This window comes from Cetorhinus maximus, chromosome 19, assembly GCF_964194155.1.
Source record: "Cetorhinus maximus chromosome 19, sCetMax3.hap1.1, whole genome shotgun sequence".
NCBI lineage: Eukaryota > Metazoa > Chordata > Chondrichthyes > Lamniformes > Cetorhinidae > Cetorhinus > Cetorhinus maximus.
In genome coordinates, this window is record NC_135897.1 from 69,680,707 (window position 1) to 69,752,795 (window position 72,089).

At 42.4% G+C, this 72,089-nt stretch overlaps 1 protein-coding gene across 1 annotated transcript; it reads right to left on the minus strand.

The window, feature by feature from the left end:
* Positions 1 to 28,059: 28,059 nt before the first annotated feature.
* On the minus strand, positions 28,060 to 50,896 carry LOC144693892 (uncharacterized). The gene is made up of 5 exons (XM_078564067.1): positions 50,643 to 50,896; positions 45,375 to 45,725; positions 37,929 to 38,096; positions 33,888 to 33,928; positions 28,060 to 28,823 (listed from the first exon to the last, which is right to left on the minus strand). The coding sequence occupies exons 1-5, from the start codon at positions 50,710 to 50,712 to the stop codon at positions 28,641 to 28,643; spliced, it is 813 nt and encodes a 270-aa protein (XP_078420193.1). The 5' UTR covers positions 50,713 to 50,896; the 3' UTR covers positions 28,060 to 28,640.
* Between the last annotated feature and the right edge of the window lie 21,193 nt (positions 50,897 to 72,089).

Genomic DNA, 72,089 nt, shown 5'->3' on the forward strand with positions numbered 1-72,089 from the left:
TGACAAATGTGAGAAGTTTGATTAGACCACTAAATTTCCCCAATTCTACCTAACTGTTTCATTTAGGTTAAAAGAATACGAGCACCAGGTTTGTAAACTTAGCAAGTAAATAACTGTTCACTAAACAAATTGTCTGTAATCAGTGGCAAAAGAAAGAAATATGAACTGCTAAGTTTTAACTCTATAATTTAAACTCTGCCCCTTCTTAAACCCCTATGTACAAACACACACACACATAAAAGACACACAAAAACATGGATTTTAAGGGTGAGATAAAACAGTTTATTAGCACCAATCCGGAGTTCAGGATTAGATGGGTTGACTTTGATTGCTTTCTTCCAAATTCCTTGCAGGTTGTTGTGGCTGACACAAGGTGGTCTCCCAGCACTTTCAGTCTGTGGTTCTCTGGTTGAAACTTGCTTTTAGGTGATTTTTCCCCTTTTCCTCCTGACGGTGGTTTCTCAAAGAAAGTAGGAAGCAGCGATGTGAGGAATAGCCAGCTAGCTACTTTGGCAGGATAACTGGAGTCTTACAAAACACAGAAGAGAGAGGTTTCAGGTCTTTCCTCTTTTCAGGCTAGGAACTGATCTACTGCACTACCTTACATAGAATCTGGCCACGTGGTCAGGAGCCAAACAAAATGCCATCGCTAGGCAGTTCCCTCTTAAACCTGGTCTCCTTGCCAGCACCATTTTGTCCAACCTGGCACACACTGTTCCATAATATTAACATTGTAGATTTTCTTCTTCCTGCTTCAGTGAACATCTCTTTGAAACTGCAGCCAAGGTAGTTTTTAAAGCCACAGTCCAGTCTTAAAACCACAGTCCAAGAAAAAATAAAAATATGTTTTCTACAAGTCCTAAATCAGCAGTATGGAGAAAGCCCCCTTCAAATACTGCCCTGCAACCTCCATGTCTTGTCCTCCAAACAGAAATATTGTGAAGTGGTTAGGAGGATGCGTCCATGATTCATCCTCAACCTCCAGAAGAATCTCTTGAAAAAACTCACTTCCTGCTGAAAATGAGGAAATCTATTTGTAAGACTTATAGGAGATGAGCTGCAGAGCTCTGTCTTTGATTTTTTTCTTTAGTCTTTCATGGGATCTAGGCCAGCATTTGTTGCCTATCCTAATTGCCCTTGAACTGAGTGGCTTGCTAGGCTATTTCAGAGAGCAGTTAAAAATCAACCACTTTGCTGTAGATCTGGAGTCACATGTAGGCCAGACTAGGTAAGAATGGGACATTTCCTTCCCTAGAGTTCATTAGTGAACAAGATAGGTTTTTACAACAAAAACAGAATTACCTGGAAAAACTCAGCAGGTCTGGCAGCATCGGTGGAGAAGAAAAGAGCTGACGTTTCGGGTCCATATGACCCTTCAACAGAACTGACATTTACAACAATCATTTCATGGTCACAATTGCCAAGACTAGCTTTATTACCGGATTTATTAATTGAATTTAAATTCCACCAGCTGCTGTGGCAGGATTTGAATCCATGTCCCTCGAGCATAACTGTGGCTTTTGGGTTACTGGGCCAGTGACATTACTGCTACACCACTGTATCCCCTAGAACCAGTAATTTGTTTCCCGAAGAAACAAACTGCAGCTATACAGACTAGAGCTTGGAAGAGGCTGGGACAAGCAAGGCAATGATATAAATCTAAATGAAAGGAAGACTTCAGTCTTGGCTGAAGTAGAGGACAGAAGGCTGTTAGGGGTCACTCCCTTCATTGACATTATTCCTTGTTCGCCTACCATCCCCTCTCCACTGGACTTGATTGGCCTATAAAACATTGCATAACACAGAAGCTAACATGTGTACATACAGGTATCGATGAATAGTTTCCTGTCAGGTATGGGGAATATTATAGGATTTACAGGAGACACTGGTTTTGTAAAGCATAGGCATCTGGAATTTCTGTGGCGGTTTTCCCAATTTCCTGCCATAACCTGCCACAAAAGATCATTGGAAAACCTGTAGAAATTGCATAAACATCTGTTTATGCCATTTCTCTGTGGTTTTTTGCTAAATAGACCATGGGAGATTCCAGAATCCATCCCTGGTTCTGTCATGGGTAAACACAAAGGCCCTGAAGTTGCATATGGTCAATTGCACTGGATTTGCACTAAGTTGAGAAATTGTTCTGCAGAGCCAAATCTGCTGGAATTTGCAGGTGTCAGCTGTGACTCAGTTGGTAACACTCTTGCTCTGGGCACAAAAATCTAGACTGTTACTCCAGTTCAGTACTGAGGGAGTTCTGCACTGTTGGAGGTGCTTTCTTTTGGTTGAGATGTTAAACCAAGGCCCCATCTGCTCTCCCAGGGATGCAAAAGATCCCATGACACTATGTCTAAAAAGATCATGGGAATTATTCCTGGTGTCTTGGACAATATTTGTTCTGCAATCAACATTGCAAAAAAAAAACAGATTCTTTGGTCATTATCACATTGCTGTTTGTGGGAGTATGTGCAAATTGGCTGCCACATTTCCTACATTGCAACAGTGGACAGTGTTTTTCCCTTGTCGGGCGGGCTCAGTGGCGGGATCAGGGCCGGACTGCGATTTCACGCCAATTACGGCCTGCCCAGCGCGAAACGCATGCGGCAGTGCTCAGCACCGCCTGCATGGTAGTGGGGGGAGGAGGGCAAGAGCGCAAGTTCATGAATGCGTGTGGTGAGTGCTGGAAAAGCTCGTTGAGGCACAGAGCTGCCTCAGGGGGAGGAAGAGTTTTGAAAATTAAAAATAAAGATTTTTAAAATGTTAAAAAACATGTCACCTCATGTGACTCTGTCACATGAGCGGAGACATGTTAGAAATTAAGGTAAATTTTTAAAAAAAATTTTAATGACGGACCGAAATCTCATCCCACCCATGGATGAGGTTTTGCAAAAAATGCAAAGGCCACCTGGCCTTTTCGCCTGCCTGCCAATTGTAAGGTAATGGCCTTAATAGGCCTTTTCATTGTCAGCAGGTGCGCTGCTGACTTCTGCGCATGCCTGCCAACCGAAATATTGCGCGAGCGTACGATGATGTCGGGACGCTCGCCTGATGTCATTGCAAATCATTTTATGCTCGAGCGGGTTGGGTGTGTGCCCACCTGCTCAGTGAAAATTCCTGCCCAGTGAGTACACTACAGAAGTACTTCATTGGCTTTAAAGTGCTTTGAAACCTTGTGAGATGTATTACATAAATGCAAGTCTTTCTTCCTTTTGCATTAAGATTCCCTGGCACAAATTTTATGTAAAAAAAGTACTATGCTAGGAATACTCAATAAGTAAAGGGAAGACTTTAAAAAGCCAAGCTAATGATTGTCTTGTGTGGCACTACCACTGTGCTAAATGGGATAGATTCAGAACAGATCTAGCAGCTCAAAAGTGGGAATCCATGAGGCACTGTGGGCCATCAGCAGCAGCAGAATTGCACTCAACCACAATCTGTAACCTCATGGCCCAGCATGTCCCTCACCTTACCATTATCATCAAGACAAAATAACTCAACACTGGCTCAATGAAGCGTGGAGGAGGGCATGCCAGGATACCTAAAAATAAGTTGAGAACCTGGTGAAGCCAAAACACAGGCCTACTTGAATGCCAAACAGCAGAAGCAGCTTTTGACAGACAAAGCTAAGCGACTCCACAACAATATGCAGCCTTGCCACATTCTTTCATGTATAGTGGTGGACAATTAAATGCATTATCAGAGGAGGAGGTTCAAAAATACCCTCATTCTCAATGCAAATCACATCAGTACATAAGACAAGGCTGAAGCATTTGCAACCACCTTCAGCCAAAAGTGCCGAGTGGATGATCAATCTTGGCCTCCTCCTGAGGTCCTTATTCTTCAGTCAATTCAATTCACTCCAAGTAATATCAAGAAATGGCTGAAGGCACTGGATACTGCAAAGGCTATGGGTCCTGGCAACGTTCCGACAATACTACCGAAGATAGGTGTTCTTATGCCATGCCCTTAGCCAAGCTGATCCAGTACAACTACTACACTGGGAACTATCCAACAATGTGGAAAATTGCCCAGGTATGTCCTGTCCACGAAAAGCAGGATAAATCCAACCCAGCCAATTACCACCCCATCAGCCTACTCTTGATCATCAGCAAAGTGATGGAAGGTGTCATCGACAGTGCTATCAAGCAACACTTGCAAAGCGATGACCTGCTCACTGATGCTCAGTTTGGGTTCTACCAGGCCACTCAGCATCTGACCTCATTAAAGCTTTGGTCCAAACAAAAGAGCTAAACTCAAGAGGTGAGGTGAGAGTGACTGTACTTGATATCATGGCATCAATTGATTGTATGTAACATCAAGGAGCCCTGGCAAAAATGAAAATAATGGGAATCAGGGGGAAAGGTCTCCATCTGTTGGAGTCCTACCTAGCACAACGGAAGATGGTTGTGGTTGTTAGAGGCCAATTATCTCAGCCCCAGGACATCAGTGCAGGAGTTCCTCAGGGTAGCGTCTTAGGCCTAACCATCTCCAGCTGCTTCATCAATCATTTCCCTCCATCATAAGGTCAGAATTGGAGATTTTTGCTAATGTTTGCACAATGTTAAGCACCATTTGCGACTCCCCCAATACTGAAGCAGTACGTGTCAATATGCAGCAAGCCCTGGACAACATTCAGGCTTGGGCTGATAAATGGCAAGTAACATTCATACCACACAAGTGCCAGGCAATGACCATCGCCAACAAGAGGAAATCTAACCATCTCCCCTTAAAATTCAATAGCATTATCGTTGCTGAATCCCCCACTATCAACATCCTTGGGGGTACTATTGACCAGACACTGAACTGGACCAGCCATATAAATATTGTGACTAAAAGATCAGGTCTGAGGCTGGGAATTCTGCAGAGAGTAACTCACCTTCTGACTCCACCATTCACAAAGCACAAGGCAGGGGTGTGATATAATACTCTCCACCTGCCTGAGTGAGTGCAGCTCCAACAACATTCAAGAAGTTTGGCACCATCCAGGATAAAGGAGCCTACTTGATCTCCATCCCATCCACAAATTAAGCATTCACTCCCTCCACCACCAATGCAGGGTGGCAGCAATGTGTACCACATACAAGATGCACACCAACAACTCACCAAAGCTCTTTCAACAGCACCTTCCAAATGTGTGACCTCTGCCAACTAGAAGGAAAAGGGCAGCAAATGCATGGGAACACTACGACCTGCAAGTTCCCCTCCAAGCCCCCCTCCAAGCCACAAATCAGCCTACCCTGGAACTATATTGCTGTTCCTTCACTGTCATTGAGTCAAAATCCTAGAATCCTTTCCTAACAGCACTGGGAGTACTTGTACCAGATGTACTGCAGCAGTTCAAGAAGGTAGCTCACCACCATCTTCTCAAGGGCAATTAGATCCCTAAATAAATGCTGCCCTTGCCAGTGATGCCCACACCCCATGAAAGAAGGGAAAAAACACACTGGGGAAGCACTAAATAAAAATGGAAGTGCTGAATGGCTTGTGCGATTTACCCAATTTTTCAAGAATGCATTTGACTGGCATGGACAGACAAAAAGGAACAAGTTAATTACACAGAGCGTGTACAATTTCATTGAGATGGACCTTCAAATTCTTTCAAGGAGATTCAGCAAACCGGTGAGAGAGAGAGAGAGAAAATGTGTGTGAGAGAGAGATTGGCTCTATGAGGAGAAGCTGTATAAAGATGTACATTGTGCCACATGGACATAGGTGGCACTGGCATCGAGTGCAACCACTTTCACCCTTAAAACTACAGTGTCACAGAAAGTTTAATGATCTGACCAAGGCAAATAAGGTAACACAAAGGCCACTCTCCCATTTCTTCCTTGGATTTACTGAGAACAAACATACTCTCCCAACTTTCAAAATAAAGAGTTTCTCAACTTTACTCTGATTAACAGAGTTCGTTAATTCTGGATTTTACAGTATGTGTTACTATTTCCACTAAAAGTAATCACTTCCATGCAGAACCTTAAAACCCCTTGATATGATTAGAGGTCTTAGTGGATATTGCTTTTCATTGGAAGCCTTTAGCAGTCTCTTTAAACGTGCTGGAATTGAGTCTTGTGCCTCTTTAATACAATTTGTTTGAGAAGTGCTTGGAGGTTTGAGTCAGAAACATTCAGTAATCTTCTGTACCTGGGTGTTATGCCAGTGGCTATGTTTGGCTTCTGCTGCAGGCATTATTGAGGAGTATTATAAACAGATTGATGAGTCATACGGTGAAGTTATCTAGGAGCTAAGCATGTGAGCCAAGCACGGTTTCTTCCTTACCTTATTATTCCACCCCCTTATGCTGCTGCTGAAATGTAAGGCTGAACTGTCATCTTAAAGGCAGCAGCCCAGTTTCAATGGACTCCAGAGATTTAATCCCATTTTACACAGGATTTATGCTAATCACGATCATAATAGGCAGTCACTTCTAATGTTTTTAAGCAAAGGCCTTGTTGCTTCACTGTCAAAAATGGCCCAAAACTTTCATTCGCCGGGGGTGGTGGGAGGGATGGTACCCTGGTCGTACACCAGAAGGTGCGCTGAGGGCCCCCTGTACTGCACGAAAATTGCCCGGGAAGACAATGGACAATTTCTTGAACCTGGAACCATCCGAAATTCCGATTTAAGTAGGAGACTTTGGATGGTTCCAACTCTCTTAGCAGAATAGTTACCCAGGAAAAGTTGGAAAGATTAAAACCACTTCTAACTCCTGGTTAATTATGGTACTGGCCCCCTCCGACCACCTCACTGGACCCCCTGACTATCCCCACCCCCAAACCCCCCACACCACCAACACTACATCTGTTAAAAGAGGGTGTGGCTTCGCTTCCCCCGACGCTGCTGCCCTTAACTGAAGGGACTCCGCAGCTGTTGCGCTGCACATTTCTCACAGGCCTGGGTCGGAAGACGGGGCAAGAAGTGTGCAGCTCCCGACCTGGGTAAGTAAAAAGGAGCGGAGTGGCAATCCTACTGTGTTCTGAGCCATAGATATGCACTTATACAGCATCTTATCCTATTTCTTAAAAATCTCAATGTATTTTGCTGAAAAATTAAATACTCTGAAAGGGAATGATCATTGTTTTTAGGGAAATATAGTAAGCACATTGCTCATGGTAAGAACTCACAATATCTAGGGCAGGGAAGAATTTCTTCTGTGGACCTTTTGTCCACCCAAGTGAAATCAGCTCTTCAAAGAGAACAGTACCTGCAAATTTGCGACTGAACTACAGCAGCTTTGGCACATCAAATGCAGGAGTATTATGAGTTTAATATTTCAATTTACTGTCCATTTCTGTAATTTTACTTTGATATGCCAGCCATACCATGGTTTTGGTATGTATGGTTTTAGCTGCACCTCAGTTAGTTGCACTCCCAGCTCTGAATCAGGGAGTAGTGACCTGCGCACAAAAATCTAAGCTGTTTCTAAGGGAGTGCTGCACTGCCAGAGGTGCCATCTTTCAGATGAAGTGTTAAACTGAGGGCCTGTTTGCCCTCTCAGGTGGACATAAAGGATCCCGTGGCACTATTTTGAAGATGAGCGTATTGATTTGTCCCCGATGTCCTGGCCAATTCTTAACCTTCAACCACAATTACAAAAATAGACAAACTGCTCATTATCATATTGCTGTTTGTGGGAGCTTGCTGTGCGCAGATTGGCTGCTGAATTTCCTACATAACAACATTTCAAAAGTACCTCATTCTCTGTAAAGCACTTTGGGGAATCCCGAGGTTCTGAAAGGCTCTATATAAATGCAAAGCTTTCTTTAATTACAAAGGGCAGAATCGTCCCAGATTTGCACTAAATGTGGTAGCAGGTGTGAAAAAGTCATTTTGCCTGTTAGCCACAATGGCAGGTTTTCACACTGTATTGTCCCCTTCCCAGAGTGTCCTGCCTTATTAATAATGCATTCACAGGGAACACTCCGGATCGCTGGCAGGTGGGCTCGGATTTGCACGCCATACCGTGACTTCAGCGTTTCCTCGCTCCAGGGGCCATATTTAAAGTGCACCAGAGCATAGCCAACTTCATTTCTACAGACCAGGACTGCTCCAGGAGACAGATGGCTCCGAAGGCAAAGAAGACGGCAGCCCCAAATTTAGCGACGCCTCTCAGGGGCGCAGTGGACGGCCACCACAATGTCCTCTACCCCTGCTCTGGCCGCAGGAGATCAACCAGAGTCACCAACCTACCCTGGGAGGTCGTGGAAGCGGCGGTCAACGCCACTGGAGCACAGAGGAGGCCTGTCATCCAGTGTAGGAAGAGGTTGAATGATCTCAGCTGTTCCGCTAGGGTAAGTCAACCACCTCATCACTCTCGACTCACACATTCACAAACCCATTACACATCCATAGGGATCTCACATCTCAAGGGGTAACACCACTAACTCTCACACACACCTGCACATCTCCATCAGGTGGAAATCCTCTGGAACTTGCGTCCTTGTCCCGTCCATGTTTCCACTCACCACACAAACATTCCACGCAGTGCCATGCGTCCTACTAACACTCCCTCCATCTGTTTTCATGATGGAGAGGCTGGCTCAAATCAGCAGGGGGAGGTCCCAGACCGGGGGTAGAGTGGCCCATATTAGGCCCCTCACTCAGTTTGAGGAGCATGCCATCACGCTGACTGGCGAGGACGTGGACTGTGCCTGTGGCGACAGTGAGGTCAGCGACAAACACCCACGTGAGGATCCTGCACCACACCATCCCTCCCTCAACGTAACTGTGAGTTCTCCATCTCCTGCTTTTGACTCTGCTGCCACGCACTAATTATCTCTACTTTGGTTCACAGGGAGATCTGCAAAGCGACCGACACCCTCAGCCAGCCAGCCCCTCAACGCCATCCACTTCCTCATCCAGCCAAGAGGATACCTACTCCACTGAAAAGCTGGAAATAAAATAAGCAGCCTGAAAGATCCGTCACAGTGCTTACCCACACTCTCCACCAGCGCAGAGACATCTGCCTTGGTAGGACCTAGATCTAAAGCAGCCTTAGGTTCACAATCTGGTGGTCACCGCACGGACACCTGTCCGCAGCAGGAGAAGACAGGTTCAGCTAAGCTCCCCAGTTCTCGGAGGACTGTTGGAGAAGAGGCATCTGTGAGGTCTGAGTCAGATGACGAGCCTCTGGATTAGGCCTTCCAAATCATCTTGGAGAGTCAGCAGAAGGTGGAGTGACATGCGAGTCAGAGGAGTGCGTCTGTCTGCTCTCTGGTGAGTGGTGCCCACGTGTGCATGCATGGAGGTTTCCATGGGAAGGATGGCAGACGCCATGGAGAACCTGGCCCAGCAGAACACGGAGATGCGCCCAAAGCTGCACTCCATCAAGGGAGCCATGGGTGACTTCCTGCAATAGCAATGAGAGATGAAAACGGGGCACCTCGATGTCCCTCCAGGTGCTCCTTTCCCTCAAGGAGTCAGGCTGGGGCTCTCGAAGCACCTGAAGAGAGGTGGAGTGGCAGCTGGGCACCCGTGGGTCATCCACTCAGGAATAGCATAATCTGTCCACTGCTTGCGTGTCCCCTTTGCCTGTGGCCCACACAACATCACCCTCTGCCACTGCAGAGGGAGCAGCTGGCCCACAAGAAGACAGCCAAAGCAAGCCATGGCCCTCAAGGCCTTGATTCACCAGAGGACGCACACTAAAGTCATCAGAGGCAACAGGGCCAACCATTGCACAAGCTGTTTCCACCCCAGCTGCGGATGTCAGGCAGCTACCTAGAAGAAATGGTAGGCCTAGAAAAGCTAGGAAATTCTGATCACAAGTGGTTGCACGTGAAAACATTTTGTCACTTTATAACCTGAAAATATATCCATTTTCACTGAACCATTTGTAATGTTGTCTTTCAGCTTCATTGGCAGGCTTTACGAATCCTCCCACTGCATCCCGCCCACAAACAAATCAGCTGCTTGCAGCCGGCACACAAGTGATTCTGGAAGGAGAAGTGTATGTGTGGCAGGGGCTTTCGGAGCCTCATGCAAGCACTATCTCATGCACGCAGGACCTTCATCCATCACGCTCCTCTTATTATCCTGAGCATTTTCAATGATGCCTGCTGGTGTTCTCTTTCAGTTGTCCATCTGAGCTGACCCGCATCTCTGCCCACCCACTGACTGCGCCCCCATGCAGCACCTATGCTCGTCCAAAACGAGGCTCCGCTCACTTTTGATTTTGACAACCATGGTTGTAGTGAAGTATTCTGTTAGTTCCCCGTCCTTTTCCCTCCCCCAGTCATCCACGTCCTTTCCTCCATCACTGTCGATCCCCCTAGCATCACCTTCACCTCCCCACCATCATCTGCCAACCTGAGCCCTTGTATTTCCAGGATTTCCAGGTGAACATGCATGTGCCCTACCTTTCTGAGAATCCCACCCGCATCCACATTGACCTCCCCAACCTCCTCCTTCCCACCCCCAAGGTGCGTGTCTGCCTCCGAGGCCCAACCAAACATCCTCACCGTCCCTTCTACCTCTACCATTGCACATTCACCCTGCCACCCTATCGACTCCCTCTGTCCCCTCTCGTACTCACCATCCCCTCCTCCCATGTCCACCCTCAGTTCACCCCCCAGAAGGTAGTCATTGACTCCACAGAACCCTCCCTTGTACATTCAGCTGGACTTCACCACCCCACCCACTTTACTCCCTCCTACCCCCGGACATCTTTCCCATTTTGAACTCTCTCCACCCCCCGGACATCTTCCCCCCACTGAAATCCGTCCTCCCCCTGGACACCTCCCCCTCCACCAAACTCCTTCTCCCCTCTGAGCTCCTTCCCTTGCACCTTCCTAACCCCTTACACATACTTCCCCACTTGCTGCATTCTCCCCCGTTACACCCTCCTCCCCCACCTGTACTCCCCCCACCACCCCCCACAACACCCCTTGAAACTGATTTTTGGCCTTCTCGCCATATTGTCCCACCCCACCTGCCATGTCGCTTGCAGCCAATGGGACCAGACTTTTCTGGCCAAAGTGTTAGAAATGCCTTCATATTTTAGTGGGTGGGAAAAATATACAAATTTTGAACGCTGTAAAAGAATTAAAAGAACTGGACAAACCCATGCCAATTTCATTGCCTGATTCAAATAGTACTGAACAGAATGCACAATAGTATAAACAGTGTGCATCTGATCGCATCAAATACTTCACTTCCATTTGTTAGAGTGGTAGATTTGAATTACTTAAACTAACTTCTCACAGAATGCTTTGACTTATCATTGGCCACTAAGTTAAGAAGCATATCGTTGGTGGTTTGTTAATTGCAAACAGGTCAACAGATCATAAGTGCAAGTTTGAGTCTCGAATCCATTAAGTAAACTTGTTTAACAAAGTCATTTCAATGGTATCTCAATCAACCTTGCGACTATATAGGGAGAAAAATTCATTTTTATGAACATACTGTTAAAAAATAAACATGGGATATTGGAATAACTGTGATACCTAGGAGAAATCACCTTTGCCAAAACTGTTCATTTTTGCCTTGACTAGAAATTTTGCAATTTGAACTGAGACAGAGCAAACTGCATAAAAATGCAAGGCCACATTCCAAGGTGAAGGCGAGAAACCAAGAAATCACCCTTAGAGGAATGTGAAGAGAGAGACATTTCCTTTAACCCAGAAACCCATTGAAACATGTAAATGTCTAAGGAAGAGACATTAAGAATGCAAAGTACTGGATATTGAAACAATGGCTGCCACAGACAGACCAATCCAAAATCTCTTGGAAATACTCAATGGGTGAAGTATTTCAAGGCAATGTTGCCGAACCACTTGAGAGAGATTGCAGGCGACACAGGCCCTGTCAAGAAAGTCGTCAGCAGAAGAAACAGGCTGAAGGCTGCTCTCTCTCCCTCTTTCTCTTTTGGAATAGGTGTGTCACCCGGTTTGAGAAGCCAACTCTACCAGAAACCTATCATCGAACCAAGATTTCATTATAATTGCAAGATCTTCTACACCTGACCACATCCAAGAAACCAACCAATTTAAATCAGCCGCAGCTTATAAAACCTATGCTTCAAGAACAATCAAAGGATAGTTAACCGTATATTCTTTTACTTAATTTTATTGGACTCTAACTTCCCTTATTTCTGATGCCTGTGTGTGTGTGCCCAAATGATTGCATGAGGGACGAATGTCTGACATTGCATTTTTATTATTTTTCCCGGGTTAATAAATTTGCTCTTTCTTTGACTCAAGAAAACCTTGTTTGCTTGGCTCCTTATTGCTCAGAGCAAAAATAGTTAAAAATACATTCTGATTTGGACAAGGCATATCCTCATGAAAAAGAAACTTAAACCTTTGTTGTGGCCAGCTGAGGAGATTGAATGGCGATGGGGGTGGTGGTGGTTGGGGGGGGGGGGGGGGGGCGGGTTGGCGGAGGTGTGGGGCAGATCCCTCCTTCTCATTTGGTCGAAGCACAGTAATAATTACTGTTGGTAATCAGATGATGAGCAGTTGGGGGAAGTGAACAATTACAAATTCTCAATGCTATTGTGGACAGTCAAAAGTGATACTGCATGACAATATAAACATTCCAGCAATGAGCAGCTTTTATTTGTCTAACCTTTGAGAAAAAAAATTCAATTTATTGAAATATTCCTGTCACCTTGCAAGAACGCAAGGAAGAACACTCATGGTCAGAACTGTAAAATTTTAGTCAACAGTAAATCTCTTGGCCATCTTTTCTAGTGAGATCATTATGTCTCATCAATGATGATTAACATCCTATAAAAGCCTTTAGTGGACTATATTCTAGTCCACATTGGCTACTGTGGTATAAACCAGTGGTTTAATAGTGTTTTGTCAGCCAGAATATTTCATGCTACTTATCAGAGTAACAGTTTCTCCAATGAGTCAGTTGTGGTCACTTTTGCAAAATGTGAAAGTCAGCAAATTTTATACAAATGCTTTTAAACACAGTAAAACTAATGATAAACTCATTATTGGTCTTTAACATGAGGCCCGATTTTTGCATTACTTCTGATTGCTCATTAACCTTTTATTTCAGTCAAAGGAGTTGGGCGTTTGGAAAATAAATTTCACGCTGAATTCAGCTCTAGCTGGTTTCAGCTGTGATAGAATTTGGGAAATTATAATTGTCTCTAGTGTTCCTCCTCCAGTAATGGGTGAGTGTAAATTGGAGCGCCACACTCGCTTGTCCTGAAGGCGCTTCACTATGTTCTCCTCAAATGCCAAAATCACTTGATGACAGAGAATTCTCCATTTGGGTCTATCCAAGGTTGTTTTTTCTCATGTGTTGGGATCCAGCTTGCAAGCTCTGAGGTTCGCTTTTATATCTAAGTTTGGCATGTCCTGTGGTGCGGGTTGCAAAGTGAATGCAATGCAAAGCCAATGCCTCCATTCACTCCTCCAACACTGACTTCATATGCAATATTTGCAATCGGTTAACCAAGTTGAGACTTGACCTAATCTCACACATGAGACGACATCAACCTAGACTGTAAATTGTTTTTTTTTGCTGAACACTCATCTATTAAAGCGATGGGAGAACCCATCATCAAATACTTTCCAAAACGTGTTCATTGTTTTATGTAGGTTAGCCTATTTGCACATAGCAAGATCTCACGAACAGCAATGAAATAAATCACCAATTAATCTATTTTTTGGTGATGTTGGTTCCAAAATAATTGTTTGCCAGTACATGGTGAACTCCCCTGATATTTTTCAATTAGTGCTATGAAACCCTTTATGTTCACCTGAGTATGAAATCAACGCCTTGGTTTAACATCTCATCTGAAATATGCCCTCTCCAATAGCACAGCACTCCCATAGTAATGTACTGAAATCACACCACATCAACAATTACATGTGTCACTAGTAATCTAACAGTTATGGCAATTACTGCAGTTCGTGTTTCATATCTAATAAATAACTGAACAATATTGACCTGCTACTTGTTTTCTGAAATATCAATTAAGGCAGTTATTAAAGGGTGTACTTGACTAAAAAGAGGCCAGTTGTAAGATTATTAAGCTACTGAAGAGGGTACTTCCTCCTATCCAACAACTACCAAATCGGCCAGTTGAAGAGGTGAAACCACAATCCCCGATAACACAACGACCACAGAGACTCAGGCTTCCTTTAACCAGTTTTATTCAAGCATATGCAAGGGAGCCACAATCATTCCTAAGAAGGAAGACCCAGCAGCTCCCTGATTGATGACATTTCACTAATTTTGTACTTTTTCTTATCACAATACATTTGAGTACATTCAAAATATCCAATCGGTAACCTACACATAGGTACCATTTTAAAACTATCCTGTTGAGTACATAAACATGTGATTTTGCTAACCAATTATTCTAAAGGGTGTATACATAATTATATTATCCAATCAAAGTTAAAACACGTACGCAAGACCTTGGTTCTCACAACTCAAGACTGCTGTTGTTTCATCAAAGACCTCTCTGTCCATTGTACGTCCTCCCATATCTAAGCTAAAACCATCTGCCCTGTCCTTATCTGAGAGAGGAGTATATCTAAACTAACTTTATGTTATGTTTTATCTCCAGTCCAGCTCTCAAGGCTTCATCGCATCATTGCACCACTTGAATGGCTCTGCCTGTGGCTGGACATTAACTCATCTCTTGAAACTGTGTAAATCACACAAACTCAATGCCCCTGTGTGTGCAATATGCATCTGCTTACCCTCAGCTGTCATTAGGTTTAACATTCATGGCTGCTTGGAGATTTTAAGTGCTCCTCAGTAAATTCTTACAGTGTTCTCTTATAGCAATTTTAATTTTCCCCTAACGCTACCAACCTGAAATTAACTGTTAAAATCTAACTTTATTAGAAGAAACTAACATCCAACTTTATAGTTTACTAACACTTGACTTTATTAGAAACCCTTCTTTGTAGGATAGGAAAGTGAGAAAACTTAGGAATAGAGCACAGTATAAAAATATGTCAAGGTAGAGGGTTTCTGGAAGTTTATGTCAAGTTTTGCTGTTTACTGTAGCAAAAATTTGAGGCTTTAAAGGCCATCTGTGAGAAACAGTTTGTGTGAAAGTGGAATTTAGATATCTCTCTCTATGAGATAAGGAAGCATGGAATGTAAAAGCATTGAGAAACAGTAATAAATATAAAAGGCATTACTTATGTGAATATGTAAGTCTAGCAATGGCCACATAAACTATTACTGGTTGGTCAAGGAAAGCATGCTCATATACAAGGCTAAAGATGGTCGGAGAAAGGGAGGGGTTAATTGGACATCAGCCAGGATAAAAGATGCCCGGATTTTGCCTCTGTATGTTGGAGCGAAACCATCCAGAGACAGAATAAACAAGACAAGACAAAAGTGAGAGAGAGAGGAAGAGAGGCTTGAAGGCCAAATGACCAAAGTTACAAGAGAAACCCATTGTGTGCTTTTTCCTTGACATAGGTAATATAATTCATGTTAATCTGTAAATCATGCTCAAGTTTATTGCCATATTTCATCTGAGGATTTAATAAACTTGCTCTGTCTTAATCTCAATAAAGTAATCTCATGACTGAACTTTTTGCCAGTTTGTTCCCATAACAATTAAGGGTTCAAGAAACCTCCCAAAACCAGCATCATCTACATCACTATTGTCACTAGTAATCTAATTGTTATGATGTTCAGTGCAAGCTCTTTTTTATATATAATAAACAAATGAACAATATTGACCTGCTACTTGTTCACTAAAATATAAATTAAGGGAGATATTAAAGGATATATTTGACTAAAAAGAGGCCAAAATGACATTTTCCACATGCAAGAACCTTTAATTTCACATGCACAATTTTGTTATGCTTGAAGAAAGATTTCATATTTTTACCAAAGCATTCAGTGCATCAGTCATCTTTGTGGGCTTCACTTTAGTCACTATTTTATATTCAAAAACCTCTGATTACCTGTTTCCTTTTGTCTTTCTGTACAAGTTGTCTATATGGGGGCAACTATAAGACAAAACATCTTTTATTGGCTATACTCTGACACTAAAAGCTGACTTCTCAGCCAATCAAATGTCAAAGGTATAAAAGTCAACATGACTATGCCAACCTGCCTGATGGCTCTGTTGAATATTTTCCAGGAGATAACTTACTCCGTGGACAGGGGGAGGTTAGTAGATGCTAGGGACCAATTTTTTTCTCCCCCAAAATTGCTGCATGTCAGACATAGTGCTGCCTGATCTCTTCATCAAAATTTCCCTTGATTAATTTAGCCAACTTCCATCACACTTTTGAAAAACTCTGAAATCTTTGAAATACCCCATTTTCTCAAAAGAAACAAATCCAATCTTTTAATTGTTTCTCAGAACTTACATTTTGTTAAGGGTAACAATTTCCTCTTTATGATTGGGTGATCAGATTGCATTTACTTGAGGAAGGACCTGACCACCATTTTATACTGAAACCTTTGTGATATAAAAAGTATCAAAACAGGAAAGACTGCTGATAGATGAGTAATCTTGCTGGCAACCCCATAGCTTCATCCTGCCTGGAAGAATAAACTCATCTAGACCACAGCTGAGACATGCCTCAAACAGCAAATATATTTGCTTCAAAGTTGTTTTTTTGTTGTAATTTTAGAAAGGGCAGAAAAATTGGGAAGAATTTCCATGTGTTCTGTTGCATCATTTTTAACGCATCAACGAAAGTTTTGCATTGTCAATGGTCTTGAGAGGTATTTACATGAGAGTTTCCTGGGTTGGATCATTTCATAGAAAGAATAACTCAGAGAAAAAATTGCATTGGAGTAGAGTATTGTGTAAACCTCATGTAAAACTGGTCTCATCTGCTGTGATGCATGGAGATTCATGTGCAGCATTGAGGCATGACAGATACATTAGAATCAGTGCTTGACTGCAAATTCTGTGAACCTTTATAAGGCACATTTCAAGTTTGTCTATTTTAGGGACAGCTGACACACACAGAAAAACAAGGCAGGGGTATAGCTTTTAAGTAGAGATGCCACAATTTACCCTACATGTCCACCCTGAGCAAATTGAGATCACGAGATGCAGATTGCTGGGTGTCCAAGGAAAGCGGCCTGAAATATCACTCATGGCACCTGGAGGGAAGTGGCACCAGCACTGAATTGCAACTTTCACACCAGGAATGAAGACTAGTGACGCAAGAAATTGAATGACCTGACCAAGGTAGGTAAGTTAATAAACAAGCCATACACCCCATTATTCATTGGGCCCCTCGGCACTGAGCACACACTTCCCAATATTGATGTTTCCAGTTGAAATCCTAGACAAGAAATGCTTCAATAGTGACTGAGGTTAAAAGTTATTGGAATAGGCTTTTCAAGATTCAGTACTCAGCATTTCAAAATAGTTGAATTGTATTATACCAGAGATGCTGGCTGTATGTTTTACGCTTCTATTTAATTAAAATGTATGTTTTATGCTTCTCTGTAATTATTTCCATACAGATAAATATTGTCTCAGCCTAAGCAAAAGAGTCTGACAGTCTAAACAATATAAACTAGATGAAGAATAAAGAGAAAATAAATATTATAATTCAGTTTAATCTAGCAAAACAGGGTAATTTACCACACAAAGTAATTGCTCCATTCATTATCAGTGGCAGTGTTATAAATGACTGAAAGAAAAGTATTAGTTCCGCTTTTCACTAACTTGTCCATCACATACATACAAGAACAGCACTATGATATAACTCTTAACATGCAGTAATGACAACTTTGAACATGACCAGCATAAATGTTCTCTTTATTTTAAAAGTGTTAATCTGAATAAGTGGTAAAACCTAACGATTACTGAAGCATTTTGTTAAATCAACAAATTGTCTCTCAGCTGTTTCACGGTGTTCAGACGTGTACCTGTTAGTCAGCCAAGGCCACTTGTTGAGTGATTCCAGCTCAGTGGGTAGCCAGAAGGGATGTGTAACATTTGGGGAGCTACTTGTAATGCAGTGGGAACCGCAAGAAGTATTTTTGGCACAAAATTTAAAAATAAGAAAATTTACATCTGTTTTATTTTACAATGACAACTTTAAATGAATGAACGAATGCTCAGTTTTTCTTTTATGTTAATCACACTCTAATATACTGAGCATGATTGAATTTCCAGATTTTTATTAATTTATGCAGCATCAGGGAATTTGTAGAATAATACTGATCATACAGTAAAGAAGCCATTGTTTTCAAACTGGAAATGAAGCACCATACTTGCAGGGGGGTGGGGAGGGGGATGAGTTACATGGACTGCTTCGTATGCTGAGCCTCAACCACAAGTGCAAAGGGCTGTGTCAGCCCCCTAAGATGCTTATCTGAGGAAGGCATGAGGTGAAATATGTATTTAAAAACTTAACTACTCTCAGACTGAAAATAAGAACTTAATCTGAAAGCAGCCCCTCTAGGGGTAAAATTCAACTTTGACGGGGACAGAAAATAGATAGTAGCAGATTAGCAGTCCATGTTCTATCTGATTTTCCTATCCTGCACCCTCCCACATTTCAAATTACAATAAATGTGCCAGAAAGTGTGCAAGGCTAGGCAGCCAGTGCAGGTGTGAGGTGCAAATACCAGCAGCAACACTATCTTATGCCCTAGTCATACAATATTGACTGTGTACTAAGAGGTTCCCATGGAAACTCAACAGCTAGTTATTTTGATCAGTCTTTCCTCTTGGGAAGCATCAAGAAGGAATAATCAATTAAGTTTGCTTACTGTATATGGGTTGTAAGGCATTTGATAAAGCTCCACATAAGAGATTGTTAATAAAAATGAAAGTGCATGGGATTAGAGGCAATCTATTGGTTTGGATAAGAATCAGTTAAGAGGTAGAAAACAGAGATTAGGGATAATAGATATCTACTCTAATTGGCAGAACATATATAGTGATGACCCTTTATAGATCAGCACTGGGGCCTCAGCTTTTCATTATATGTATAAATGACTTGGATGAAGGAATAGCAAGCTGTATATCCAAGTTTGTGAACTACACTGTTAGGTGATGTGGCAAATATTGTGCATGGGTGCAGAGATTTCCAAAAGGACATTAATAGATTAAGTGAATACACAAAATGGTGGCAGTTTGGATTTCTATGTGGCAAAGTGTGAGGCCATCTGCTATGGACTTAAGAAAGATAGATCAGAACACTTTCCAAATAGTAAGAGCTAGGAGCTGTGGATGAATAGAGGGATTTAAGGATCAATGCAAACATCATTAAAAGCTAGTGGACAGGTTCAAAAATAGTTTGAGGAACAACATTTGTAGAATGTTGGTTTTTAACTCAGGAAGGTTGGAATACAGAGGTGGGAGTTATATTGTAGTTGTATGTACAGAGGTCTGGTTAGACCCCATCTTAAGATCTGTATTCAGTTGTGGGGACGGTAACTCAGAAAGGGTGTATTGGCCTTGGAAGTGCAGATTTACCAGACTTATTCTGGGACTAGAAGATTATGAAGACAGGTTGCAAATACTAGGCTTGTATTCCCTTGAATATAGTAGATTAAGGGGTGATTTGATTGAAGTGTTGAAGATAATTAAAGGATTTGTTAGGAGGGATAGACAAACTATCTCCTCTGGGGGAACAGTCCAGAACAAGGATGTTACTTAAAATTAAGAGCTAGGCTGTTCAAGGGTGATACCAGAAAGCAAATTTGCACACAAGAGGTTGTGGAAATCTGGAACTCTCTGCCCCCAAAAGGCTGTTGAGGCTAGGCCAACTGAAATGTCAAAACTTGAGATTAATAAATTTTTGTTTGCTAAACATATTTAGGATTGTAAAACCAAGGTGGGTATGTGAAGTTAAGATACCAATTAACTGTGGTCTAACTGAATGGCAAAATAGGCTTGAGGGGCATAATGATAAAAGAAAAAGACTTGCATTAGTAAAGCACCATTTACGACCATTGGAAGTCCCAAAGCGCTTTACAACTAATGAAGTACTATTTTGAAATGTTGTCACTGTTGTAAGAAATGTGGCAGCCAATTTACACACAGCAAACTCCCACAAACAGCAATGTGATAATATCCAGATAGTCTATTTTTAGTGACATCAATTGAAGAATAAATACTGGCCTGGACATTGAGGATAAGTTGCCTGCTCTTCTTCTACATCCACTTGAGAGGCCAGACAGGAACTCAGTTTAAAACCTCACTCAAAAGGCATCACCTCTGGCAGTGCAGTGCTCCTTCACCACTATACTATCAGATTGTTGCAGTCAATCCCTAGTGTGGGACTTGAACCCACAACCTTCTGACTCAGAGTACAAGCAACTAAACCACAGCTAGTCTGTATCTTTCCCTATGCTCCTATAGGTGACTAATCAGTGTTGCTGAGCGCATCAAACAAGAGCCATTTTTCAACTCTGACTTCAAATTTCCAGGATTAATGCTACCTAGGAAGTATGCATTCACAAGCCAGGAAACATGGAGCTGCAACACCATTGGATCTCACTTATGCAGATACAAATGAAACTAGGGGGGGGGTTTCAATGGGCAGATCAGACACAAGGAAATTTAAGACACTCTTATTTTTATTCGTTTATGGAATGTGGGAGTTGCTGGCAATGTCAGAGTTCATTGTCCATCCCTAATTGCCCTTGAGAAGGTTGTGGTGAGCCACTTTCTTGAACCTCTGCAGTACTTGTGATGTAGGTACAACATAATGTTGTTAGGGAGGGAGCTACAGGATTTTGAACCAGTGACAATGAAGGAATGGCGATATAATTCCACACCAGGATGGTGTGAGGCTTGGAGGGGAACTTGCAGGTGGTGGCGTTCCCACATGCCTGCTACCCTTGTCCTTCTATGCAGTGTAGGTCATGGGTTTGGAAGATGGTGTCAAATGATTGATGATGTTGAGCTTCTTGAATGTTGTTAGAGCTGCACTAGTCCAGGCAAGTGGAGAATATTGAATCATACTCCTGACTTGTGCCTTTTAGATGGTGGACAACCTTTGAAGAGTCAAGGACTGAGTTACTCACTGTGGAATTCCCCGCCTTTGACCTTCTGTTGCAATCACAGTACTAATGTGGCTGGTCCAGCTCAGTTTCTTGTCAATGCTAATCCCCAGGATGCTGATGGGAGGGGTTCTGTGATGGTAATGCCATTGAATGTCAAGAGGAGATGGGTAGATTCCCTCTTTTTGGAAATGGTCATTGCCTGGCACTTGTGTGGCCTGAATGTTAGTTGCCACTTATCATCCCAATCTGAATGTTGTCTAGGCACAGGGTGCTTCAGTATCTGAAGAGTTGCAAATGGAGCCGAATACTGTGCAATCATCAGCGAACATCACCATTTCTGACCTTATGTTGGAGGGAAGATCATTGATAAAGCAGCCGAAGATATTTGGGTCTAACACACTGCCCTGAAGAACTCCTGCAGTGATATCCTGGGAGCTGAGATGATTGGTCTTCAGCAACCACAACCATCTTCCTTCATGATAGTTATGGCTCCAACCAGTGGAGAGTTTTCCCCTGGTGCCCATTGACTTAAATTTTGTTAGAGCTCCTTGATGCCACACTTGGGTCAAGTGCTGCCTTGATGTCAAGGGCAGCCACTCTCATCTCAACTCTGAAATTCAGTTCCTTTGTCCATGTTTGGACCAAGGTTAGAATGAGGTCGGGACCTGAGTGGTTCTGATGGAACCAAAATTGTTTGTTGATGAGTAAGTTCCACTTGACTGTACTGTTGATGACCCCTTCCATCGCTTTGTTGATGATTGAGAGTAACTGATGGATGGTAATTGCCTGGATTGGATTTTTCCTGCTTTTTGTGAGCAGGACATACCTGGGCAATTTCCACATTGTCAGGTAGATGCCAGTGTTGTAGCTGTCCTGGATCAGCTTGGCAAAGTTTGTGGCTAGTTCTGGAGCATAGGTCTTGGGTTCTACGAATGGAATGCTATCGAGGCCCATAGCGTTTACAGTATCCAGTGTACTCAGCTGTTTCTTGATATCATGTGGAGTGAATCGAGTTGGCTGAAGACTGGAAACTGCGATGCTGGGGACCTCAGGGGGAGGCCAAGATGGATCATGCGTTCGGCACTTCTGGCTGAAGATAGTTGCAAATGTTTCAGTTTTATCTTTTGCACTCACACGCTGGGCTCCACAATCATTGAAGATGAGGATGTTTTTGGAGCCTCTTCTTCCAGTTAGTTGTTTAATTGTCCATCACCATCCAAACCTTCGCATGACAAGGCTGCAGACCTTTGATCTGATCCATTGGTTGTGGAATCGCTTAGCTCTGCCTACTGCAAGCTGCTCCCATTGTTTGCATGCATGTGCTGTAGTTTCACCAAGTTGGCACCTCAGTTGGTGTTGTTCCTGGCATGCTGTCCTGCATTCCTCAATGAATCAAGGTTGACTCCCCAGCTTGATAGTAATGGTAGGGTGTGGGAAATGCCAGGCCATGATGTTACAGAGTGTGATGGAATAGAATTCTGCTGCTGGCCCACAGCATCTCATGGATGCCCAGTTTTGAGCTGATAGATTTGTTCTGATTCTATCCTGTGTAGCACAGTGCTCAAGCCACACAACAGGATGCATGGTGTACTGTATTGAAAATTGCATTATGCATTTTGTCCTCTTAAAACTACCACACACATGTAATAGCAGAGGAAGTCTAGAAGGCGAATAGAGGAGTCCATGTTTTAACATCATGTGCAGCTGTTCTGCTCCTTGCAGGACTTTATTATTTCTTCCAATAACATCACAGACAGTATCAGGCAGGTGGTCACTCCTGCCAATACTGTTATGGACAGGTGTACCTGTGTAATGTGAAGATGACATCAAGTCGGTTTTCCCTCTTGTTCTTTTCCTTACCACCAGCTGCAGGCCAAGTCTGGCAGTTATGTTCTTCAGGGCTCGGCCAGCTTGGTCGTAGTGGCATTACCAAGCCACCTTTGATGGTGCATGTCGATGCCCACTCCCAGTTATATTCTGTAGTCTTGCTACTTTCAGGGCATAATTTTCCCGTTGGCGTGCGGGGGCATTCCACGCGTTAAAATGACATGCGGTGACATCGGACAAACGTCCCAACATCATCGCGCACCATCGTGATATTTCATTGGGCGGGCACGTGATGATATCTGCTGCGTGCCCGCCATTAATTAACAGGCCACTCAAGGTCCTTGACTCACCAATCAACGCCAATTTTTTGGCGCCCGTGCAATCTTCAGGTCGCCGCACGGGCGCAATGGGCAGGCGGGTAGGACATATTTGTATAAACCTCATCCACGGGCGGGATAAGAGGGCTCACTGGTGTTGCAAGTGTGGTCTCTCAAGTATTGATTTTTCAAAGTTTTTGAAACTTGCCTGTGTGATCTGCAATACTTCAAAATGCATACCAGCTGCTTTTTCTGGACTTATAACCTTCAGGTCAGCACTCTGCAGTGAGGAATCTTTTTTGGGCCTGCAGGTTTCAGGAAGTCTTCCCTTAGCTTGGGAATGGGAGCTGAACTGACCACTGGAGGTACCTCCCCTGAGGAGGAAGGGAGGGCTAGAAGGGGGAGGGGACCAGGATTGTACATTCATCCTCCAGGGGAACCACCTTTGGGAGGGCAGGCGCAGGCACAAGGGGTGCAGGGCCAAGAGGTGGACCAAGGCGGAAGGGGCTGCAGAAGATGCCACTATCCTGCTGCCAGGGTATACAGGCACCTCAATATGTCTGAGGTGCAGTGTCGAAGGAGGCTCCGTCTCTCAAGGGAGACAGTCAACTATATCTGTTAGATGATTGGGCCTGAGATCTCCCCTAACTGTGTGGGCAGACACCCCATGCCAGTGGCTCTAAAGGTCACAATTGCTCTCCACTTCTATGCCTCTGGCTCCTTCCAGGGGTTGGTGGGTGATCTTTGTGCTGCCTCCCAATCAGCTGTACACACTTGTGTCAAGCAGGTTACTGATGCTCTGTTCAGCCGTGCATTGACTTTCATTCACTACTGTTGGGATCAAGCAAGCCAGACACAGCAAGCCAGAGGCTTCGCGGCGATTGCTGGCTTCCCCCGTGTCCAGGGTGCAATAGGCTGCCCACATGTGGCCATCAAGGCGCCAGCATGTGAGCCCAGTGCCTTCGTCAACAGGAAGGGCTTCCACTCCATGAACGTGCAGATAGTGTGTGATCACAGGATGCTGATTTTACAAGTCTGTGCAAGGTACCCAGGCAGCTCCCATGACGCCTACATCCTCAGACACTGCCAGGTGCCTGGGCTCTTCACTGCTCTGGCCCGGCTGGATGGATGGCTGCTGGGTGACCTGGCAGGCTAAGTGCACCCGCCGCCGCCCGCCCACTCCCACTATGCATGGGAGTCGTGAAATACGCTGGGCAGGTCTTAATTGGCCCACTCACATAAAATGGCAGCGATCGGGCCTGCGCCCACCCGGTTCCACTCCACCCCCAACCCCCGCCATCCAGAAAATCCTGCCCTCAATGTTTCTTCCAAGTGGTGTACAACACGGAGGAGCACTGATTCATCAGCTGAGGGTGGGGATGGGAGGGCATGGTAGGTCATAATTAGTAAGATGTTTCCTTGCCCATATTTAACCTGATGCCATTAAACTGCATAGAGCCCAGAGTCAATGTTGAGGATTCCCAGGGCCAATCTCTCCTGACCCTATACCCCTGTGCCACCACCTCTGGTATGTCCTTTTCCACAGGTGGAACATACCCAGGGATGGTGATGGAGAAGTCAGGGACATTGGTTGTAAGGTATGCTTTGGTGAGTATGATTATTTCAAGCTGTTGTTTGACTAGTCTGTGGGACAGCTCTCTCAATTTTGAAAGATGCACAATTTCTTTGTATAAACAAAATGCATGCCAAAGACAGCAAGCTAAGCACTTAGTTGTTATATCATTTGCTGTTAAATTTTGTCATGGAACTATAATAATTTTCATATTATTATTGTGGGATATTGTAAAGTAGGTTTATAGGGGTTAGTATGGATGATTTTGTCTGTGCGTGATTTAATTGAATTGGACTTAGCTAGACTGCAAACTTAAAATTATCAAAAGGAGTCAAGTGTAAAAGGGTACTTGATATGCTAATGAGTAAACATGGATGAGGTATATAAGGTGTGAAGGAAAGGTGTGAAGGTATGCACATAAGGTGTGAAGGTAACTTGCATTTTTAGATAAGTGAAGGAGTTGTTTGGTTTTCAAAGGATGTTTGCAACTGGCAAGATAAGCAAGGCCAAGCAGTGTGTTTATTTTTCCCAAAAGGAAAGTGATCATGTTGGCAACATGAAAGATTTTTGTATAATGGAAAAGTAAATTTGCAAAGATATAGGGAACAATAGAATTTACAGATTAAAGAGAGAGAAACATACAAAAGAGGAATGAAAGGCTATGTTTGGGAGCCTTGAAATATCTAGCAGGAATGTGTGAAACAGCCTTGAAGAAGACTCTAACCATTTTTTAAAAAGTCTGCTGTGTCCAGTAACTAAAATTAGAGAAAAACCTTTGGAATTACACTGTTGAGTGAGTGCTGTGGTAACTTGCTGGCTTGCTTTTTAAATCTAAAATCTATTTTGGACTGTTGCCTTAAAGGGGGTGTGTGGTTGAGAGTTATGTTAATTAAGAATTTTAGGATTTGTTGTAGTATTAAGTAACTGTAATCTTATGTATGCGCTTGAAATCTTTTCTTCTGTTAATAAATATTTTAATCAAATTTTTAAAATCTCTAAAGGCCTTAGTGGACTCATTACTTCTGAATTCAATGCACACATCTTATCGTAATAAATACAAATTGCAAAACCGTTGTGATAGCATGGCCAAGTTTCCCTTGTGGATTTGGTCTGCTTGGCACACATCACCTGCCACATCATAACAATTTGTTCAGCAATCACAATGTATTAGTTTAGATCGAGACATATGAAAACTCTATGGCAGCAAATGAGTCATTTTTCAAATGACTTTAATGATGAGAAAAAGTTACGTTATTACACAGGTATTTTTCCAACAGAAGGTTTAATAAATAGGTTACCTTTTATTTACATATATTTCTCATTACATTTGTTACAATCTTCCAAGATCTGATTAAACTCAGGATTGGACGGTTGTGAAAAGTCATTCGGATCTAATGGCTCACAAACATTGCAAAGTTCTACAAGTGAGACTCGGACTAAAAATGATAGGTTACTAGATTTTAAACTGATATTTTCTACAAATCTGGACTCTAAAAAATAAAGATCTCAGAGCAGATGACAAATGTTTTCAAACCCTAGCAAACCAATTTCAATTTGTACCAGAGTGGAATCATAGCTAACTGATCATTAAGGCATCTCTGTAGACCACGCATGATAAATCCATTGTTAATATCTATAGACAGATTATTCTATTGCAGGAAATATTAAATGATTTGACTCACATTGTGTCTCATGTTTGGAGTGTGATTAATGTACTGCACAATTAACATGCGTTTTTTTTTTAATCAGTGAATTGTAAGAATTGCCATTTTTTCAGAGAACAAGTGCACTCTGTAGTATTTTCACCTCCTTTGCATTCAACACCAGGGAGGCATATTAGGTGTCAACTTTCTGACCATTATTTAAATGGTTGCTGGATCAATTCCACCGCTCTTTGGGCAAAGGAACGGAAGCAGCTCTGAGAGTTCCCCTGACCTTTGGTCAGTATTTCATTTATTATTTTCTTCTTAATTCATCCTACATCAATTCGTATCTTTGTTACTTTAATCTTCCAAATTTAATTTATTCCCAATGAGACTCAGTTGCTGCTGGAGGTAAAATATAAAGAGGGTTCTGACAGTCACGTTGGTAATGAGGATAATTTCAGAAAAACTGCATATCATCAGGCGCTTAAAGGTCAATCTCAGAACCCTAGGGCTGAATTTTCGTTTTGGGGGAAGGAGCCTGATGTGCGGACCACCAGTTCTGTGTCCTGACCCCACATGGCTTGTTCCAGGCAGGTCGTTCTCTATTTTCAAAGGAATGGCATGGCTAGGGAGTGGGCTCGCCAGGCAAATAGGGATGGCAGGCAGGCTCCTGAGGCTAGAGCGCTGCCCCACCGCCATCTGGAGAGGCATCCCCTCCACTGTGTGGCCAGCTGTGGCCCAGTGCTCATTACAGGTGGGGGACTGGGTTCCTTGGGGGTTCAAATGTGTCCCCCCACCTCTTTCCAGACCTGAGCCCGCCACATTAGACTGGACCTGTCCCAGGCCGATGAGGGCTGCCCGCATGCCAACTGGAAACATTAATAGGCCCTTAAATACATTAGGTCACAAAAGCAAAATACTGCAGATGCTGGAAATCTGAAATAAATACAGAAAGTATGCTGGAAATACTCAACAGGTCAGACTGCACCTGTGGACAGAGAAACAGAGTTAACAGGTAGGATTTCCTGACCCCTCCTGCCAGTGGGACTATCCTGTCTCATCGAAGTCAAAGGAGATTTGATTGGCTCGCTGCATCTGCTGCGGGGAAGCCATGGCAGGGTCGGAAAATCCTGGCCAACGCTTAAGGTTGATGGTGACCCTTCATTACTGACCTGAACTATGAACTCTGTTCATCTCCACAGATGCTGTTTGATCCGCAGAGTATTTCCAGTACTTTTCATTCTTATTCCTTAATGACATTAATTTGAACTAAATTGGCTACCCACTGCTTGTGGGTGGGTAGCACTTCATGATCTGGCCAGCTTCTCTGAAAATGGCTGCAGTTTGGAATTGTGGTACTGCATTGACACGATGGTCAGCAGTGCCAAATTATGGGCCGTATCCAAGCTTGCCCCCATGGACAATTGAAAATTCAGCCCCTAGTCTTGGTTCCACATAATTCTCACTGTAAGACAGGTATTGTAATTTATAACCTGGCAACCGTCTTTGTTCAATCCCTTATAAGAATTGTGATTAAAATGATTAACATGATTGAGTTTTCAGTCAGTGATACATTCCATAACAGCCGTTATGTCAGCTCTATGACTACTAATCTTGTATTTTGACATTCAAAATGAAAACTTGTAGCATAGTTATTATCTTCATTTAAAATACAGATATAGCAACACAGTCTTACAGTTTGGAAACTATAAATTTAGAACATTATTATCTGAATCATTCGATCACATTATGGCCTTGTAAAATAACTGTTTAATGTGGACTGTCCATCTCAGGCAAAATGAAGAATACTTTGAAATTTTGATATTGCTAAATGAGAATGTCATGCTCTTTTATTGTTACTACAAATATATGTAGTGTAAGTGTTAAGGGTTTAATTCATGGAATTAAAATTCAGCACTGATTCCGTGAGATCACGCCTAACATAAGCAAATTTTAGATTGCAGTCAGAGCCAAAAATAGGAAAGTAAACCAACCAGCCTGAGTAGTTGCCTATTCTTTCCAGCTGCCTGTGCGTGAACTCCTCTCAAAGGTATCAACTTGAAACTGTTACTGCTGAATCTAATGGCGTCCTTCCTGCACTTCCTAAACACTCTCTCCTCCATCCAAATTTGTCAATTCTTGTAACTAAAGTAAGATTGATTTTGCTAGGATTTTACTTCTTCTGCATTGGCAAGTGATTCAAAATTTCATTTGTGGTAGTTAAACTGTGCCTTATGTTTTCGTAGAAGAAATGGTAAGAAAGGTTATGTGATAATTCAACATAATGCTTGAAAGTTCTCAGGACAAAGATAAGTAGTCGGGTACCAAAAATACCAAAAATATAATCCCTTAGTTGTTGATGGTTGTTTTCTGCACACTGGTAGCTTGCACTTGATGTGCAAATACTATTGTAGCATAGCATGAATCATCAGAGGCGATTGAAGATGCTAGATTCTGCCGATCAATTTTTCCGGGGATCTTCAGTACAGCATAGTCCATGGAGAACACTGTGGAAATGGGGTCCTCTGCTTTCTGAAATGAATTGAAAGAAAATGTACATGAATAAGGTTTATTTTTTGATTCGTGCATTGTATATGTTTTCCAGATGTAGAATCCTAAAGCGATTTTAGGTTTGCATCAGCCCAAATTTGCATCATTTGGAGTCATAGAGTTACACAGCACAGAAACAGGCCCTGCGGCCCATTGTGTCCATGCTGGCCATCAAGCACCTATCTATTCAAATCCCATTTTCCAGCATCTGGCCCATAGCCTTGTATGCTATGACATTTCAAGTGCTCATCTAAATACTCCTTAAATGCTGTGAGCCTATTGTGAGCCAGGATCTCCCCTGCACCTTCTCCAGTGCAATCACATCCTTCCTTTAGTGTGGCGACCAGAACTGCACACAGTACTCCAGCTGTGGCCTATTAAGCTCCAACATAACCTCCCTTCTCTTATATTCTATTCCTCGGCTAATAAAGGCAAGTATCCCATATGCCTTCTTAACCACCTTAACTACCTGTGCTGCTGCCTTCAGGGACCTATGAACATGTATACAAAGGTCCCTCTGATCCTCTGTACTTCCTAGGGTCCTACCATTCACTGTGTATTCCCTTGCCGTGTTAGTCCTCCCAAAATGCATCACCTCACACTTCTCAGGATTAAATTCCATTTGCCACTGCTCTGCCCATTTTACCAGCCCATCTATATCATCCTGTAATCTAAGGCTTTCCTCCTCACTATTTATGACACCATCAATTTTCATGTCATCTGCAAACTTACTGATCATATATCCGATATTCACATCTAAATCATTAATGTACACTACAAACAGCAAAAGTCCCAGCACTGATCTCTGTGGTACACCACTCGTCACAGGCTTCCAATTGCAAAAACAACCTGCGAGCATCACCCTCTGCCTCCTGTGCTAAGCCAATTTTGGATCCAATTTGCTAAAGTGCCCTAGATCCCATGGGCTCTTACCTTTCTGACCATTCTCCCAACGGGATGTTTTCAAAAGCCTTACTGAAGTCCATGTAGACTATATCAAATGCACCATCCTCATCTATACAACTAGTCACCTCCTTGAAAAATTCAATCAAATTTGTTCGATAAGATCTCCCCCTCACAAAGCCATGCTGACTATCCCTGATTAATCCCTGCCTCTCCAAGTGGAGATTAATCCTGTCCCTCAGAACTTTTTCCAATAGTTTCCCTACCACTGAAGTTAGACTCACTGGCTTGTAATTACCTGGTTTATCCCTACTACCCTTCTTGAATAATGGTACCACATTTGCTGTCCTCCAGTTTTCTGGCACCTCTCCTGTGTCCAGACAGGATTTGAAAATTAGTGTCAGAGCCCTTGCAATCTCCTCCCTTGCCTCACATAGCAGCCTGGGATACATCTCATCTGGACCTGGGGATGTATCCACTTTTAAGCCCGCTAAAACCACTAATACCTCCTCCCTTTCAATGGCTGATTTGTTCAAATATATCACAGTCCCCCTCTCTGATTTCTACATCTACATCACCCTTCTCCATAGTGAACACAGATGAAAAGTAATCATTTAAAACCTCACCTACGTCCTCCAGCTCCACCCACAGATTGCCACTTTGGTCCCTAATGCACCCCACTCTTTGCCTGGTTACCCTCTTGCCCTTAATGTATTTATACAATGCCTTGGGATTTTCCTTTATAATGCCTGCCAATTTTTTTTTTTAAATGTCCCCTCTTTGCTCTCCTAATTACTTTTCTAAGTACCCCCCTACACTTTCTATATTCCTGTAGGGCTTCTGCTGTCTGTATCTGCCATAAGCCTCCTTTTTTTTCCTTATCCAATCCTCTATATCCCTTGACATCCAGGGTTCGTTCCCTGGACTTGTTGGTCCTACCCTTCACCTTTACAGGAACATATTGGCCCTGATCTCTCACTATTTCCTATTTGAATGACTCCCACTGGTCTGATGTAGACTTTCCTACAAGTAGCTGCTCCCAGTCCACTTTGGCCAGATCCTGTTTTATCATATTGAAATTGACATTTCTTCCCTAAAGGGCATTGATGAACCATGGTGGGTTTTTATGACAACTGGCAATGGTTTTGTGGTATTGTCAGGCTTTTAATTCCAGATTTTTATTGATTTAAATTTTCACTATCTGCCATGGTGCAATTTGAACCCAGGTCACCAGAATACTGCCCTGGGAATACTAGTCCAGTGACAATACCACTACACCACCCCCTCCCGGTATATCCATATGCAGGTCTTAAATTTGGATACCTGTACAATCCTGATCCACTTATGTATCTTATGGACCAGTCAGCCTGACGTTGGTAGTGGGGAAAATTCTAGAGTCCATTATAAAAGATTTAGTAGCTGAGCACGTGGAAAACAATGGCAGAATTGACAGAGTCAGCACGGATTTATGAAAGGGAAATCATGCTTGCCAAATCTACTGGAATTTTTCGAGGATGTAACTGGTAGAGTTGATGAAGGGGAGCCAGTGGATGTGGTTTATTTGGTCTTTCAGAAGGCTTTCGACAAAGTCCCACATAAGAGATTAGCATGTAAAATTAAAGCACATGGGATTGGGGGTAGTGTATTGAGATGGATAGAAAACTGGTTGGCAGACAGGAAACAAAGAGTAGGAATAAATGGGTCTTTTTCCGAATGGCAGGCAGTGACTAGTGGGGTACCACAGGGATCGGTGCTGGGACCCCTGTTATTCACAATATATATTGATGATTTAGATGAGGGAATTAAATGTAATATCTCCAAATTTGCATATGACACAAAGCTGGGTGGGAGGGTGAGCTGTGAGGAGGATGCAGAGATGCTTCAGTGTGATTTGGACAAGCTGAGTGAGTGGGCAAATGCATGGCAGATGCAGTATAATGTGGATAAATGTGAGGCTATCCATTTTGGTAGCAAAAACAGGAAGGCAGATTATTATCTGAATGGCTATAAATTGAGAGAGTGGAATGTGCAATGAGACGTGTCCTTGTACACCAGTCGCTGAAGGTAAGCATGCAGGTGCAGCAGGCAGTAAAGAAGGCAAATGTTGGCCTTCATAGCCAGAGGATTCGAGTACAGGAACAGGGATGTCTTGCTGCAGTTGTACAGGGCCTTGGTGAGACCACACCTGGAATAATATGTGCAGTTTTGGTCTCCTTATCTGAGGAAGGATGTACTTGCTATAGAGGGAGTGCAGCGAAGGTTTACCCGACTAATTCCTGGGATGGCAGGACTGACATATGAGGAGAGATTGAGTCGGTTAGGATTATATTCACTGGAGTTCAGAAGGATGAGGGGGGATCTCATAGAAATCTATAAAATTCTAACAGGACTAGACAGGGTAGATACAGGAAGGATGTTCCTGATGGTGGGGGAGTCCAGAACTAGGGGTCACAGTCTGAGGATATGGGGTGGACCATTTAAGACTGAAATGAGGAGAAATTTCTTCAACCAGAGAGTGGTGAGCCTGTGAAATTCGTTACCACAGAAAGTAGTTGAGACCAAAACATTGTATGTTTTCAAGAAGGAGTTAGATATAGCTCTTGGGGCGAAAGGGATCAAAGGGTATTGGGAGAAAGCAGGAGCAGGCTATTGAGTTGGATGATCAGCCATGATCATAATGAATGGCGGAGCAGGCCCGAAGGGCCGAATGGCCTACTCCTGCTCCTAGTTTCTATGTACATATCATCTCACACATGCCTAATTTGCTAATGGGAAGGAACATATGTCAGGTTACATGTGCAATTTCTTAGAATATTTAAATCTTAACATTGCAGGTGTGGACACAATGGGATAGATTCTAGCTCGAGCAGCTAGTGTAAATACCTTACTGCCCTGTTTACACCAGTGCTCTGCCAGCTGGCATCAGGCCGTAGTCCCTTTTAATTTGCAAATCCAATTCTATAGAATACATTGAACCCTGATTGCGATTTTGATGGAAACCTGGTAAAGCTTATGCCATGTATGCTCTGCTCAGTATTATCAGCTTGTATGCAGGAGAAACACCAAAAAAGCAAGTTGAAATGGTGTTTTTATGGCTTGGAGGAGCTTCTCCTCTCTGGTAGATGTAGAAGATCACACAGCACAATCCCAACAAGAGCAGGGGTTTTCTTCCAGTGTCCTGTCCAATTTTTATCCAACACTTCTAGTCATTTATTCTTTGCTGTTTGAGGTACTTGGATACATTCATGAGTAATTTGTTGGCTGCAAACTTCCTTGCTTCTTCAGATATTTATTTTTTCATGGGACTTGGGCATCACTGGTAAGGCTACCATTTGTTGCCCATCTCCAATTACCATTGTACTGAGTGGTTTGTGAGGCCATTTCAGAGTCAACCATGTTACTGTGGGTTTGAAGTCACCTGTAGGCCAGGCCAGGTAAGGACAGCAGATTTCATTTCCTAAAGGACATTAGTGAACCAGATGGGTTTTTATGACAATCAATGATAGGTTCATGATCATTATGATTGAGACTAGCCTCCACAGAATCGATTCCAGGTTTTATTGAATTTCAGTTCCAGTAGCTGCTGTGGTGTTATTTGAACCCATGCCCTCAGAGCATTAGCCTGGGCTTCTAGATTACCAGTCGGGTGACGTTACTACTATGCCACTGTTACAGCTTGTGAGCTACACGAGCTTGTTACAGATTGGGTACTCACAGGGCTATCTCAACCATGTCTTCACTTAGTAGCAATTAGCACTATTGAGCCTCTTCTACCCTTTGGCTAGGAGCAAACTTGCAACAAGGCCCACATTATTACGAATTACTATTTCTTATAATCTGCACATCCTTCTATAGACTCTAATCCATTTCATAGTCAACATAAAATATAATGGCAGAATCACCTCTGCTCCTCACTTTTACTTTTTGTGGCTGGTGAGAATCATGTTATTTGCTGGTACGGAAGAATATCAACTGAATACCATCCTATACAGTGACATTTGAGCAAATGTTCATTGCACAGATTATCATCACTTTAACTGAATAAATTCACCATGCCAACAGTAGGATCAGAGCTAATAGAAATGAAACCAGCGAATGATTTAAATCCTGATATTATGCGATGATAACCGAGAACACAATTACCTGACAACTGACATCTGCTGCAGGAGGACTGGCATCCGTACCTATAAGAAGAAAGAGACTTGTTAAATACAAATTCACAAGCTGCATATGATACATCCGCAAGTGGATTGGATGAGAAAAGCACCATCTGCTCCAACTCAAACCTTTGTACAGTGTGATATCATTCTAGAAATCACCTCTTACAAATGTGAAAAATGAAGCCCCCTAGCATGTATGACTTCTTTTCTAACCAATTTCTGTAAATTCAGTCAGTGGTCACTTGTACCACAAATGCCTTATTACCACATTCGCCACATGTTGGTTAGCTATCACACTGCTGATCAACAGGAGCTGGACGCAATCATTTTTGAACATATTTGTTACAATATCGACTTTCAGCTTTCAGGAAAAAAAACTGGACAAAGAGGTGGCAGGGAAATGCAGGTCTCAGCTTTCTCGGTTTAATGGAATGAACACTGTGAAGGATTATAACATAGTTAAAATCAGGGTATTAATAGACTGAAGTAGAACCAAAGCACAAGTAAATACTGAGAGCTTTGAGTAGCTAAATTACTGTTGTGTCCTGTGTAAACTTAATGCAAGTTCTCATTTTAGAAATTATGAACAACCTGCCTTCTAGGTAGTTTTCAGAATATCATAATTCTAATAGCTCATTAGGTGAGAGCACAGACTTATGCCAGAAGGTTGATGATAGAATTATGCCAAGGTGATGGGATATGTACATTCATGGATTTTATACATATTGATAGTTTAAACTGTATATGAATGCCTGAGCAAGGTCAGCAGTAGTGGTCGATTCAATCTCCACAAATAGATGGAAGACATAAATCTCTGTGTCTATCATTCCTCTCATTTTTTTTTATCTTGGTTTAGGATTGTCCATCAACTGATTTTCCACAGTGGAACATCAGGACAGGGGACTTTTACAAATGTTGGTTTAGTAAAGGCACAATTTTTTCTTTTTTGTTTAAAAAAAAGGTGTCAATGTACATACAGTTGCAAAGCCTTCTGTCAGTAGATCTTACTACGCTCATTCTTTTGTAAAAGCTCCAGGAGAGGGACAAAGTAGTCCAGCAAGGCAGAGTGGAACATTCCATTCCACTCAGAAATGATCTTTGGTCTCTAAGATTTCAGATTTAGTCCATGTACTTGTGTTTATATTGAGATGATTGCAGGGGAGGGGAACATGCTTTTCCTGGAAGAAAAGATTTTTGTTTCAACTTCACGGACCAATTATTCCATTTCCTTTATGGTCAAGTGGCTTCTAATAGAATGGAGTTCAACACTGCTTCTGATTTTAAATGGATGTCATGTGTATGAAACATCAATCTTGGAGCGAGGGAAATCATTTATTAAAGACATGGAATAAAAAGATACAGAAAAACATATGGGGTCAAACATACTGCAGCTCAGCCTTTGAAACTGTAACTAAAGCAGTGCTCCGATAGTAATCCATGCTCCTTGTCAGTGTAGACTAGGACCTTCTGACCCCTCCTGCTGCCGGAATTTTCTGGTCCCGCTGTAAGTCCATGGAATTTTGGCTGGACTGTCACATCCCATGCAGTGGGCGCCACTGCAGCGGGGCCTGAAAACCCCGGTGATGCCACGACTTTTGTTTTTATTGGCTCATTTATATCTGGAACTGGACAATTAATCCTGAAACCTGGACTAATAATCCAAAGAATTTTAGTTCAAATCCCATTCTGGCAGTTTGGGAATTTGAATTCAATTAACAAAATCTGGAAATAAAAAAAAAACCAACGTCAGTTAAACAGTCACTATGGGCAGGATTTAATTCAGCCTGGCAGAGCAGGAATGACGGCAGAGAGGGACGGGAGAATTGGGCGGGAGTACCTGCGTTGGGAAAACTGGCCCCAGTTAGGTTGGGAGCACAAAGGACCCAATGCGGGAATCTTGTCTGCCGGTGGGATGTCAATTAGGCTCATTAGTGAGCCAAATGACACTAATTCTCCTAAAGACCCTGGAAATGTAGTGGTGGTTCAGGGATTAAATGGGAGTTGCATGGCTCTCCTTCATCAGACAAAGACTGCCCAGCAAAACCCTGTTGGGCATGCTAGCAACCTCCTGGATGGAGGAGTCCCTTGTTGTCAGGCACTTAGTGCTTGACCATGGGACCTGGAATTAGGAGGGGGGAGGGCCACTGAAAGGTCCTTGCCCTCGCCTCTGACCCTCCAGCCCTCCCACATTCCCCTCCCTGCAACCACCATCTTACCCTCATTGACTTTTGGCCTGGGGTCCCTCGTTGGCCCTGAGCTTCTGGTGGGTGTATTACCAGCAGCTGCTCCCAGTGGCACTGACAGCAATGAGGAGTTGTCAGCTTTTGATTGGCAAGCTCCACTCACAGGGTCCTCATCTCAGGGAAGGCTCGACAGGGCCATTTAAGTGTCTGATGGGCACTTAATTCTATCGGGCCTCCCCCATGGAACTGATGGGGGTTCCTCACCAGTTCTTCAGACAGTGGGTGAGACACCCATCGAACCAATTAAATCCTACCTGACAAAGCTATTGGATTGTCATAAAAGCCAAAAATGATTCATTAATGCCCTTTAGGGAAAGAAACCTGCCATCCTTACCTGATCTGGCCTATATGTGACTCCAGTCACAAACCAATTAATATGGTTGAAAGCCTTCTGAAGTGGCTTCGCAAGGCACTCAGCTATAATACTACCTACTCAGGGCAACTAGGACAATAAATGCTGACTTTGGCAGCGACATCCACATGCTGAGAATGAACAATGAAAAGAAAAGGAACTCTGTCTGAGCTTCAAAATAGGCTGTTCATCTTATCAATTTGGAACTATTTGTCATAGATTTGTTTGTACGAACATAAATAGTTTGATCCTGAGGAGATTTGAACTTCAGATTCTCTTGATTTCTATCCTAAAACCAATGATGCTAGCTCTAGTCATCTTAATAATATTACTGTTCATTTAAAAATAATCCTTTTGTTTTCTCTTTCCCTTCTTACCATTCGAAGTGCCTGGACAGAGGCCAACAAGGCCTCTGTCAATCTTGCTCCGTAACTGTCTGCTGGAAGAATGACCCAAGCTGACTTGTCTCTTAATTTTCATCCTCCTAACAGGGAAGAATCTGACTTCATTGTATTGTTTTTTTTTTCCCCTTGGTGCCCTCTTGTGTATGACATCTTGGAGCTTTACCTCTAAGGGTATGACCGGGGCTCAGAAATTTTCCAAATGGGACATTATTGATGCAAACCTACAACACATGGACCATTGTACAACACATTGACACATCAATGTTGTATCTCATCCAGGTCAATCCATAGCATACCCATCTGCAGTGGGAAAATATGTTGGGCTCAAATATTATTTTACCACTTGCCTCTATTGGGGTTTCCACCAAATATGTTTAATTTGAGATCTTTCCCCAGTAATGGCAACACTCAAAGGTAATTTTTACAATCAATCCCAGGAAATCCATTGCTTGCTATGATTTAACTAAATGTTAGATTATGAAGGTAAAAGCTAATCTTTTGGATACTGCACTATTATTGCAATAGTGATTTCATTTCGACTGTGTGACTCCTTAACAAATTTCCTCTAAATGGTGTTGTGACTGTAGATTTTGTCTTGTTTTTATTTATAATAAAACATGATAAAATTTCAGTGCTAATAGATGCCATCAATGATGCAATCATGCAATTGCATTGTGATGTTGACTTCGGTTTCCCTATCTTTGTACAATCACAGTAATATGTCCATCTCTGTCAGGACTACAGGAACACCAGAAAATGATAAATAACCTCTGTGGGAATAGTAGGAAAAAATAACCTGTGGTTTGGTACAATATCAAATTCCATTTCGCTTTCAGTCTCTAAAAATGCTAGATGATAGATAAATGCAGATGGTTTAAGATAGATAAGGCTTATATGTTTGGAAAGTTGAAGTTTTGAACCATATGGTTATATAATGTTTGACCAGTTTGCTTTAGAGGATTTTCTGGAGTATCTACTTGAACTATAAAATTAGTTAAACCAATAAAAACCCTTGTGCTATTTACCTTGTTTTTTTGGTCGGTATCTGAATAAAATGTAAATTAGAAGACAGATGATGACGAAGGCAGCTATTACTGCTGCAACGATTATCTGAATTCTAGCTCCATTATTCTGGAATTCTTCAGTCATGTTGTCTGTGTTGTTTCTGCTTCCTGGGGTTGGAATCTGCTGCTCTAAAATTGAATAATATTTCATTCAGTGCACAATAGGAAATCTCAATTCTCCAATAATTCTCAATAACATTTTACAGAACCAGCCTGTGCCAACACTTCAAAACAAATTTTTTGCCTGTAATTGAAATCAAACTTACTTTTAAAAAATTATCAATTTTTCCAGCCCTCTATCACCTTCACATGGTCCATTTCCGACACTTCCCTTTCCCTTCTTGACCTCTCTGTCTCCATTTCTGGTGATAGGCTGTCCACCAATATTCGTTACAAGCCCACCGACTCCCACAGCTACCTCGACTACAACCCCTCACACCCTGCTATCTGTAAGGACTCCATCCCATTCTCTCAGTTCCTTCGCCTCCGTTGCATCTGTTCTGATGATGCCACTTTCCAAAACAGCACTTCTGACATGCCTTTCTTCTTCTTTAACTGAGGCTTCTCCCCCAACTGTGGTTGACTGAGCCCAAAGCCGTGTCCAACGCATCTCCCGCACCTCTGCCCTTACACCTTCCCCTCCCTCCCAGAACCATGATAGGGTCCCCCTTGTCCTCACCTTTCACCCGACCAGCCTCTGCATTTAAAGGACTATCCTCTGCCATTTCCGCCAACTCCAGCATGATGCCACCACCAAACACATCTTCCCTTCACCCCCCCCTGTCAGCATTCCGTAGGGACTGTTTCCTTCAGGACACCCTGGCCCACTCCTCCATCACCCCCAACACCTCATCCCCTTCCCAAAGCATCTTGCCATGCAAATACAGAAGGTGCAACACCTGCCCCTTAACCTCCTCCCTCTTCACCTTCCAAGGGCCCAAACACTCCTCTCAGGTGAAGCAGCGCTTCACTTGCATCTCCTTCAATTTGGTCTACTGCATTCGCTGCTCCCAATGTGGTCTCCTCTACATCGGGAGACCAAACGCAGACTGGGTGACCGCTTTGCGGAACACCTCTGGTCTATCCACAAGCATGACCTGGACCTTCTGGTCGCTTGCCATTTCAACACTCCATCCTGCTCTCTTGCCCACATGTCTGTCCTTGGCCTGCTGCAATGTTCCAGTGAAGCCCAATGCAAGAAGAACAGCACCTCATCTTCTGATTAGGCACTTTACAGCCTTCCGGACTTAACATTGAGTTCATCAACTTCAGACCATGAACTCTCTCCTCCATCCTCACCCCCTTTTTTAATCCCCTTTTCTCCATATTAATTTTTTATTTTTTATCAACTTATTTTTATTTTTATTCATTTATCCGTGGTTTTATCCCCCTTTTTATCTGCCCCTTCGATCCCATTTTCTATCCTTTTTTTATCCCACCACCGCCCCCTCCCCCGACCCACCCCCGACAAGGCCACCTGTTACTTGTTCCATGTTGTCCTTTCACACAATGCTACCCTTGTTCTGCTGTTATCACATTCCGCTTTCTTACCTTTATGCCACTATATCAGCACCTTTTTAAGCATTAACCACTACAATTAACACTCCCTTTGTCCTTTAGATCATGACATCTTTGTCAATCAATATTTTGCTTCCACCTATCGGTGGCCTTCTTTCCAGCTCCACCTGCCCCACTCCCCTTAAACTATAAATTTCATCACACTTCCACTTCTCTTCAGCTCTGAAGAAGGGTCATACGGACTCAAAATATTAGCACGGTTTCTCTCTCCACAGATGCTGCTAGACCTGCTGAGTTTTCCAGCATTTTCTGGTTTTGTTTCAGCTTTCCAGCATCTGCAGTATTTTGCTTTTATTGCTCATATACATAATTTGGAACAGATTTTGGACCATCATAATAACAGTGAGGCTGATAGCACTTGCTGTTGGTCACACAAAAATTGTACAGCAAATTAGGCAAGGCTCAGATCTGTATTAAATGCCAATATCCAAAAGTTGCTGTCCAAGTTGTGATGCTCCGCCACAGCTTTGCGAAGATAGTGTTTCGCTGTTGCCTAACCGTTGAAATTTGTTGAATGGTGAGAATTTGCTGTACTTGCAGAGTAAATATCAACTAACCTTGATACAGAAAATTATATCTTGTAATTTCAAGTGTAAGTGCCATTTTAACAACATGATAATTGTTAATTACTACCAATGAATCTCAATAGTGCTAAAAATTAACAATTAAAAGTGCAGAGTCACATTAATTCATTGTTATTAGAGAATTTGAAAATGTCAAATTAAAAAAAGTTATGGAACCCACTTAATTTTCATTTCCATGGATTTCTGAGGATGCGATTTTGTGAGTGGATTTTTAATTATTGTGAATGCCAGGCACTTTTCTATTTTCATATAAAAAGGAATTCTGCCTTTTTAAGTTTATAATAAAAGTCTCACTGTAATGGTCAGCATACAAACTTTTTTCTTACAGAACATAAATTTCAGACTGTTATAAAGCTGATTGTAAAACCGATTAAAATCTCCAAGCTCTGCGTTGCAAGTTGATTATCAAGAACTTTGGGGGATATATGTTGACTGTCTTGCCCCATTCTGGGTGAGCTCATATTAAGAAATGCAGAATTGAATGCCTATCTTTTTCATAAATGGTACATAATAAGCAAAAAGCAAAGTGTATAACAATTTAAAATAACATTGGCAAAGAAAAATGCAAACTGTAACTTTGGTACAGTTCAAAGGGTGAAAGCAATCTTCAGTGATTGCATAAAATTTTCACGGAAAAGAAAATAGGGCAGAGTGTAAAACAGGCTGCCGATTTATCATCAACTATTTTGTCATTTAGCTGTAGACCAGTTTTACCCTCTCTGACATTATTCTGGAAACAATTGAGGAACATAACAGTCTTTCTTTATGTAATGACTGCAGGCTTTGAAAGAAATGCACGGCACTTTCATTTAGATGAAGATTAAGCCAACAGATATGCACACTTTGTGCTCTTGTTACTGCGACCCTTCAATGTTGCACTGCTTCCTGTTACACTTTAGAGATAATTATCAAAGAAAAAAATATTAACAGTCAAAAAGTGAGATCTGATGACTTAAAAAGACTGAGTTTCCCTACCGTGAGGCTGATGGTGGAAGTTACATCCCTTCTAAAAACACTCCAGTGCCTAATAGCTAAAGAAAAAAGAGGGTTCCATTATTGGCCCCAGGCAAATGTTTTACTAAGCTTTGGTGTCTAAGGAATTTTCCTTTTAACTATTAGCTTTAACTGTGACAGTTACTAAGTACACATATTTTTATTTAATGTGTATGCTTTTTTTTAGTTGAACATTGTGCCCAGTTAAACAATTCATGAAATACACTGGGAAACACCTTTACACGCTTTTCTGCATAATAGAGCGTGGTTGTATCATGGAAACTGATCTTTCCTCAAAAATGTTTAAGGCAGCATTAGTTCATTGACCATTTTTGGGCTTTTCTGAATGATGTGAATGGAATAGTACACCCGATTCTGAAGGTTGTTTGTACTATGAAAGACTTAGTACTCTGACTTTCTGATGACTCACAGCCTGGGTTTTCATATCCATTAAAATCACCTAATTACTAATATTCACCTTTGTACTACAAAGAACAAAGAAAAGTACAACACAGGAACAGGCCCTTCGACCCTCCAAGCCTGTGCTGATCATATTGCCTGTCAAACTAAAACAAAGAACAAAGAAAAAGAAAAGAAAATAAAACCTTCTGTGGCTTACTTGGGTTATTTTTAATTTTGAGATTATATGCCTAGTAAGCCAGATTGTTTCCCACCTGTGTCCCTTTGTCAACATGACCATTTGTCTGACTTGTATCAGTGCATAAAATCCCTATTTTCCAGTTGATCAAGCATTTTGAAAATATTACTCAAATGGTTCCTAAATGAGGAGACACAGATCAGTTGAATTTGGAGGCATTCGTTCCACTGTGTTTGTTACTGGCTCCACAGACTCACAAAAAAGCCCAAGGACAATCATAGGAATATAGGAACACAGAAGATTTATGGCATAAGAAAAGATCATTTTGGTCCATTGCGTCTGTGCTGACCAAAAAGGAGTGATCTGCCCAATACCATTTCCTAGCTCTTAGTCCAAAGCTGTGGGTTACAGCACTTCAAATACATATCCAAATATTTTTTTTAAAGTGATTAGGCTTTCTACCTCTAAAGTAAGTTCCAGGCCACCAACAACCAAAATTTCTCTGCAAATTCCTTCTAATCTTTCTACTTTAAATCTATGCCCTGTGGTCACTGACCTCTCTGGTAAAGGGAATAGGTCTTTCCACCCACTCTAACTAGGCCTCTTGTAATTTTATACACCTTAAATAATCTTCCCTCAGTCTCTCTCGTTCCAAAGTAAACAATCCCATCTTTTGTCATAGGTAAAGTTCTCCATTCTTGACAACACCCTCGTAAATCTTCTCTGTACCTTTGTGTGATCACATCCTTCCTGTAATGCAAGCTGTATCTGATCTGTATGCAGTACTCTAGGTGTGGCTTAACTAGTGTTTCATTCAGTTCTAGCATAACTTCCCTGCTCTTATACACTATGCCTTGGTCCATTAAGGTAAGTACCCCATAAGCCTTCTTAACCACATATTTACCGGTCCTACTACCTATAAGGATCTGTGGACATGGACTCCAAGGTCCTTTTGTTCCTTTTCTCAGTATCCTTTCATTTATTATTTCTCGTATACCCTTGCCATGTTTGCCCACCACAAATGCATAACTTCACATTTCCCTGGATTGAATTCTATCCTTCACTGCCATTTATCATTTGGAAACTTCATAAATAAATTGTTGGTAGTTTGGTAAAATTGCATCTGTTTGGTGTTTGCAATAAAAATGTAAAGATCCGCTTTGCATTTATGATTTCATTACAAATAGCAGATACAGAAAACTTTCCCCATGGTCTTTATAAAACTGCCCTGGTGCCTATAGCTAAGAGTTCCTGGAGAGCTCCCTGTTGACTGTCTTCACTCCTATCCTGGGGGATCAAGTCAGCCTCTGATCAGCAGTTCCTGCTGATATGGTGAGGATTCCCTGTGCCAGTTATTTCTTGAACATCAAGGCTGCAAAAAATCTCAGGAATGTGATCCAGTAGTTACGCCAAGATTGTACCTGTTGGTGATTTCTGCCGCTGACCCTGCCCAGAGTGTGCAGGGTCAGTTGAATTACATCTTAGTTACATGGGGTCAATTGACACCTGCCTGCTCAAGGAGGCTAGACTTATAGAATTTCTGTCCAGACCCTGTAGGGAGGAATTGAATTCCTCCCTGCCATATTAAAAATGTGCATCTATAGTCTCAATTTCCCCCTTATCAAGGTTTACCTCCCCAAGGCCTGGACTCTACTGTGGACACCACTCTTGTTTGAGTTGCAGTGGGAAAATGTGAGAAAGAATTTCAATGCCTGAGTGTTTTTATTAAATTAATTAAAAGTTCAATTTAAGGCACTGAAAATTTAATGTTCTATTTCATAAAGTAATATCTGAGCCTCAAGAAGTTTGTTCAGTCACTATGCGGTTCTGATCTAACTGACTTACCTTTGTCGTATGGAGTTGGATCTACCTAGCACCAACATTGGAAAACAAACAAATAGCCCCCTTTATGGCAATAGAAATAACAGTAGTGTTCCTGACATTAGTTTCCAGAAAATAAACAATCTGCAGTAGTTCCTATTACACAGCAATTAATCAACCATGTGACATGGATTAAAAAAGTAAGATTGAAGCTGGTGGAGGGAGTCAATTTGGGGTATTTTATAAATATATTTTTGAAAGTGACTCATTGGTTGTAAACTTGGAACATGAACTTTTTTCATTTTTTTAGTGGGGATATTAAATAGCTACTGTAAAATGTATCATGTAAATGCATACAAGTATTTCAATTAGGTTAAAGTAACTTTTCCATGTCAATGGAAGTTAGGATTTCTATTCCATAATTCCAATTGCATTCTTTCTACATTTTACTCAAGAATTCTAAAAGATACCCTACCTGAAAACTTTGACAGAATGCATAAATGGGGGAGAACTCACATCAGTTCCCATAGCTAATAACAAAGAATCACCTGCCAATATTAACCTGAGAAGAGATTTTGACCTGAACCCAGAACAGACTACAACATAGCAACTGCAATGTAAAAAGCTTTTGATAGGGTCAGATAATCTCAAAGAATATTCACCTATCTTTGAAATGTGCACTAAAAGAATGAAAATGGGAACTAAAATGATGCACTGTAGCTAACCATTAAATAAGAAGGAAAGAAATGAAAAGCAAAGGTCGACTCTCCAGTGGTGGAGAGGAAAAAAAAACAGACACATCAAAGCTACTTAGACTTAACTTGAACTTTTTTAACCATGTGCATTTGCACACTGTATAGCTGCAGCAACCTTTACAATTCCCGAATCTGGCTTATCTACAGCTTTGTGAATACAAGTATGTGCATGCTTATGTGTGTATGTTGTTCTCTTTGTCTAGCTCCACAATATGGGATGGTTTTACTCAACAATTTTTAAGATACTCCAGAAATCAAGAAAGAACACTTGTGAACCCAGTTAAAAGTCCTTTAAGTACCTGTGCAAGGACAATGAGGAGGAAGGACTCCAGAATTATCTTGTTTTTAAACAGTTCACTCTCATCGGCAGTTGCCACTACATAAAGAGAGAGTTGCTGTTAATGGAAACACTAATATTTTTGGTCATTATAAAAATGCTGAATAGAATCACGGCTTTATGCTTGGACTTAAAATAAATTCGAATAATGTTATGTTATTTTCTTGCAAATCATTATATCAAGTTTTTAATTTGCAGGTTCAGGTTCAGCCGGCTTCCCTTCACTTTAGATTACAACAAGCTCACATAAACAGTGGTTACTGCACAGTGAACATTTGAATTAAGTACGTTCTGGTCCGATAATAAAACATTTAATGGAGGATATCTGAAATGTTAAAAGCTACAATATCTACTACTGATGGGTTGTTTTAAGCACTCTAACTTGATACCATAACAGATTAACCATTTTAGGCAATTATGATATAAATAGCAAACCCAATGTGTGAAATGAGTAGTGTTGTAATGTGCAAAATATAGGAAAATATCCACGAGTGTTGAATTAAGAAGGCAGCCAATCTATTGGGGTTTTCCTGTAGAATTTGTCATCTGAGCTGCAATGTGCAGCATGGATGTTGCTTATCTCTGCACCAAAGAATTTAACCCCTAACTACATTACACTAGTGATTTTTAAATCATAATACTGAATATATGTAAATATGAATGAATGTTAAAATTCAACAATTTATCTGCGAGAAGATATTAAGGTATTTACTTAGATGCTGGAAAAAGGTGGAGACCTACCAGTAACAGTGATGTTTGTTGCATTGGCTTTCTTTATAATGACATTGCCAGATAATGTGAACAGTTCACAGCCATATGCCCCAGAGTTGTTTTTCATCAGATGCTTAATTGACATTGAAGCTATGTGGTTGTCAAGACTCCACTGTAAAACGACATGGTCAACAGCTGTGGTGTTACTTGTCTTCAGATTGATTTCTCCAATCTTTGATCGGCTTTGATCTGTGTATCTGTACCATACCAGTCTCAGGTCTTCAGTGGCATTTCCACTGGAAAGTTTACAGTGGATTTCAGCTGATTCCCCAGTTTTCTTCTTAATGGTCATAGGATACTGTGACAGTGTTAAGGATTCACCTGAAAATAAAAACCACAGAGGCATTCATTCACATGTTGGGATGGGATAGCTCACATATTTTTCATGATTCATAAATCTGGTCAGTTAGTGTGGTCCAATGCTTGGTACAGTGCGATAAAATTCACTCCATACTGCTCTGGCTTTGTAAGACTAAACCAGTAGTCAAGATAGCCTAATAATTACAGGAGACAACTCTCTAAAATTAGGCTTATAAAAACTGCATATTCTGATAGGGATCTATATTCATAATTCCATTTTCCCATTTTTTCCATCGATGTATACAACATTGTTCAATTTATGTATATTAAATTATTCTTTTGAATAGTATATATGTCCCCTAAAGGACATATACTCCTGCATGCTTGCGTTCCAACTATTTGCTTTGGTTCAGACCACAATTCGATTATCTCAACTTTCCATTTGTTTTCAAAATAAATCTGTATTGCAAATTGGCACTGCATTGCCATACACTTTAAATATATGTATTCCAAAAATATTCAGACTGGCTTGCATTGAGTCCTGAGACATTTGAAACTGATTTGAACAAATTTTCTTTGAAAGCATGCTGAAACAGTGAGCAACATAAAGCCCAGTACCTTCCTGTTGAATAAGTACCACCATGTCAGCTTTTCTTTGTATAGTCATCAATGCTGGACTTTAACAGCAGCCCATGATAAAGTCACAGCTTTATCAGTGTAGCCTTCAGGATTACAATTTACTTGGATTTATGATTTACTTAATGATTTCCACCACTAGATAATTCTTGATGTGACATTGCTTCTTAGAATGAATGTTGAAAAAAAAATCATACGAACATACATATGAACGTACAAAATAGGAGCAGAAGTAGGCCATTTGGCCCCTCAAGCCTGCTCCGCCATTCAATAAGACCTTGACTGATTTGTTTGTGTCATGAGAAAGATGGAATCAGAGACAGGGGAAAGAAAATCTCTGCGAAAGCATATGTTTTACCCAAGTCATTAATTTGATCCATCTTCCAGAATGTGACAGAGAAGAATACAACATATATCTAATATGTACTCAGGATTCCTTCTTGTAGTTAGTGATTGAAAATGGAAATGCAAGATTAAATTGCTGCTTAAACTGACTGCCAACTATTTGCTATTCTTTATATTAACCAGCTTTTTCCTGATATCTATTTTTAGACTGTTCTCTGGGATGTATGCATGCTAGAAATAATTTCATACGTTAATGGCTAACAAAGAAGACAGAAATATAGATCTTGAAGTTATACGACATTAAATGATGCTATACAGTTACATTTAAAGTTTGCTATAGTTACCCAATGAATAAGATAATTTAATGGTGTTTTGTGATAAAATTTGAAGCTTTTCACTGCTGGGAATGGAATACTTTTTCTACTTAGCGTCGAGGTTAAGTGATCACAGATCAGATATCGCTTTGTTAAATGTGGAGAGCTGTTTCTGAAACACAGTCCCAATGATGAACTTTAACCTCAATCTAAGTAAAGTACTGAACCAGTATACATTTTCAATTAATTAGCCCTCCTAATGGCTTTTGAAGCTGCTAATTTATTGTCAAGTTGTTGGATGTTTTGTATTTGCATTGCGATTGCCTATATTTGGAAAGCAATGCTTATACTGTGGGGTGAGAGGGTAGTTGGATGAACCCCTTAAATTTCTGTGGCAGCATTTTGATATGCCTTTTAAAACGTAAATTATAGTTTTCTAAATTCCAACTGCACTTAGTTAGGCTCACACACATCTTCACATGTCCTCACTCAGGCTAACTGTGCCACATTTTGGTCAAAAGGTCTTTTTTTTTTACTTGCAGGTATGATTGGTGAATGCCGCAATAAAGTGCCAGCTGTATAGGCTTCAGCGATGGACAAGCATAATTAGGTTTGCAATGTCGGCATCAACCTGTATTTGCTAAATCAATTTGGAAGCTCCTGAGCATTTTTCTCACCCATGTTTAAATGTTGGGGAATGAGGATCACTTTTTATTTACAAAATGCTCTAGCAAAGGAAGAATGTAATCAGAATCAAACAGGATTAATATTAGAGCTCCCAAGTTTACATATTTGCCATATTTTTTACATGTTATACATTAAATATATTGCATACTCATTCTAGACATAGAATCATTGTAGACTTCATTGTGAACCAGACTTAGGCCTATAGTGACAGGCTACCATAAGGGGGAATCATCTGATCTTGGTGAAAATAAATCGGTGCTGTGAAGCTCTGGGAAAAATGTCACTCTCTGTGTCTTGTACTAATGGAGACTGAGCTGTGTGTATTATCAGGCCAAATTTGTCTGTCAAAGTAACAGGGAGGCTAAAAGGGCTGATTGTTGTTTAAGCATCAATGATACAGCAACTTCAGGGAATTGGCAGATGCACGGTTAATTTCAATGCCTAAAAGGTGCTGCCCGAGTTCCAACATTTTAGCATTAGCTTTGCGAAAGTGACATTTTGCTGTCTGCCTCACCATTGAATGTTATAAAGTTGCTGTATTTCTGTGGTAGATATGAACTAAACTCACCACAGAAATTTAAGTTTTGTCATAACAAGTGCAAAGTATCTGTTTATTACTGCCAATCAACCTCTCTGGAACTGGAAATTAACGGCTAATAGTGTGAAGTCTCATTCCTTTATGTATTAATTGTTATGGCAGATCTTTAAAAATCTCATTTAAAGTTTAAAACTTTGTTTTTACTTTTCCTTTCGGTCTCTTTTTCTCTTAATCCAATTTTTCTTTCCCTGTCTTTATTTCTCTTTCTATACCTGACCTGACACTAAATTCTCCCGCTCTACTTTACACTTTCTTCTCTGTCATCCCTCCGTTTATTTCTCAATCCTTCAATCTCATTGGTTGAAGAGATACACAGTTGCTTGCTCTGTTCTCTCAGCTCCCAGATGGCCTGTTTCCCTTACTTCAGAACCTCGAGCAAAGCTTGAATCTGTATAACATTCCACAGGAAACTTGCAGAAACACAATTTCCTGCAAATGTGGCTCAACGTTCCTCTATATTTGAGTAGAAACATGTGAGGGTATGATTATAATTTACTGTTACAAAAGAACAGGGTAAATATGCTTCTTCGCTGAATTGGACGTCATTTATGAAAATAAGTAGAAGTGTGTTTATGCTGGAACTTTAATGTTGCAGTAAAACTGTTTAATGAGTGTTATGTGGCATTGTAAGTCTGGAGTAAGGTTCTGACCAGCTTGCACCCCCAAGGAGACCATCTAAAATCATTTGGATTTGAAATTGCACAGTTGGACTTGAAAATATATGGCAGCTTCTTACATCATCAGGATATGAAAGTACTTCACAACTAATAGATTACTTCTGAAGTGGAGTTGTTTTGAAGGCAATGTAGTCGGTGTCAAAGGGCTATTGGGTGTTTTTTAAACTTATCTAGAGCCAATTCAAATGCACGAAAATGCAAATAAACTTAGTTAATAAAACATTTAACACTTACATTGGTAGTTAAATTATGAATGCGCCCTAAGCTGTGTTATGTATCCTGATCTTAGAAGTCAAAGCATATAACTTGGTAAATGTGATGGGTTCTCTCTAAAGTGTATCAAGCCATAAAACATAAGAGTTGAAATTCCTTTTTTAAAGAAAGCACAGATATTGCCAGCATTTTTTTTACACAAATGAATAGCTTTCCAGTGAAATCCCATTCCTAGGAACAAACTATTTCAAGGCTGCAATTTTGTTGGTGCTATGTTCCCATTTTTCATTAAAAGAGGAATTTCATGCCCAAGCTTGTTGCCCTCTCCCCACATCCCATCCTTCCTTTGCAGTCATTGGTTCAAATTCCGAAGCAATTCTTTGGCTCCCATGATCAACTGCATGAGGACCAACTGAAGAAATTTAAATTTCAATAGCTTTGGGCGAAAAAAAAAACCGTAACATTTTGTGATCCTACAGACAAGCGTAAAGTTTTCCTATATTAACCATGATTTAATTTCTTTTGCAGACTACAAGCTGCATATTGCGGTTATCAGTTGCTGCATGAAAGCTGGAGTAAACCAAGGGAAAATAGTTACAGTGGGGTGTGACCCAACCAGGCTACGGAAAGAAGCAGCAAGGGGAGATGTCAGCTACGTTTTTTTATTAATGTTCTGCCAAATGCAAATATATATTTAAATTGAACTGAATACCTGATTTCATAGTAAATATAGTGTTAAAAGCCCGAGCTCCTGCTCATTCATACCGAACAGAGCCTGTACTGTTGACTGTAACAGTCTTACTTATTAACTAACCTGAGAATCACTTTTGTGGTTTGTGAATGCAGTAAACCTTCAGCAGTTGACCCAGATTCTCACCTTTACTATTCTATTATTGCCCATCTAAATGGCCCCATTTGACAGCTTACTGCCCATTATTTCATTGGAGCCCCTATCATATTGGTGGATCATAGTAAGTGACAATTGAAAGGCACCAAATCTTTGGGCTTGCGGCAAAGGGAATGCAATGTGCCTAATATAAATAATGAAAGAAACTTTGTTTTGGAAATTACAGTGATTTTGTTGCTCACACACTTAAAATACCATTATAAAATTCTTCTCTCCACTATTTTAAGAGAACTGGTTTATTTTAGATGAACTAATGTTACTAAAATACCAAAGAAAGGAATTTAATTTAAAAAATGCATCATACATTTCTGCAATGATAATGCTAACAGTAATTTCCAGACTATTGTGGAAATTAAATGCAAATAACAAAAGACATAAGAGTGGACTGCACTCATGAAGGGAATGTATATATCTTTAGCCAGTTTTCACTGCACTGAAAGTTCTATATCAATTTGAATTAATCAAAATGTTTGAAAAATCTATTTCCTTTTGACTTAAACACCTCTTTCAACATAAACAAGATTTAAAAAAACCACAAAATAAAAAGAAAGTCGTACTTACCCAGAGTATTTTGCCACAAAGTCACAGAAAACACCAAGAAGGTTTGTTGAACAAACAATATCATGGCCATCTCTTTCACAGCTCCAGGGAGAAAATAGCCATTAACGAGTCAAGGTGATTAAACACTACACACGCTCTTAATACTCAGTATATCTGCAAGCTAGTTTCCTCCACAAGTGAGTAATGCTTTGGTTCCGAGATTGTGCCACCACCCCCACACAAGTTCAAGCCAGTGCTCTTGCTGTGCTGAAGGGGAGCTCCCCTGCTTGGTTTGCAGATCTTGCATTTTCTTTTAATGTGGCCCAACTAACTGAGGGCGGTCTCTGAAATGACGTGGTCCTCCCATTAGGAGGGGTACCCATTACGAAATTTGCTTACAGCATCACCCTTGCAGATGATTCCTGAAACAGATTGTACAATTACCGCAATCCCTACCTGCGCACTTTCCCCACACTTTCCTACGTTATAAACAACACAGCTTGAACAGATTACATGATACCTGCTAATTGGGTTATCCCTTTTTGGGGTGTTTGCTTCATTACATATTGCTAAACAATGTATTTATAAAAATGGTGATGCACTTCAATGGCTTAACAACATCTGACAACATATTGGTAGAAGCAGAGATGGTAGAGATAATGAATGGGATGAAAATTGAGAGGCAGGAGGTTCTGGAAAGGCTATGTTGTGCCTAGAGTGGATAAGTTGCCAGGTCTGGATGGCTTGCATCCCAGGTTACTAAAGGTTGGAGATAGCAGAAAGGCTTGCAATAATCTTCCAATCTTCCCTAGATATGGAACAGTGCAAGAGGATTGAAGGGTGGCAAATGTGACACCCTTTTGCAAGAATGGGTGTAAGGACAGTCCTAGCAACTGCAGGCCAGTTAGTTTAACATTATTGGTGGGTAAGATGCTAAAAACAATAATAAGGGGAAAATAATCAACAGGTATTTGGAGAGGTTTAAGTTAATTCAGGATAGCATAGGTTTGTAAATACAGATCATGTTTGATTAATCTAATTGATTTTTTTGATGAAGTAACAGAGAAGTTTGATTAAGGGAGTATATTGGAAGTTGTCTATATGGATTTTAAGAAAGCTTTTGACAAAGTACCTCATAAAAGACTGGTCAACAAAATTAAGACTCATGGAACTGGAGGGTCAATGTCAATCTGAATTAAAAAATTAGCTTAAGGATAGAAAACAGCACATCATGGGGCAGAATCTAGTGGAGGTGATGGGAGTCTCAGCCACCACTGAGGAGCCAGCGGGATCCCGGCATTTCCTCTTTTAAGGAGGGCCTGCTGCATCTTGTGCCACTCAAGCACTTGAAAGCCAGTGATGGGCCTTCCCCCAGGATCAAGGGTCTCGAGGGCAGAAGTCCCGTCTGCCGAGAGCTAGCAGCCAATCCGAGGCTAGCAGCTCTTATGTACTCAGCAGCGCCACATGGAGGTGGTGGCTGCCGCCGGTACTACACACCCCCTTGGCCTCGGATTGAGGAGGGACCCAGGCTCAGGTGAGCGATGGTGGGAAGGGGATGGCTCTCAGCAGGGCTATGGCGATAGCATGGGGGCATGGAACTGATTGGATTGCTCCAAGGAGAGCTGACATGGACTCGATGGGTTGAATAGCTTCCTTCTGTGCTGTAATGATTCTCTGGCAGTAAAGTAATTTTCTGATAGAACTGAGGGGAATGCTTTGATCAGGAAATACTGCCACTAGAATTACATTAATCTGGCTATTTAGTATTTGAATTAAACAACCATTTGTTAATTTGACTATAACAATGTACAAAATATCTCCAAGGTTGATACAAACCAGTGAATCCTGCACCATCTATCAGAAACCACTAACCGCTGCATTTGTTCTACCAAGCATTGATTGACTATTTGTATAGAGGGTAAATATTAGGAATAGCTAGACAGTAAAATCTGCATTCAGCTTCTGCCAATCTTCAGTCCGAATTGAAAGGGTTGAAGAAGAGTTGTCTCTCCAGCGGGGAATTTTTAGGCAGCCTCTGTTCTAGGAACAAATACACTGCTTTAAAAACTTACCTCATGCACAAGCTATGTCTGCACCCCTTTGGGTATATCTAATTATTTTGTTATCATTTTTTATTGTAGTGTAAATATTTTATTGTGGTAGGAGGTTCACTAAAATAATTATATTAGGGCTGAAGTTTACATTCGATCATGTACCCTTTACTCAGCTAAATGCCCTTATCTAGTCAGGGTTGGAGGTATTGCCCTTTCAGGCTCGATTTTACAACTACGAGGGTTGTTTTTACAGCTATTACTTTGTATTTGACCAGTGTCAATATTTATGTAGAGTCCTCCAATCATATTCCCACTTGTATATCAATGGAGCGGAATGGGAAGAGTGGGAATAGCGTGTGGTTTACACACAAAGGGCAGAATTTGATGTAGGTGACGAGGCTCTCGCCCACTGTTGGACAGCAGGCGAGAGCCTAGTGTCACGTCTTTTCGGGAAGGCTAGGCAAATTAAGTGCCAATAAGGTATTTAACTGCATGGGCAGCAGTGTGCCTTCCCCAGGGTCAAGGACTCCGGTGGGAGGCGGGGGGTTGAATTTCCGTCCACTGAGAGCTGCCGGCCAATTAGAGCCTGGCAGCTCTTCATTGCTCGGCCGTGATAGGTGAGTGATAGTAGGAGGGGGATTGTGGGGTGGGGCAGCAAGGGAGAGGGGACTCTCAGCAGTACCTATCCCCCGCACTTCCCGAGGTTGGGTCCAAGCGCGTATCCGGCAGCCACTGTATGTCTTGTTGGACCTGGGTCTCCAAGGCGCCTGCCACCCTTTCCAGGGAGGCAGCCAAGTGCTTGCAGGCCAGAGCCACGACAGAAGGCAGAACATGGACGGACTCCTCCAGCCTTCAGTTCAGTCTGCGCATGGCCTCTGGCAACTCTGCCTGATGTTCCCCTGCCTGTCTCTGCATCTCCAACAGGTCTCTTTGGGCCGAGTCCAAAGGCTTGTTATCTGCATGGGGCTAAGCAGGGGCCTGGTCTCTAGCAGTCCTCCGAGTGTCAGAGACCTCGGCTGTCATTTCCTTCGCCAGCAGTGGATCTATGTCAGTGATGTGCCCACCAGACTGTGACTCTGAGCCTATTCTAGAATGTGGATCCACCGAGGTGAATGTCACTGCACAGGTGGAGGGTTCTGAGGCATCCTCCTCGGTGGTGGGATTGGAGGTGGATCTGTGAGTGCTCTGTATTGTGGACCTCCCCCTTTTCTTGCTGGTACCTTGAATAGAGAAAAGAAAGATTTAGTGGATGCCTAAGCAGGCTCCTTAATTAAAGCAATAACAATATCTCATTCTGTGGCTGAAGCTGACAACTGCAGACTGGAGGCAAAATCACTGGCTTCCTGGGGGAGTCCTATCTCACGTTCAGCACAGGCATGGTCCTGCTCCTCCCTGGCCATCCCAGCGGCCTGGTCTTCATACAGGGTTAGGACTCTGATGTCTGGAATGCCACCTCCGGTCTTGGACCACTTCTGCTTATTGTGGGCATTTTTCTCCTGCAGAAAGGCAGAAGGATTGATTGCCATCCTAATGGTTGCATGAGCAGTTCAGAAGCATGCAGGCCTATGGCAGCTGCTCAGCCCCTGCCAGTAAGTGGTTAACAAGCAGGATGTCCTGCAACTGATAGAAGATTGAGAGCATGAAGTGGCTGGCACACATTCAGTGCAGATGTTCCATCTGCTGTTGAGTGCTGCAACCCAAACTCCTGATTGAGATTCCTGTGCACTCGCAAACTTACACTGCCTGATACCCTTAGCAGTGTCAGTTTGCAGTGAGTAGATGGTGCCGTTGTGGAGCGCACCGGGTCACTCATCCTCTTTGTGCACTGCTGGGTATTTCTGTGTGGGCCCCACAGGCGCTAACCTCCACTGTGATCTCCATCCAGGCCACCATGGTCAGACGGGATGGCCTCCTGCTGCCATTCTGGGAAACAGGACCTCCCACCTTTCCTGGACGGCCTGGAGGAGAATCTCCAGGAAAGCTTCACTGAACTGTGGGGCCGCACGTTGTCTGCTCTGGGACATCCTGGGCTAGTAATCTGAAGCTCCTGGCCTGCAGTGAGTGAATGGCTGTCTGGGTGCCATTTAAAGATGGCACCCAGACCTCCGACCCCACAAGTACACGGTGGGGATGGCGACTTCCTGCACCTCCCCTCACCATGAGACTCAGCAGGCTCCTCGTGGCTGCACAGTTAATGAGATGAACAGAGCAAAATCGGGCCTGGTCAGCTGTTCTGCCTCACAGTGAGAATCAATCCCACTTCCACACCCACGACTGAATTTAGGGTCTTGTGTCAGTGATTTGGTCAGTGGTCAGGGACAGGAGAGTGTGACTGCAAGTGAGGCAGGTAAGGGGACATGGAGGGTAGGTGGGCAGGGGCCTCAGCCTTTTTAATTGTTCAATAGGTTTGAGGTTCTCTCAGCTTGTTTGTATGAGAGTGGGGGCTGCAAGTTGGATGAGCAAACTGACCATGGCACCATTGTACAGGAAGCCATTCAAGTCGGGTGAGTAAAAAGGAATGTAGTTGTAGTAGGCAATGGTATAGTGAAGAGGATTGACACTATTCTCTGTAGCAAAGAGCGAGAATCCAGATGGCTGTGTTGCCTGCCCAGTGCCAGGTTTCAGGACATTTGCTCAGAGCTGGAGAGGAACTTGCATTGGGAGGGAAAGGATCAAGTCATCATGGCCCAAGTAGGTACCAATGACATAGGTAGAACTAGGAAAGAGGTTCTGTATAGAAAATATAAGGAGCTAGATACTAAATTAAAAAGCAGAACCTCAAAGGTAATAATCTCTGGATTATTACCCGAGCCATGTGCAAATTGGCATAGAGTACATAAAATTAGAGCGATGAATGCGTGGCTCAAAGACTGGTGTGGGAGTAGTGGGTCCTGGTTCATGGGGCACTGGCACCAATACTGGAGAAAGTGGGGCTGTACCATTGGGAAGGTCTACAATGAATTGTGATGGGACTGGTGTTCTAGTAAGCCGCATAACTAGGGAAGTAGAGAAGGTTTTGAAGTGAACAGTGAGGGCAAGGGATCAAATTTGGGAAGATGTGTTAAATCAAAGAGTAGAGAAAAGGCAAGAGAGAAAGGTATTAATGTGTACAAAGATAAACAGACCGTGACAGGAAGGGACAGAGAATTCAAATCTAAAAATAAATGAGCAGATTAGATTAGAGGTTACAAAAATAATATAAGGGACAAAACTAAAGGCTCTGTATCTGAATGCACACAGCATTCAAAACAAAACAGATGAACTGATAGTGCAAATATAAATAACTAAGTACGTTCTAATATCTATTACAGAGACATGGCTGTAGGATGACATAGAGTGGGACCTGAGTATTGAAAGGTACATTACATTTAGGAAGGACAGGAAGTAAGGAAAAGGTGGAGGGGTGTCTCTGTTAACTAATAATGGTATTAACACATTAGAGAGGGATGATCTAAGTTCAGGAAACCAGGACGTAGAAGCAGTTTGGGTTGTGATGAGAAATGATAAAGGCAAGAAGTCACTGGTATTGTGCAATGAGGTAGGATTAATTAATGACCACAGAGTGAAGGTAGCAGTGATCACAATATGATTGAATTTTACATTAAGTTTGAGGGAGAGAAGAGTGGATCTAAGACTAATATTTTAAACTTAAATAAGGGCAATTATGAGGGAATTAAAGCAGAGCTAGCTAAAGTAAACTGACAAATGAGGTTAAGGGATAGGTCAACAGAGATGCAGTGGAAGATATTTAAGGGGGTATTTCAGAATACGCAGAATAGATACATTCCAATGAGAATGAAAAGTTCCAAGGGGAGGACCCACCATCCATGGTTAACTAAAAAAGTTATAGATAATATCAAACTAAAGGAAAAGCATATCATTGCGCAAGGATGGGTGGCAGGTCAGAAGATTGGACAGAATATAAAAAACAACAAAGAATGACTAAAAGATTGATAAGGAAGTAAAACTTAGAGCACAAGAGAAAGCCAGCTAGAAATATAAAGACAGATAGTAAGAGTTTCAACAGATATTTTAAAAAGAAGAGCTAACAAAGTGAGCATTGGTCCTATAGAAAATTAGTCTGGGGAATTAGGAATGAAAAATAAGGAGATGGCAGTTGAATTGAACAGGTATTTTGCATTGGTCTTCATGATGGAGGATACAAATAAGATCCCAGAAGTGGAAGGGAGGAAGGAACTCAAGAAAATTACAATCACCAGGGAAGTGGTGCTGAGCAAATTGCTGGAGCTGCAGGCTGACAAGTCCCCCGGTCCTGATGGACTTCATCCGCGGGTCTTAAAGGAAGTGGCTAGTGAGATAGTTGATGCATTGCTTTTAATTTTCCAAAATTCCTGAGATTCGGGGAAGGTTCCATTAGATTGGAAAATAGCGAATGTAACTGATTTATTCAAAAAAGGAAGGAAACAGAAAGCAGGAATCTAAGGCCAGTAAGCTTAACATCTGTCAGAGGCAAAATGTTGGAAGCTATTATTAAAGATGTTATAGCAAGTCACATGGAAAAATTCAAGGTAATCAGGTAGAGTCAACACAGTTTTGTGAATGAGAAATCTTTTTCTTGATAAGCAAGGAGGTGAAAGTTTATCGGGGCTAGGTGGGAATGTGGAGTTGAGGTTATAATTAGATCAGCCATGTCTTATTGAATAGCAGTGCAGGCTCAAAGGGCCGAGTGACCTACTCCTGCTCCTAATTCATACGTTGGTATGTTCATATGTTGGTATCTGCATGGAGGAGCAATCTCAACCGGTCAAATTCTCTTCCCTGTGGACCCATCTATCTGGTTCTGCCTGAAAGAGCTCTCTGCCAGGTCTGGCCCCACTTTGGGAGCAGGTGTGTGAGGGTGACATGAGTGCATGTCTGGCAAGGTTATATTGGATATTGCATCCAAGTTGCCATGCATACGGACTTTGTGAGGGCATGGGTAAAATCAAAATTCTACTTGCAGGTGCCCGAGGTTGCAGGAGAAGGGAGTGCTGTGCAGGTTCTAATGTACTCATTCAGTGCCAGGGCTCCACATATTAGCACAGTTTGGCGCATTTAAATGATCAAATCACCAGCACGGCAGACATTAGGCAGTGCAATTTAATTCAGTTATTGCAAATCAAGGTACATTACAGCAAAGTATAATGTTTGTAACCAAAAAATGCTGGGGCCTTCCAACCAGCAGAGGATAAAAAATCAAAAAGTAAAGGAATTGTCTTGGCAGCTTACTCTGCCTGGAATCAGTTATCAGATTGTCACGGGCCTGTCTTCCATGTCATCCCACTGCTACTGCCTCTGTATGTGGCTCGGTGACATCCTGGCCCGTGCCAGCTCCATCCCCTTCACCATCCTCATCATCGGAGGAGACATCTGGGTCCTCCAGGTTTCCCTGAGCCAAGACATACCCCCTTTGTAGCGTGAGGTTGTACTCTGTGGTGAGTGTTGGAGAGCCTCGCCTGACCAGTTCAAATATCTGAACCTCATCTTTCGGAGGCATATCGCCTGCTCAGCCATGGACCTGGTGGAGGCACGTGCATCACTGTAGCTCTCCTCAGCAGCACTCTGCTGACAGCGAACTGGCATCATCAGCCAGGTCTTCTGGGGTATCCCTTGTCCCCAGGGAGCCAGCCCTGCAATCGCCAAGGTCCTTCAAAAACCTGTGGCACCTGGGAATGGGCCACATGTGTGTAGTCAATATTGCCTAGCTCTTACGAGAAACCTGAGATTGCTACAAAACCCAATGATTTTGCAGCCTGACTTTCAGGACCCAGGCAGAATTGAACAAATTGGTGCGCTCTCCTGAATTAGGCATCTGTCACCCCCTGTATGATCTTGTGTGTCTCTGATTGGGAGATGCCACACAGGTACCCAATGGAACCCTGGATGGAACCACAGGTCAAGAAGTTTAATGCTGCGTTGACCTTCAATGGCACTGGCATGGGATTCCCTCTAAGTCCTTGTGGCTTCAGGTCATTGTGGAGAAGCTGGCAGATGTATGCAACCACATTCCAGGACATCCAAAGGCACCTCTGGCATTGTCTTGGGCTCATTCGTAGATAGCTGCACTGCCTGCGATATATGCTCGCTGTTGCAGTGAACCCTAGTCACCAGCATCCTGACCTTCTTCAGGCCCAATTGCCTCTTGCTGCTCAGGCCGTTGCTCCTCCTGGCCCTGTGCCAACCTGTAATGGGCCTTCCTTCTCCTCATCTGGATGATAGCCAGTAGAAAGGCAGGGTTGCCTGGAGGCTGCATCATCTAGGCCTCAGTGGATCTGTGAACAAATTGAAAGAATAAATGCAGTGAGAATATTCTTTATCGGTTTGCCTCTATCTCAGAGTCACCAAGCCAGTGCTAAGCCTTGTACCTGGCTTCTGTCTAGACATGGCATCCCTACCCCACCCCTTCCAGGTGAAGGGCATCCTGAAGAACCAGAGATGGGTGTTTCTCCTGTTCATACATGACTGTGCATGGAAGCATTGTGCTTTGACCAGGGAGATGAGAGCCATGTATGTGAACCCTCCCTCTGACCCTACTCAGCTTGTCTCCACTACCCTCCATAGAGAGAACATTGCCTTGGCAGTATTGAAAGACTAACTACATGAGCCCTTACAAGCCATGACCATCCACTTGGGAGGGTGGAGGCTTGGAGTCAGGAGTTTTCTGCTGTCCACCAGCTGTGCCCCTTGTAGGCCTCCCTCCATTCATTGCTGCCTCTGACCACAGCAGATGGCAAATGGCAGTAATAAACAGGAGCTCCACACCTTGCTGAGATCCCCTTGTTAGAGACCCATGAGTTGGGAACAAACCTTCTGCCGTGTGGCCTTGGGGAACACAACTGAGCACTGTTCTCATCCAGCTGCCTCATGATTATTCGGGTGTCTCTTTAGTCGGCCAATTGTGCTAACTTTGATCTCCACTCACCTGAAAAGACCCTCCTTCCAGGATTGCAGTTTTACATTGACTGTTGCATAGGTGAGAATCGAAAAATGGTGCACATTTCCTTTGAGACTCACTCCGCCACCTTTTATTCTCCCCCATCGCTCAGCAATTTCACCCCATCGCCCTTCACCCACCCAATATAACCATTCCTTTCCCCTCTGTCACCCTTGAACCTCACCCCATTACCCTTTTACCTATTACCATTCACCTCCATATGCCTTCCCTTCCCCCTGAGCTTACACCCATTACAGTCCCCATGCCCACCCTGATCCTGACCAATCCCATTACCCGAGCCATCTGTTTTGTCTGTGCCTGTGATTCCTTAGTGAAACCTTCACATATCCGACTATCACCCTAGACCTACCACCCTACAGGATCCCACTCCTCCTCTCACTGTGACTGTTTCCTCCGCTGCTCTGTACCCTCAATTCAACCCCAGGGATCCCATCATCGACAGCACCGACCCTGCACACTAGGAGCATCTCTTTCCCAGCATCCCCGCCTGGAAACAACTCTCCCTCACACAGGAGCCCCAAACCCAAGAAAGCCTCCATTCCACATCACTGCACCTTCGCATTCTCTCGCTGCCTCTCTCCCTGCCTCGGACAGTCTCTTCCTTCCGAAGACAGACTTCCTCCCACCCTGGACAGACTCTTCCTTCCACCTTTTGCCTGCCTCTCCTATCCAGCCTCTGCTCCACTGTACCCCAGTTCCACCCTTCCACCCGTCACCTGCTTCCCATGTCCTTTTCTTTTGGAAAAATATACTTTATTCATAAAATATCTGAAAGAACATTAAAAAACATTTCTAAATGGCCATCACAAAAAGTGCAATCATATTCAACTCTTCCACATAGATCATGAGGTTCTTCAATACAATCAATGAACATTACAGACATTTCAATATGGTCATTACAGACAGTCAGACAGTGCAGTGGTATTCAAGTTATCAACATAGATCATGTTGCACTCTGAGGTGCTTCAGTACAATTACTATACTACAATAAGTATTCACTGCATACATTCCTTCTGAGTCATACTGCCCGAGGTATCTATACAATTTCCAGGTGCACTATGGCAGAAAGGCCTTAGACAGCGACTTTTCCCCATTGTGCCTTTGAGGGCGGCTGTCCCAAGTTTTAGTGCATCCCTTAGCACGTAGCCTGACCTTGGAATGTGCCAGTCTGCAACACTCAGTCGGGGACAATTCTTTGCACTGGAAGACCAACAAGTTTTGGGCAGACCAAAGAGCGTCTTTCACTGAGTTGATGATCTTCCTGTTGCAGTTGATGTTTGTCTCGGTGTGTGTCCCTGGGAAAAGTCCATAGTGCACAGACTCCTGTGTCATAGAGCTGCTCGGAATGAACCTCGACAAAAACCACTGCATCTCTCTCCAGACCTTCTTATCTCTTCCCCACCACAGCCACCTTGAGGGCATCATGCAGAGGGGGTGAGACTCCTGGCATGTAGGAAGGATCTGACAATGAAGGCTTTTCTCACCACCAACCAAGCTACATCTTGGTGCTTGTTGGAAAGTTCTGGCAATGAGTCATGTTTGACCTGCCTCTCATATTCAGCTTTCACATAACCTGTCCTCCTGGCATCCGACATGAGTCAAATTGTGTGCACTCCCCAAGAAGGCCAAAGCAGCATTTACTCACCTCAAAGTTGTGGAAGAAGGCAAGTTCGCCAGATGCACGAGGCTTATATACAGTGGCAAATGTGAACATTCTGATTTCTGACTGGCAGGGAACTTAATTTGGAGGGAGAACTTAATCCCAGTGAGCTGGCCTTTCAATGAGCATGCATGACATGCTAATGTATGCAAAAGGACTTCTCAACATTGTTCATCGGGGAGCTTGACCTGCCTTTAAAGTCCTGAGAACAAAATTCCTAAAGTCCACCCCGCCATTAGGAAATTGATTTTTGGCCTCACGCCAAATTAAGATCCCTTGCCTGCCAAGCTTCCTGCTGCTGGCGGGAACAGAAGTTTCCACCCACTGATCTGTATTAATCTTGGTTATATTTTATACATTGTTATAGTCAGATTATCAAATGGTTGTCTAATTCCAATGCTAAATTAGCAAGATTAATGTAATCTGGTGGCAGTACTCCCTGATCAAAGCATTCCCCTCATTTCTGTCAGAAAATTACTTTGATCTTGTTGCCTTGACAGAACTGTCATTTTGTGTCTCTTTAGATGTCTATTATACAGTGATTTAAGGACTTCATTTATTTCAATAAAGCCAGCTCTTCAAACTCAAATTGCAGTAAATCTAAAGCCATCTGACCCCAGTAAAAAAAAAAATAGGCAATGTTATTAAGGCCCACACTCAGTTAGTGGAACATTTCCTGAGGTCAGACAGCTCCAGACTGTTCTCACTAAAATGATTGCCGAATTCGCTGGGTGAATTCCACTGATTAGTGACTATGATATAATATTAGCAGCTGCAGAGATACAGACTAGAATACATTTGAGCAAGACAGTCTCTTTATAATGGTATTTTAATGGATTTTTCATAACTATGAATGGTAAAAAAAGGTGCAGTGTAATTAAGTAATTAACTTTGAGTAATCCAATCAAATCTAGATTTACTACCTAAACTTATTCACAGGTGTTTCACTGGAGGCTACTGCAACCTAATATACACGACAGAACTTAGTTGGGTAATAGTTAGTTTTGGCCCATTTCTGGACCTCAGATTGATTATGCACTGGAGTGTGGTATAAGGGTTTGGCACATATGGAGTTAATGTCGAACAAGTGTTGGACAGAGCCGTGTGCACGCTCAAGCATTGAGACAGCTCCTAGCTTGTATCCTTTACAGTATATTTGCAAATAGTTCTAAAAGTCAATAAAGACTTATAGTTAACCTATGTATGACTACAAAGGCTTCTACAAACTTACCGAACTGTAACCAATACCCTACAACATGGTGGCTGCTTGTGGGAAAACCCAAGACATCAAAAATGCAGAGAAAAAGGAAAATGCTGGAAGATTGAGAAAAAATCAACAAAGCATTCTGACCTGAAAAGAAGCTCCAGAAGCAGTGAAGCAGAGGAAAATTCACCAGGAACAATCTCCCAAGAAAGGCTTGGAAGCTGGAGGCAGAAATTTAAAATTTCCTACTGCAGCAGAATCGCCTTTGGAAATCCAGTTTCAAACCCCAGAGTGCAGAGTTAGCAGTCCAAACAGGGGCGAACTAAATCTTTTAAAATTCCAGGCTACAGCAAGTCCTGAGGAATCTTGAAATAATTCAGAGTCAGAAATGCAGTTTGAAAAATCCCGTCACTAAAATCCAATCCCCGAGTTGGCACCCGAGCACGTGGCATCTGAGCTTGGTCCAAAACAGAAAAAATAATTAATTGAATAACCCAGGAGAATCACAACTTCTAAACTCAGCTGAGAGCCAGCAAAAGCCAGGATTCAACCAATTTGCAAATTTAAAGTGCTGAGCAAGAGAACTTTGTAGTCATTCGATCCAGACAGCCATTTGAAGGACATGACCCCTGAGCTATAAGAATATAAAACAGCTAAACCTCAAAGCTACACACAGAGGTGAACTGTACAGAAACTAAGCGGTTAACTGCAACACACAGAGGAGTTAGCTAACCGAAACTCATCAAGACACTGAGAGAGCCATTATCATGAACATTGGCACAGGGCAACTGCTGTTACATATCACAATTAGTTCCTGCCAGGAATGAAAGGAATATTCACACCTCAGTCAACCATGGAGCCCGATACCCCTCACCACGACGAGGGGATCACATTGTTTTCTGTTGTGTAAACAGCAGAAAAATTAACTATGTCCATACAGTCCTGTCTAGACCAGGACATGGAATAAACCAAGGAAAAGAGGTGTTAATCACCAGAAGTCTCAGCGAAATGGTAATAGGATCTGTGCCTGTGATATGAATCATCATAAAGGAGGACAACATTGGAGAGTGGGCACTGCAGTCAGTAGAAGGAGGACAGAGACCGGTCATCTCCAGATCCAGGCCTACAATCAACCCCAGTAATGACCAGCTGTGTGGGTGATAGTAAGTTCCAGCCAAGTTGTAGAGGGCTTTGTGTTGTGAGGTATTTTGTAAATTTCAGCCAACTTTTTATCGGGGTTTGTGCTGTGAGGTATTGTTAATTCCAGTGAAACCACTGAAGGGTTTGTACAGGGGGAGTTTTGTGGGTTCAATAAAGAAACAAGTTTGAGGCTGAGCCAAACCCAGCGTCGTCGTGTGCACTTTATTCTCATAATTCCTGGAGTCCAAGAACTATTGTAAAGGGGGGACTGGAACGGGATCTCTGACATGTTGTTGAAATTTTTTTCAAGTTGAGTGCATCTGCCATTGTAGTGGAGCCTGCCAAAACGGGCAAGCGTGGGAAATCCCTTGTCTCTGAGTGAAAGGCAACGCCATCTTGAAATTCAGAAAACTCTTAAAGTAGAACCGAGACTTTTAAAAATTTAAACATGGATCAGAATTCCACACTTGCAAATCAATTCGGACTAATCCAAGGCCCAGATCAATCACATAATTTGGGACTTCGAAGGAAAAGATTCCTAAGTTACGTCACCACCTCAGTTTAGACAGAAGCAAAGCAGGTTACTACACTGCTTTACTTGGTAGGCCTGATTGCAGACAACAATATTGCAAGACAGGGGGTGAATGAATCAATTACAAAATTTGAAGAAGCACTAAAACCATTCGATGCTTCATTTGAATCTAATAAGCAATAAAATTCTCTAAAGACCTAAATTTAACAAGCTTGTCCAACAGCCAGGAGAGCCAGTCAAATCATTCATCAATGATCTTTACAGGATGGCAGAAGGTTGAGAATACAGAGACTTAAGATCTGAACTCATCAGAGACAGAGTAGTTCTACAAGTAGCTGATGACGCACTCTCTGACCTCATGCAAGCAAAGGAAGATCTAACACTGGAAAAGGCAATCCAGATAGTTAGGCAGTCAGAATTCTGTGGGCAGTACAGAACCATTTTAAGGGGAGAATATAAACCGTGGTCCAGAGGCCAACCCACACATCAGCTAGTTAAACAACAAAGACATAGGGCGGAATTGCCGGGTCCCGTTGGTGACGGGCATCATGGGGGCGTGAGCGAGAAGGCCAAAAATTGGTTTCACGCTGTTGTGAAACCAATTTGCGATCGTCCGCTCCGCCGCCCAAAGTCGGGAAATTAATTTTAATGCATTTGCATCTCGTTATTGTGCCCTCATGCCAGAATCATCCCGCTACGTCAAATGTACCGCCCACATTGGCATGACTTCAGGACGGCGTATTTCGCAACTGCCTTTAAAAGGCGTGCACCTGGTGAGTTGAATTTCGAGGGGAACTCGGAAGTGAGCGCACACAACTTTACGCAGCGCTCACGAGCATCGCCCATAGGACATCAAGGTAGAGATGCCGCACATTCCAATGGCGGGGAGGGGGTGGGCAGTGGGCCAGGCAAGTCACTTTTTCCCGGCTGGCTTTCAGTGTGGCGCCGGGGCAAGGGCTGCAGTGCGGGTGAGGCCGAGCGGTGGGCGGAGCAAGGCACCACAGACTGACGCACACGCTGGGGGGGTGGGGGGGATGGGGGGTGCTGGGGGGGTGGTGGGCGGGGCGCAGTGGGGATTAGTGGGGTTGATCGGACGACAGACTCCTCCATTGAGCACTGAGTGCAGAGGCTCGTCACCTGAATTGGACTCAGTAGATTTCTTGCCTCGAACAGTCCTTCGAGTGCTGGTGACCAAGGATGTCCCTGCTGCCGCCTGCTGTGAAACAGATTGTGTACTGTGCTCACCAGATTGTGACCTTGAGGCTGCTCTACATCGAGATGTGTGTCGCTGCATTGGTGGAGGGTTTGGGTGAGTGCCGTGACCGGTCTTTAACACTGCTGCCCTCAGGGTCCTCATTGAAGGTGCTCTTGGTGCTGGGGTCAGAGTCAAGGCTGCCTGAGGGCAATGTGGCAGATATGCCTAGGACAGGAAGTGGAGGTTATTAGTGCTTGGCGGCTGTGTTGAACGTAGAACAATGGACTCAGAGTGGCATTGAGAGAGACCATAAGACCATAAGACATAGGAGCAGAAATTAGGCCATTCGGCCCATCGAGTCTGCTCCGCCATTCAATCATGGCTGATAAGTTTCTCAACCCCATTCTCCCGCTTTCTCCCCATAACCTTTGATCCCCTTACCAATCAAGAACCTATCTATCTCGGTCTTAAATACACTCAATGGCCTGGCCTCCACAGCCTTCTGTGGCAATGAATTCCATTGATTCACCACTCTCTGGCTAAAGAAGTTTCTCCTCATCTCTGTTCTAAAAGGTCTTCCCTTTACTCTGAGGCTGTGCCCTCGGGTCCTAGTCTCTCCTACTAATAGAAACATCTTCCCCACGTCCACTCTATCTAGGCCTTTCAGTATTCTGTAAGTTTCAATCAGATCCCCCCTCATCCTTCTAAACTCCATCGCGTATAGACCCAGAGTCCTCAAACGTTCCTCATATGTTAAGCCTTTCATTCCTGGGATCGTTCTTGTGAACCTCCTCTGGACCCTTTCCAGGGCCAGCATATCCTTCCTGAGATACGGGGCCCAAAATTGCTCACAATATTCTAAATGTGGTCTGACCAGAGCCTTATAAAGCCTCAGCAGCACATCCCTGCTTTTATATTCTAGTCCTCTTGAAATAAATGCCAACATTGCATTTGCCTTCCTAACTACCGACTCAGCCTACAAGTTAACCTTAAGAGAATCCTGGACTAGGACTCCCAAGTCCCTTTGCACTCCAGGTTTCTGAATTCTCTCCCCATTTAGAAAATAGTCTATGCCTCTATTCTTCCTACCAAAGTACATGACCTCATATTTCCCCATGTTGTATTCCATCTGCCACTTCTTTGCCCATTCTCCTAACCTGTCCAAATCCTTTTGCAGCCTCCCCGCCTCCTCAATACTACCTGTCGCTCCACCTATCTTTGTATCATCTGCAACCTTAGCCAGGATGCCGTCAGTTCCTTCATCTAGATCATTAATGTATAAAGTGAAAAGTTGTAGTCCCAACACTGACCCCTGCGGAACTCCACTAGTCACCGGCCGCCATCCTGAGAAGGACCCCCTTATCCCCACTCTCTGCCTCCTGCCAGACAGCCAATCTTTTATCCATGCTAATACCTTGCCTCTAACACCATGGGCTCTTATCTTACTGAGCAGCCTCCTGTGCGGCACCTTGTCAAAGGCCTTCTGGAAGTCCAAGTAGATAACATCCATTGGCTCTCCTTTGTCTAACCTACTCGTTACCTCCTCAAAGAATTCTAACAGATTTGTCAGGCATGACCTCCCCTTGATGAAACCATGCTGACTTTGCCCTATTTTATCATGCACTTCCAAGTATTCTGAAATCTCATCCTTAATAATGGACTCTAAAATCTTACTAACGACCGAGGTCAGGCTAATTGGCCTGCAATTTCCCGTTTTTTGCCTCACTCTCTTCTTAAACAGGGGGGTTACATTAGCAATTTTCCAGTCCTCTGGGACCCTCCCTGACTCCAGTGATTCCTGAAAGATCACCACTAACGCCTCCACTATCTCTTCAGTTATCTCCTTCAGAACTCTGGGGTGTAATCCATCTGGTCCAGGTGATTTATCCACCTTCAGACCTTTCAGTTTTCCTAGCACATTCTCCTTGGTAATGGCCACTATACTCACCTCTGCCCCCCGACTCTCTTGAACTTTGGGGATGTTACTCGTGTCTTCCACCGTGAAGACTGACGCAAAGTACCTATTCAGTTCCTCCGCCATTTCTTTGTTCCCCACTACTACTTCTCCAGCATCATTTTCCAGCAGCCCAATGTCCACTTTTGCCTCTCTCTTACCCTTTATATATCTAAATAAACTCTTGCAATCTACTTTTTTATTACTGGCTAGTTTACCCTCATATTTAATCTTCTCCCTCCTTATTTCTTTTTTAGTTGTCCTCTGTTGGTCTTTGTAGGCTTCCCAATCCCCTGGTTTCCCACTGCTCTTCGCTGCATTGTATGCTTTCTCCTTAGCTTTTATGCTGTCCCTGACTTCCCTTGTCAGCCATGGTTGCCTCGTCCTCCCTTTAGTATGCTTCTTCTTCCTAGGGATGAATTTTTGCTGTGTCTCCCAAGTTACGCCCAGAAACTCCTGCCATAAGGTCTGAGGGATTTACAGGAAGAATTTACACCAATGATTTTCCATTAATTAATTCAAAAGACAGAAAATCTTGGACCTTGTGCTTATGAGCCTCTGTGATATGCACTGGCTGTGCTTTGACCTTGTGTGGTACCTCACAAAGAGGACCCTATCTGAGCCAAGAGGGTAGATATTACACTGGAGAAAAGAAGAATCAGACAAGGCTTCATCATATTTTTAAACAATCTAGGGTTTGTGGTAGATAATAAATTGCTGGATCATAAACTCTGATCTCAGAAATGTAACTACTTCATACTGTAGGTGGCCAACATGTGGAGCAGATTATCCAGCCAGACAGTAGTGTGCTAGAATTTTAACTTGCTGCCTGTGCATCAAACTGTATTTGCCAATTGCCCACCCATTATAGGATCAAAGTCAGACAATAACAGGTAGCCAAGCTTTAACACCAGAATACGTCCGGGTAACAAATTAAAAATCTAACCCAGTGTCAGCAAGTTCAAGATTTGCTGGAACATTTTGACCAACATAAATGAATGAGAGGTTTAAGAGATGTGTGAGATAATATGGGACTTGTTGAACATTGCAATGATCTTCTCTGATCCCGCATATCTGAGGTACTATTCCCTATACTTTAATTCATATTAGATTATTAATAACAGGAAAAGGACTGCAAAATACGATGTGTTGAGTGTGAATAAAATCTGTAAAAAATTTTAGCAACACTGAAGTTGATTTTTGTTTAAACAAAGTACCCACAAGATTGAATTGACTTGTTTACTCAGTTTATGTGTTGTTCTGTGCAGTGAATTAACATTGTTCCCCTGTAGACAGCTAAGAGATGATGCAGTTGCAAGCCACTGAATACATTTACAGCGTTTGCTTATCTCTTCTTTTAAAGGATGAAAGCTGAATTCATTTGGTGGGTTTTCGGTAACCGTAAGGGGGTTAAAACAGAAATGAAAACTAAGGGCAGGAGTGGAGATGGAAACATTTACACCTTATATTTATTTATAGGAATATTTATCACCCACAGAAAGTATCTTCTGAACAAATTGATTCAACTCTCTGTTGCCTATCACGCTGTCATGTGAGATTAAGCATCATCATTCTAGCTGATTAGCATGGGAATTATGTGCTGTTGATTTTAAGGTTACACTGAAATCAGTGTAGAACCAAAATTCTGTTGTGAGTTCTCATGGCAATTTTAACAAAACAGTATGGGTGTACAGGAAAATAAATGCAATCGAAATAGCGGGTTCACAGTATAACGCCCACAGCAAAGTTTGCTCACAGCAGTTATAACAGTAGCTGCTAGGTAGGAAAATTATTCACCATTTCGTATGTTCTGTACAGTACTGGTGCGTAGGATTGTAAACCTTCACTCTCGTGGGAGGAGTGGGGAAAACATTTAATATTAAAATTTCAGTGCAAGTTATTTTGTAACTAGCCTTATTATTTAGCTATTAACAGGAGTTTTGTTAATATTGTGCTACCTAATGATGTTCTCTTGGAGTGTTTTTTTTCTGAATTCTATACTGATTTTTTTTAAGATGTCAAATCTCTGCTCAAGGCTCTCCGATATCAGGTGTGTCACAGTTAAATGAAGTATAAAACCCTCTCTCTGTTTCGCCAATGCATAAATTGAGAACAACATTCCCTCCTGTACAAAAGCAAAATACTGCAGGTGCTGGAAACTTGAAATAAGAGCAGAAAATTTTGGAAAGGCTCAGCAGGCCAGACAGCATCTGATGAGAGAGAAACAGAGTTAATAATGGGCCTGATTTTAATTCAGTGTAAATGAATGGGTTTTGCATAAGTTAAAGTCTCAGTGCATGTATCAAGCCAATAACCTTTCATCACCTCCTGTGCCATTGTGAGTTATTCTGTTTCTCAAATCAGGCCTTCTTTTGTCAGCTCTCATTGAGAGTACTAGTCTGTCAGTCTGCCCCAAATAACACACAACTTTATATCAAATTGACCAAGGACCAACCTCAGATACCTGCAAACTTCTTTTGCTCATGTCCTTCTCAGCTAGGAGCATGAGGAGACTTTCATCCTGTCTGGGCAGGATTCAAACTCAGATGTGGAAAGAATGTGCACTGCACTGTCACTTTGTTCCCCAGCATATTTCTTTTCTTATTATTCATTCTTGAGATGTGAGTATTGCTGGCATACCAGAATTTATTGCCCATCTCTAATTGCCCTTGAACTGAGTGGCTTTCTAGGCCATTTCAGAGGGCAGTTAAGGGTCAACCACGTTGCTGTCGGCCTGTGTCACATGCCGACCAGGTGTAAGAAGGGCAGATTTCCTTCCATGAAAGACATTTGTGAAGTAGATGTGCTTTTATCTGGTAGTTTTATGATTATTATTAATGAGACTAGCATTTTATTCCAGAATGTTTTTATTAATTAATTGAATTTAAATTTCCCCTGCTGCCAAAGTGGGGTATGGACTCATGTTTCTGGACGCTTGATTATTAACATTACATTAGTACTATGTTACTGTTCTCTTAACTAGTAACCAGCCAGTTTTGATTGGGTTTGTCAAAGACCTTCCACTTTTAAGATAAATTTCCTGCAGCATTACATTCCTGGAGTTTACCACTTTCTCCTCATTCCAACACCAAAGATGCACCCACATTAATCAAAGCTCTGGAACACACAACTAATCTTAGTGCACATTCTACCTTGTACCAGAAGACACTGCGTATCTGAACTTGTGCAGATTACCTTGCTAGCTTTAATAAATATTAGAAAAACATTCTGATCATCCATCAAATAAAAAGGAGTGAGGCAAGTCAATGAAAATGGGAAGAGTGACACTTTATCTTACAAGTTTCTGTGCAAGTTTCCCACAATTGCCCACACTTTCTAGTGAAATTCTGAATCAGCAGCGATTCAGCAAAGCCATGGATCAATTAGTCATTTATTCTCATGCCAACATGATACTATGTCTACCACCGCAATAACACTGCTGCTCCTTCTAACCACCTGCCCCCAACCCCAGAAAAGTTTTTTTTAAATAAAGGACTACAACCTATCCATTTGGGCCTCTCTGTCTGGCTCCTCATCCTGATGGTTTGGCCTGGCTGGGATGCTACAATGGCTTCTTCATAAAGGCCTCTGGTTATATGCCAGTCAATAATTGAGGCCTTATCTACATATTTAATGAAGGACCCCCTCCTTGGTTTCTGACAAATGTCCCTCTCTGATTAAGTCAAAGTTGGAACTCAAAGGATGGCAGTGGAATCTCGGTGGGGAGATATTTTAACCGCCTGCCTGATCATGGTTTCTGCCGGGCAGTTTCCATCAGGCTCTGTTTTCTTCTAGTTAAGAGGAGCTGACCAGAGACTTCATTGTTTATCAGGAGCTAAGAGATGACCTGATGCGGCATCACATTAAGAAAAGGCACGGAAAAGGTGGTCTTCACACTGTTATGAGTGGTTCTGCCTGTACTATACGGGACAAAATAAAATGAAACCCCTTAGAAGTGATCACCTCCCTTTGCAACTATCAGCCCATATGGCCAAGTGAAGTATGTCTCTATGCATTCGGGTATCAGAACTGCTTGTTAGGTAAATGTCATGCGAATGGATTCTTGTCATGTTCTCTGTTTAGAAGATAAGAATAACAGAAATAAATATAACAATGAATTTTGGAGTGTAAAATAAAGCCAAAAAAAACGTAGGCAAATGAGAGGTACATGTAATGTATTTTCAAATTATTGAATGTGACTGCAGAAAAACAGATCATTTTGCCTATCAGGTCTGCCCCAGTGCTTTTGCCCATGAGCCATCTAGTTATAACCTGTTCAGTCTCCATACCCTTAAATATCTCACTTCTTCAAAGAATTTATGAATTCTGAACAAAGTTGAGCTTTTTAAATCCAGCAGCAATTTATATTTATGTAGTGCCTTTAACATAATGAAGCCCTTCACAGGAGCATTATTGAACAAGATATGACACCTAGCCACATAAGGTGATATTAGGTGAGATGACCAAAAGCTTGGTCAAAGAGCTAGGTTTTAAGGAAATTTTTAAAGGAGGGAAGTGAGGTAGAGAGGCAGAGAGGTGTAGGGAGAATTCCAGAGCTCAGGTCCGAGGCAATTGAAGTTACGGCCACCAATGATGGACCAATTAACATCAGAGATGCTCAAGAGGCCAGAATTAGATGAGCACATCTCAGAGGGTTGTGTGGCTGGAAGAGATTATAGAGACAGGGAGGGGCGAGACCATGGAGGGATTTGAAAACATGGATGTGAATTTTGTAATCAAGATGTTGTTTGACCGGGAACCAAAGTAGGTCAGC

What these genes read in the sequence shown, in the direction of transcription:
- LOC144693892 (XM_078564067.1), bottom strand. Translation starts at nt 50,712, where the DNA reads ATGGCCATGATATTGTTTGTTCAACAAACCTTCTTGGTGTTTTCTGTG. An exon ending in TTTGTGGCAAAATACTCTGG is followed by an intron (nt 45,726 to 50,642) that starts GTAAGTACGACT and finishes TTTTATTTTCAG; the next exon opens with GTGAATCCTTAACACTGTCA. An exon ending in AACAAACATCACTGTTACTG is followed by an intron (nt 38,097 to 45,374) that starts GTAGGTCTCCAC and finishes ATTCAATTTTAG; the next exon opens with AGCAGCAGATTCCAACCCCA.